The sequence below is a fragment of the Clarias gariepinus genome, chromosome 13 (assembly GCF_024256425.1).
Source record: "Clarias gariepinus isolate MV-2021 ecotype Netherlands chromosome 13, CGAR_prim_01v2, whole genome shotgun sequence".
Taxonomy (NCBI): domain Eukaryota; kingdom Metazoa; phylum Chordata; class Actinopteri; order Siluriformes; family Clariidae; genus Clarias; species Clarias gariepinus.
Window position 1 is genome coordinate 27,194,793 of NC_071112.1, and position 72,089 is coordinate 27,266,881.

Genomic DNA, 72,089 nt, shown 5'->3' on the forward strand with positions numbered 1-72,089 from the left:
AAATTATAATAATATTTATAAAGACGTTCTATTGAGAATATCCAAGCACTAGTGAAACGCTGGTTTAATGTTTTTATCTGGGCTTGGAACCGGCACAACACAGTTTGGGCATTGGGTGGGAATCGAACCTGGTTCTTCCAATCCACCAATGCCCGTCATGTGACAGACGAGTATAATATAAAGAAATACAAATAAAATAAATAATTTTCCATTTTAAATGATTTAAATTCTGACGGAAATACCAAAGTAACACAACGAAATGTAAAATAATAAAAAATATCGCTGTCAATATTTTCACCAGGGTCAAAAGACGTTGTCTTGAAACACAATATTACGTAAATGGGATTTGACCGGAACAACATGGCAACCAAAGTCTTGCGTTTAAAATCTGTGATGTGGGGAAGTGTTACCTTGACAACAGAGCTCCGTTTTTATTGGCTCGTAGTACTTAGTACTCTACTGAATAGCAGAAGGCTTTCTTTTCCATGCTGCGGTGTGAGGTTTCACCTTTTTTTTAATTTAAATTTATATTGTTTGAAAAAAACATGCTGTATCACGGAACTGTTGGATCCTGACTTGTGAAACATCTGTCTATTATTTTTTGTCGATATTGCTGTCCTTGTATGTTTTTTAAACAATAAAATAATAAAACAAATATTAACCAACGCAAATGAGATCAATTTAAGCAGACAAACACACGAACTAAAATATGATGATCATAAACGTTTTGGGCCATCCCCGTGCTCACGCAAATGCTGTTGCTAGGCAACCCAATACTATTTTAGAATAAGAGTCACTTCGTCGAGTTGGCCGCTATTATTATTATTATTATTATTATTGAATACATTTTTACGAAATTACTTCGGTCTAATTTAAAATAAAATTACATAAGTAAATAACCTAAAAAAACCACCAAAAATGACCAAACACAAATATTAAATATACCTTAAAATATATTAAATTCCATGACTAATAGTAAAAGTTTTCTTTATTTTGTTAGATGTTTTGTCCTGTTTTTATAATCTGGAATGGTCCGGTTCACTAAATGTTTTATTAAGATTTCTATTTCTATTGTTTCTGCGTGAGTTAATTTCTAAATTTTATATGTGCCGAGTACATGAGACTTATTTTAGTCCAACTTTTATTATTTATTACAAGCATTAGTACCCGTCGGTGGTTAAAAAGTTTGTAGAAACAGTTAAAAAGCTAAAAATAAGCTGATCAGTTTTAATAATAATCATAATTTAATCAGTGATATTATTATTATTATTATTATTATTATTATTATTATTATTATTTTGATTTCACTGGGTGCAGGCTAAACTTCAGGCAGATATCTAAGTACTGTAGAAGTTTCACAAAAATTCTGTCCAGCCAGTTTTGTGGGATGCTGTGACAAAATCTAACAGAAACGTGCAGTAAATATATCTTTGAAAGAACTAGTTCTGACTAAAGTAAAGACAAACAATATGATTATAACAAATAAAATTAAAATATTTGATATTTAAATAATTTATTCTTTTAATTATTTTAAACCTTTGTGTGGTGTTCATATTTTTGTTATTCAGCCAATGTTCATGGATTTGGTGGACCTGCGGCATTTTTGGGTCTTTAATTTAACACAATATATTATATATTAAAATACTCAACAGATGTTTACTTCATCCTTATTACAAGCAAACTTAACAGGATATATAGTTAATGTTTGCTCTTTTAACAGTGCTGCTCATTTTGTATTTGATTTTTTTTAAAATAAAATGTAACGCTGTAGTATTCGGCTGTTCCCGGCAAGGGGTCGCCACAGTGGAATATCCAGTCCGCACAACTAACTTGGCACAGGTTTCACGCCGGATGCCCTTCCTGACGCAACCCTCCCATTTATCCGGGCTTGGGACCGGCACTGTGTCCAGTGGCTGGGGGGTTTGTGCACTGGCTAGGAATCAAACCCGGGCCTTCCGAACACTGGCTGGAAATCAAACACAGGCGAATCAAACCCACCCAAAACACCTACCATTAAGCCACCAGTGCCCTTTTTAATAAAATGTAATAAAAAAGAAAAATTAATAATATTCAATATGCGTGGAAAAATTTACAAATTTACAAATGAAGCAAGGTTTTTCTTAAGTATTAATATTTATTTATTCAAAATTAATTAGAAAAATAACCCACTTATGTCAGTTTACACATCATTGTCACTCTAGACAACATAATCAGCCCCACTAAACACATTGCCTTTTCATACCAGCCCATACAACACACGAGGGGCAGAGTTTTACTGTGTGTGTGTTGCATGTGTACTTCTTGCATGTATATTGTCTTTTTCTGTCCATCTTGGGTCCACACAGTTCACAGCGCTTCTTCTTTTGGTTGCTGCTGGCCGCAACCTAGAATAATAAAAATATCATAAATTTTCCTTAACACCTAATATTTACTTAACCCCTCCCTCCCTCACAAGGCATGAGTGTCAGACATATACTACAATAGCATCACACACAAGTTTTTGCAGCTGTATTATATTGCCCACCCCTCCTTTTGTGGCATTATACACCATGATGATCTCTGGTTTCTGTAGCTCCTGGCCACAGATTCTCCCATCCCTGTACAGTGTACTCATCAGTACCACATTCTTGCCTTTTTTTGTCGCACAAAAGGTTTTCACACTTTAATTAGCCCCGTACATCCTGAATTTGAAAGACGAATTAATCGTATCATTATTCTTTTGATAAAAATGTTTTTAATCGGGTCCCACATAGCAAATGGGGAAATAAAATAAAAATAATAGTTTACCGTCTCTCCAGTAACTCGGCTCACCGTTAAGAATCGGCTCCCAAATAAATTATATAATTTTAAAGTTTAAAGTATCTTTTATTCTACTCTATTCGCGTAAGTATTTAAACCTGTTTAATAAAATCTAGCCTCTTTAGGATAAGGAGTGAACAAAACAGATCATATTTATTAAACGTGTCATATATATGTTTTTTTTTTTGACTCGAAAGAGCCAACCGATTCAATGAGTCGACTTTGCTGTGATCGACTCATCATTACCAGAGACTTTACTGAGTCAGTTAAGTTTCAGCTCGCGCCGTTGCTAAGCTACTTGTTGGCAAATGTAGTTAGCTAAACTAGCTTCAAAAAATCTTCTCTATAAAAGCTGGTGGATCTACAGTGGTGTAATGGGTATGTATACACCAAAGTAGCAACCATTCTCTTAAATGACCGCAAAACTATCTACAGTTTGAAGTATATTTAGGGGGGAACAAGTAACGTTAATGATAGCTAGCTGGCTATCATGGTAATATTTTTTACACCTGTTTTTTGAAAAAGCCTTTGCAATTGGTTGTTTGCCAGGAAGGCTGCACGAGCAGTTATTTGATTGGGTTGTTTGACGGCATTACAATATTAGAAGCCAATCCTAGTGCAAGGGGCGGGATCTTTTGACGGATACGGGTGGAAAATAACAACAAGCTAGCTCGCTCGGGCTCTCTGTCTAAGCTAAACCCTTAAAAACAATTTCTTAAACATTTCGTTTACACGACGTTCGTATTAATTGCTAAAAGAACAGTAGGAATTTCGATTTAGGAGTTTCGTTTTTATATAAAATATAACAGAAATGCTTAGAAAACCCCAGGATAGCTAGCTAATCAGCGAGTTAGCCATCATGCTAGGTGACTAGCCTAGTTGAGAAATTTGACTAATTATTTATGGTTGTGTGTTAATGCAGCTGTGGCGATGACTTCAACCTGCCCGGGCCTTTACTGTGGAAAAAGCTTCATTAACGGGACAATTGGAGAATGTGGGGTAAGTGGCTTATTATTATTATTATTATTGTTGTTATGTTGTTGTCACATCTGAGAGGTACAGAGCTCCACCGGAGACCAGAGTTTCATTCTGTTAATGACATCAAACTGTTGAGAGTAGCAATGAGGCCTTGCATCTCCAATAAATTTGAGTCCCGCCTTAAGTCTGTGTGCATGGATTTTGCATGTTCTTTATGCAATGAATGAATATTCTTGTGTGAAATGTAGTGTATGTCACTTTTTTTTTTAATGACATATCTATCACAAGTTTTGTGTTAATGTAAACATTTCCCTCCCTGCAGTGGGTGTCTTGCTCTACAGTATCTGCTCGTTAGCAGTAAATGTTATTTATCATTGTGTTTTTAGAGATCGAATGAATTCAGATGTAAATCATGATTCTTAATTGTGCCAAATCATGCATCACAATGCTGATCAGGCCTTCTGAGTGGTGCAACAGAAACACATTTTATGGCCTACGTTAACAAAATTTGCATGTTAAATATGCCTTTACCTTCAAACTTTGCAAGGAAGTTAGTCTTAAAACCCACTTATTACACACGATTACACCTGCCTCAAAACATCCAGTGGCGGATTTAGCAATTTGGGGGCTCAAGGCGGTCATGGATATGGGGCCCTCTGCAGTGCTTTTTTCAAAAGTCTTACCTTAAACTTCCTTTCGTTCGTCATCCCACAGCAATCTTATCCAGCTGTCTAGAACAGCACAATAGAAAACAAAAAAACAACAGAACATTAACAGATTAACTAATGCACAGACAATTTTCTACAATTAAAATGTAACTCATTGTCAGTTTACATATCTGTTAGTTACCTTTGTATTTCAACATGATCAGCAGATTAATAGTTGATGATTGGCCTCTGTCTTCTATGCTGTTTCACTAAAGTAAGAAAACCCCTGACAGGTCAATGGAGTGACACAAATAATATCAAAGAATACTTATTAAAATGATTACCTCTTATCTTTATCCTTGCCTTCCCGTCTTTGTCTTACTCTTCAGTCTGTTTGTCTATCTGTCTTCTTCTGTCCCTTTAATGCTTTTAATTTTATGTTTTTCTCCTGCTACTTGACTGCTTTCTTTTTGTCCTTCCAATCCTTTTAATGCATTTTACTGTTTCTCTTCGTCATCACTATATTAACTTTCCTCTTTTGCATTTTTTCTTTGCATCTCTCTCCTCCTTTCCTATTAATTTTATTTGATTTGGATGTCTCTCTCTTTCTCCTCAAATGTTTTTTTTCATGTCTTACTTTCTCTTCTCCGCTTTTGGTACTGTATTTCTCTAGCTTTATTTCTTCTCCCTGTTTTTTTTATCATTTACTTTTTTAAAATAGTCTTCCTTTATCAAATGAGATTTAGTGGGTGGGAAAAAACATACGAATATTATGGTGTTGGATTAAGAGTAATATGAAAATAATGTTAATTAAAAAATATTTTAAATAATAGTCTCATTGTGTGCATGGCTGGGGTAAATAGTGTAAGCCAAGACACTAAAATCTGGCTTTGCAAGCTCTGGCTTCAACACACTTTGTTATATCTGACTCCATATCCACTGAATTTCTGACTTCGTGCTCAATTGAGAGATTAGCAAGTGCAGACAGCCTCTCTTGTGACATTGTTGACTTGAAGTAACTTGTGACTATGCACAAGCGTAAAAAAAAATTGTTACCTTTGCCAAAGATCCTGATAATAGTCTGTTCTCCTCCCGTTATTTTCGTTTTTTTATGCACCACTTGTAACTTCGTTTCATGGCTGTAGATAAAAGTCTCCCGCTCCGCAATCAAACTGCAGTGAATAACTTTCCGCTTTCGTCACAGAGAATGTACCATTGTAGTGTGTGTTTGGGGGGGGTCATGGCGTAGAGGCTTTCTAATGCTATTTCAGCAAGTGGATTTTAATTATTTTTAAATGGTAAAAGTGCTGATTTAAAACTACTTAGTTAGGCTTAAGTCATGGGGCTGTGGCAGTTTTGGGCTCTATGTTCTAGTTCTAGTAGGCTCTACTTTTGCCTAATGGTAACGCCGCCTCTGAAAACACCACAAAACAAGCACGATAGAGACTGCAATTGATCAAAACATGCTCAAGACTTCGGAGGCGGTAAAACGTCACATTTCTTTGTAATCTTACAGGTTGTATGTACACTGTAAAGCATTCCCACACCAGCATCCCATGTGGTAGGAGTAAATTATTTTCTAAATTTTATTAGAAATAGTAAATATGATGGGTGACAGAATGAATTAAAATGTTGAACGCTTGTATTGTAGCATTAGTTTTCTAATTTGAAAAAAGAAATGGCAGCATTTAATTACTCATGTTCCATTCAGTTGTGAAGCTGTTGAACAATATTTATTGATTTAAAAATAAATAAATAATAATCATAAACCTTTTCAGGGTCTTAAAATTTTAACAAAATCAGAAGAAAAAAATCAGGATATTTTTAAAATCATAATACTTACAGAAACGCAATATTAATAATATTGGCACTTTCGTGTCGTGATATCGTATTGGGTAGTCCCTGGTAATTCACATCCCTAGTGTTTTTGGTTCTGTGTCTTTACACATGCACATGCAAACACACTATTCCCAATTTTAACTGGGAATATGTGCTTGGTTGTAATAAACTCATTACATAACTGCGCTGGTCATGTTCTCTCATGCACGGACAGGTGTGTCCCCGAGGTGAGAGAGCAAACCTGGAGAAGATCTGTCAGAAGTGTACAGGTTCTCCAGAGCTCTATGACTGGCTCTACCTGGGCTTTATGGCCATGTTGCCGCTGGTCCTGCACTGGTTCTTCATCGAGTGGTACTCTGGCAAGAAAAGGTAAAGGCATTTCTTACACCTCTGTATCATCATTATTAACATTGTATTTACACAGGAGTCATAATGCTGGAAATCTGAACTGATAGTAACAATGTAAATGTTTTTAAAAATTTTTTTTGTGGATCTGAAATGTATGAAGTAGGGCTGTAGCTATCGAATATTTTAACAATCGAGTATTCTACCAAAAATGTAATCGATTAATTGAGTAATCGGATAAACTGCTATTTTGCTTAATTAAACAGAAATGTAAAATATATAAGAGAAACAAAGATTAATTGGTATTCTTTTTGGTTTATTTTTTAATGCATACAGCATTTTATATAAAAAAAAAAATAGTCATTATTTACAATACAAGGAATAACTTAATGTTGACTGAGATGCATTAAGTGCATTACAGTGCTATACATTCTTATTTTAAAGCCTTTTATCAGATGCAACCACTAAAAAAGGTATTTTAAATGACTTTGAGTATCAAAAAAACTAAGGCACACATTAAAATAAATAATTATACAAAAACACTAAGTTGTGCGACTTAACTTTCAGAACTAAAAGTTTCAAAATCTACAGCTCAAACGTAACATAAGCCTTTACTGACAGTTTCTGTCTTTTTCTCTTGCTTTATTTAAGTAGTCCAGTGTGGTCCATTATGGACAATGAATAGTTTTTTTGGAAAATTTTAAATATTTTTATTTTGTTTATATTGCAAATTATTATTCTTTATTATAAAAAGAATGTAAATCTCCTTCTAAAAGCTGTAGTGATTTTTTTTCTTATACTTTATTAGTTCATTCTATAAATAACAATTTATAGCTTTGTAGTTTATTAGCTGAACTTTGACATGATGAAGGTATGCAATATATGTTGCATATTGATTTCTATTACTGTTGATGGTGTTAGAGTTACAGGTTTGTAGGGCTTTTAGTAAGGTGTTAGTATTAGGTGGGAGCCGATGTGGTCTCAGTAATGCTGATGCAGTGTGCCCGTGTTGTGTGCAGTTCGAGTGCAGTGCTGCAGCATGTGACGGCATTGTGCGAGTGCAGCGTGGCGGCGATCATCACTCTGCTGCTGAATGAGCCGGTGGGTGAGCTCACCATCCGCTCCTGCAGGGTGGAGATGCTCTCTGACTGGTACACCATGTTGTACAACCCGAGTCCAGACTACATCACCACACTGCACTGCACCCAGGAGGCTGTCTTCCCTCTGTGAGTGTGTTTGTCTGAGTGTATATAAAAGTGTAGTTTTGGATTGTGATTGGTCAGAAGTATTAAGTATACCTGATTCTGAAAGTATCAAGATTCTGTAATTATCACGATTTTAGAAATTTTCAATATTATATATTTTTCTGATTTTGAAAAAAGTTAGAGTAAAAATTTCATAAATTGAAAGTTTTATACATTAGCCTTATTCAGCTGCTTAACAAGTGATACAAACATGATTAAATAAATGGAGCCTGTTTTGACATTGAACTTGAAATTTGAACTTAACTAAGATTAAGTTCAATTTGTTATTGAGAAGCACACGTCTGTCATCTTCCATAATTATTATTAATTAAAGATTAATTAAAGATTTATTTAAGGCTATTAAACATTATTATTATTATCTTTATTATCATAAAAAAAGCTGATCAGCGGCTTTTTTTAGGTTGTGAAACTTTTGATTTTGTAACGCTATAAAAATTCATTTCTGTTGCTTCACACAGAAGCTAATGCACTTGTTGCAGATGGTCATGGCTGATCAAGCTAAAAAACAGTTCTGGTCATTGCATCTCTTATAAATATAGTAAATAAAAAAAAAAAAACTTTAAAATCAGTGTGATAATGTATATGAATCAGCACACTAAAGAATCGCAATTCATACCTAAATTTCCCAGAACCCCCCCCCTAGCCAATCTCTAATATTAATGTGTTTGTGTCTTGCAGCTACACCATGGTGCTGATCTACTACGCCTTCTGCCTGGTGTTAATGATGCTGCTTCGACCATTGCTGGTGAAGAAGATCGCGTGCGGTTTGGGGAAGACCGATCGGTTTAAAAGCATCTATGCCGCACTGTACTTTTTTCCCATCCTCACCGTGCTGCAGGCAGTTGGAGGAGGACTTCTTTGTAAGTGTTTAATTCCTCCAACACCATGCCTGTGCTCCAATATTCCACTCACCCACTCTTCCTCCACACTTCACCCTTTAAACACTGCTTCGTTACTGAATCAGCCTAAACTGCTTTAAGTGATTGTTAGTTGAGGATCACTGTGACCTCACCGTGGCATTCAGGGGAGGCAGGGGATCATCCAAACAGCATTGCTCTTATCAAGATGCCTAAAATAGCGACAAAGCTTACTCCCTCTCTTTTATGTTAAACAATATATTCATTAGTCATGTGTTCCTGTGTGATCATGTGAGTTTGTCACAGGTTCTTTTCCCCCTTACCTTACTTTGAACATTTTATATTGAGCCAAGAGCAAAAGTTTTTGAGAAGTGAAACATTATTATAATGTCAAAAGTGGTGAATAAAGTGTGTGTGTGTGTGTGTGTGTATGAAAACAGATTATGCATTTCCCTACATAATTCTGGTCCTGTCATTGGTCACGCTGGCTGTGTACATGTCTGCTTCGGAGATCCAGGTGAAAACACACACATACACACACACATACACACATACACACACACACATACATACACACACATACACACACACACACATACACACTGATGTTATTGCTTCAAACATTTAGGTTTAAAGTGAATGTAAATGAGTCTGTAATGCAAACCTTAACTTAGACTTATTTCACCAGATTGTAATTTGTTTAATATTTCTAATATGATTTTACATATTAGTCATTTTTTTTCTTACGACTTGGGATTCTTTTAAAGCCTGAACACATTGGCCCTAAATCCCTTTCCATTTTCTTTTTTTTTTTTTTTTTGTGCATTTTAAGAATAGACAATGTGTCTTAAGTATTAATGTGCAAATAATAAACGATAATATTTTATCATCATCATTATTATTTATATTATTATTATAATGATAAACAGTAAATACATAAATGTTTAATTTAATCTATAGACACATGGTTATCAATAAAAAAACATGTAAACATATTAATTTACATGTACAGTCAGGTCCATAGATTTTGGAACAAAGAAATTATTTTTTTTTGCCATTTGGTCTCTATATACCACCGCACTGAATTTGAAATGAAACACTCAAAATGTGAGCAAATGATTAAAGAATTTTCAGCTTTAATTCCAGGGGTTTGAAAGAAGTGTGGTATGGAACAAATGCATTTGTGTTTGGTAGCTGTTCATTCGAACACTCAGCATGTGGTCCAAAGAGATGTCTAGGCAAGTGAAGGACACTATCATTAGGCTGAAAAAAACAGAGTTCTGTCCACGGTAAAGAAGAACCCTTTCATAACATCTAGGGGAATTAAGAACACTCTTGAGGAGTTATACATGTCATTGTCACAGTGTACAGTCAAGAAAAGAGCTTTATGAAATGAATACAGACACTACAAGACAATACAAGATCAGAAAGTCTGTCTTGTACCTGAATAATGGGTAAAGATTTCCAGCCAGCTTGTCTGGCTGGAAATGGAACTGGGTCTTTGGTGCTTATTGATAATCTGATCGCTAATATAAGCAGCAGGATAAATTATAAAGTGTATATGGATATACTGTCTGCTCAGATTCGACCAAATAGAAATGGCTGTAATTACTGAATGGTTAATGGCACTCTTTTAGGACATTTTATGTTTCATTTCAAATTCAGTGTGGTGGTGTATCTTGTTTAGCATTATGCAACTGACTGCTTATAGCAATACATTTCCAGAAATGCTAAAATTAATAAGGTATGAATAAGAAAATGAATTTTTAAAATGAGGTCTAAAATGTTCAGCTTTTCTTATGCACTGATGACAACACTTTTCTCTTTCTCTCTCTCTCCCTCTCTGTGCAGTCCTTTAAGAACCTTGTGGCTAAAAAGAAGCGCCTGGTGGTGCTGTTCAGCCATTGGCTCCTTCATGCTTATGGCATCATCTCCATCTCCCGATTGGATAAACTCGGGCAGGATCTGCCGCTCTTGGCCCTTGTGCCTGGACCCGCACTTTTTTATTTACTCACAGCCCGCTTCACCGAACCCAATCGCATTTTATCAGAAGGAGGAAACGGACACTAAGGCACTGAGGACTTGTGTGTGTTTGTGTGGTGTTATTACCTTCTCAGTACACAACCTACAAGACTAATTTTGGAAAGGAAGTTTTTTGTCTGTCCTGCAGGAAGTAATTATAAAGTTCCATGTTCAGTTCAAATAAATTATTTGTGAATCTTTGCTGCTATTTTAAACAAGTGTTTATTTAGAAATAACATTACCTAGCTTTAAGAGATTTGAGCAAACCTGTACAAGTGTACAGTTTGTGCAGGTCTTAAACTTTTTCCTCAACCAGAGCAAATCAATGTTCTGTGCATGTTTAGTTTAAATAATAATTCAATTAATTCATTGAGAAAGTAAAAATGTTTAAAAGAAAAAGAAGTAAGGCTTTAAGTTTGCATGAAATTTGTTTTATCAGAAAAATATGGGTGTTAAAGCGGCGCCCTGATGCTGGAAAGTCTTTGGAATCTGGTTTGTTTTTTTTTCCTTTTTGATTCTTCTTATGTAGAGACACTGAACATTCGTTGCTTTGCATCTGAGCTAAATTATAACTGAAAGGTACATTTTCCTATGTTTGTTTATGTTAATTTGTACAGGTATAATGATGAATGTGTTCATTTTTTCTTCTTTCTCTACATTGTTATTACAGCTGGTCTGTAAATGTTATTTATACTGTTATTTGAGTTTTTTTTTTTTTTTTTTTTTTTTTTTGCAAACTACTTTGTGCCAAACTATCGCATGTGTGATGTGAGAATTATAAATGTCTTTCTGGGTAAATAATGATCACCTGCTGTGTACGTGATATATCTCTTTATCTCTATATCCATATATGTAGAGACTTTTTAAAAGCATGGTTTGTGTGTTTGTACATATGAGAAAATATTTAGAAAAAAATGTCTCTGACTCCTGCATGTAAATGTAACTGTTCAGATTTTTATTGTTCAGTGCAATATAAAGGATTAAAAAAAATACACTGCCATTGGTGAGTTTCATGTGTTAATGTGACAAATTTGGCTTTTCTCATGTTTTATAAATATCACTGTCATTTTTTTTTTTATATTATTCCTTGTACACCACAATAAGTTAAACTCATTTATAGTTACGATTATAGTTATTCTGTGCAATGTCCATGAAATAAAGTACATTCTGTTATGCTTGTTTTTTTTTCTTTAAGATAAGATGAAAAATGCAGTTTGGGCATTACAAAGGGAAAAATACTTGTTATTGTTTCTAAAGTCACGTTTAGCGTGGTCAAGTGCAATTAAAAAGGCAAACATCTTTAGAAATCTGTTAGCTCTTATTTACAGCAGCTTCTGTTGAGGTTTATCCAATTCTAGCACCGTGCTCATGGCCTTTAACTTTGCCTCCAGCCTGCTGTTAATGTCTCCAAGATGCCGCTCCTGATCCTGGACCTGTAGCATAAACATCTGCATCGCTTCCAAGAACTTCTGGTCTGTTTCTGCAGATTCCTACAGCAACAGGTATATATATTTTTTTAATTAGTGATTTTTTCCCCCGAATTATTTTATAATTCAACCTTCATGTATGCAACCAACAAAGGCTCTGTACAGGTATGTTTGTCATATATATTGTAATTTCCAGAATACCACAATGGTCTTGAGTTCTCAAATCTGGTTGACTAGAAGGTGTTGAATAATTAACAAATATTGTTTTGAACATTTATAAAAGAAGTCACCAGTGTCCTTTAACATCCCCCTTAAAGTTAGGCAGAGAAGAATGCTACTTTAACATGTAATTATTTAACATAATTATTTATTTTTATACTAAAATAGTCATTTAGTCACCATATTCAACTGTATTTCTAAATATAATTTATTTACAATAAAAAAAAAAACAAATCTAAACTGTATTATGTTTATTTGTGTTCGTGTACGCGGGGCCGCTGGACAAATGAGTGTCTCTGTAGTTACGTAAATTTTTTAAAAAGCGTGTAATTTGAGGTTGAGCTCTAATTGTTTTTTTTTTTAAATCATCCTTGGGCTGCAGCACTGTGCGCCCTGAACCCTCCCAATTTTGCTCTTAGCGAATCAATGTGATTTGACCATTCTCAACGAGTCTTATTAACGGTCAGCAGATTGTTAGTTAATGTATTGAATAGTGATTGATGTGGAAGCCAGCTGAATATGAGAGAAAATTCTGTGATTTCTTTGCTAAAATACCCCATCAAACATAGAAAGAAAAAAAGTTAAAAGGCTTGGACCAGATTGACCTGATCTTCTAATTAAGCAGCAGTCAAGTGATCGCGGCCGAGTTTACACTCTGTGCTTTTCCAGCACTTCTTATGGCTATTTACAGGCGATTATTAAGTTTAATTTTAATTTTGTTTGCTTCCCACCAAAAGACTTTTGCACCAGACGACTGCCTAAAGTATCTATTATTTTTAATCATGTACAGGATTTGTGTTCTTCGCTCCCACCACATAATAAATAAAGATTAAAGAGTTTGCAAGTTGCTGTCATATAAGAGGGATAAAATACTCAGGATGTGGTGCTATACAGCACAAAGTGTACCTCTGTAGCCAGTTTATCTGTAATCCAGGCATCCACCAATCTTACTGTAGAAATAAGAGATTGGATTATAAGCATGACAAAATGATGTGTGTGTTACAATTCAGTTTAAAGAAGTAATTAGGAGCTGGATTATAAAGTCAACAAGTAAAATCGGACATGCTATACATACTGTACCATATATGTATAAATAATACAGACTAAATGAAACACAGACTCACTGTAGATGGACTGCACTTCCTCTTTCATCCAGCTCATTTCCTGTGTGTGCGTCTCCTTCTCTTTCCTTGCATTAATGATGTCCTCCTTCATTTGTTCAATACACTAAAATTATAACCGTCGTTACTGTAACTCAGACTTGCTGTAGATGATCTGCCTAGCGCTTAATGAGCCCCTGACCTACCAGACGCAGACGACTGTTTTCCATGTTCACTTGCTCCAGCATCAGTCCGTTCTCATAAACGCTCCTCTCGATGGCGCGGATCTGCTCAGCCTGAGTGCTCAGGAGCTCCATGTGGTCCTCTCGTAAAGTCTGCAGCTCCTTCTTCAGATCTTCCTGCAACAGTATTAAATACATCAACAACTTTATTAATACATGATTTCTATAGCAACGGCTCACAAACCGATAAGAAATGTGTTTTTTTTTTTTTTGTTAATAGTGTAATGGAAACTGTAATTCATTTAAACATTAATGGAAGGAGACTCCAGTGTCAGTCAGAGGTGAAAAAGCAGTAGCTTTAAGTCATTTGCAGAACAGAAGAGTTTATGCTTCTTTGCATTTTTTCTTATTCAAGAAGAAAAGGGGAAAAAAATTGAAAGTTATGGACTGAATGCTAGTGAGCTATGAAAGAGAATAGGTTCTCTCTGTTTTACCTTCGTCCGGAGCATTGCTGCTGTTCTCTCTTTCACATCCCGCATAGAAAGCTCCAGGTGAGATTTTCTGGCCTTGAGCTCTAAAAATAAGAAGGAAATAAAATACTGAGATAGCAGAAAAGAAGACAATCGTATTGGATATGTAGGGAGTCCCAAAATTCAGCATGTGATGCAAATTTTTATTCCATTAGCTAGCAAATATTAATATGGTAAGGGCTTAAAAAGCTTGGGCTTTTTCACGTCTCTCTTAAATCAAAATTGAGATGTATATTAGTGCCTTAGAATAGCTTTCGGGTGTTATGAATGTTCCTGCACTTCACACCGGCCGTGAAGTTTGTGTAGTAACATGTATATACAGTATACACACTAACTGTATATCTTAGATTCCCAGAGGTCTGAAATTTGTTTTTGTATCTTATATCTTTGTTTTTGTTTTACATTCTTACTGTGATTATTGTTTCCTGTTCGATGTTGCTGCTCAACGTCTCTTTGAATTAATAGTGTTCGAGTCAAACTAGGACTTTTGATTGTCCAGAATAACAGAGACAGTTATGAGAGTGAAAACTACCTTTACATCTCTGTTACACTAATGTACTTATCCCAGTGTTTTATCACACTAAAGAAAATTGATCTTAAAACTTAAAATACACGCAGTATGCCGGAGTCTGGCTTCACATCTGAAACTCTGGCATCCCAGGAACTCCTTTAATGGCCCAATTATGTGATAATGTCTTGGGGCGAGGTCAGAACTGTATAGGGGATGTGGCAATACCTCCTAGGCGAGTTTATGTAATGTGCACATGCTGTCGGTGAATGATTGTGTGTACATTTTTTACAGACAGATGTGTCTCTTCTGCAATTTATCCATGGGTTTTTAAGGATCAAGCGTTCCACTCATTGAGCATTCACAGAAACGACTGCAGTGAGCTCGGAGCCACCTGGTCATTCACAGATGTACATTTAAATATTTACTGCAGGTAAGAGTATCATCACCGTACTGTGTTTAAAATTTTGTAGAAATGGCAAATGACTATCTTATCTTATCTTATCTTATCTTATCTTATCTTATCTTATCTTATGCCTGTTAATATTTAATAAAAAAAAAACCCACAAGGTTTACTTTTGATTAATTGCACATCCAGTGACCCCTGACCATTACAAACCACGGAGGACTTTGCTTCACAAAAACCTTGACCATACCAACAGTTACACAGGACACTTCACAAAATTTCATGAGATATCCTTTTTTTTTTGGTCAACTACATTTGATAGTACCTTTGATCTTATTTGATCAATTGATAAGATTAATATGATAGAAATTTTTACAAAATTAATCTTCCAGATAATTGGAACTGTCCATATTTAACGTCAAGTGTGTGTGTATGTTTGCGTGTACGTGTTCGTGTGTACCAGTTGTTTGTTGTTTAAGGGCTTGATTTCGGGAATGCTCAACCTCAAACAGAGCCTCGACTTTTGACAGCACGGACTCCTGATCTTTCAGCTCTTTTTCTTGTTCTAGCTGAGCTCGAGTAACTGAGTCCGCCTCCATCTTTCAGAAAAACACAAAACTCATTCTTTATTTAGACGAGAGAGACTTCTGAAGATCCACTAGCTAAAACAAAAGATAGTCAATAAAACATATTTACATAAATTTGCATAGCAAGTTAATAATTTGACAAATTAATTATTTTATTCCTCACCATAGAGATACATTTGCCTATTATTTTTTATGAGCGTGTCTAATGTTTTTGGAGCCGTAGAAAAATAATGAATCTTATTAAGCTCTATGTAATTCAGGATATCCAGTAATACTAAGAGGAAAAATCCAGAATAAAAACTCTGCTGTATTCCACAGAACTGCACAAAAGTTTTAAAGACCTCTGAAAAAATCCTGTAACTAAACCCAATAATAAACCCAATTATCAAAATGCAAAGTAATAATAATTTATGCAACATTAAATTGAATCAAATCATAGTTGTTGTGCTTAAAATGCTACAGTCCTTCTGCCTCTGCAAAAAAAAATCACATAATAGGTCATGAATGTGGTTTATAATATTAAATATTTAGAAAAACTATGTAAATGAAAATTATATTTCTTGCACTTTTTTTTACAGAATGGCTGGGCACCAAAAACTTTTGCACAATCCATTCTCACGTTGAGCTGCTTTATTTCCTCGTTATATTTCTTTTCCCTCTGTTTACACTCGTCTTCTGCTGTGGCGATCTGCTCTGTCAGTTCTGTGATTGCCGAGCTCATGGCTTCGTGTTCTTGGAGCTCCAGTTTCTATAAAATATAATAAGAATCATTAAAGTACTGTGTGTGTGTGTGTGTGTGAGTGATTACCACAGACAAGACTTTTGGCACATTCCCCTTCACTGAAAAAATAACCAACATTTTTGTACAGTAAACTTGGTTATAACAGTAGTGTAGTAGTCAAAATGAGCATATTTTTAGAATATTTTTGTAATAAAAAAACATTTCTGCTCAGTCATTTTTGTATAGTTGGTTAAAATTAAATAAAATCCACTGAAAAAGAAGATACGTCACTCTATACTTCCTAAATATGACCCCATGTTTATATGTTTAGTACTGTAAAAAACATCAAAACAAAAAATGGCAAAATTGCTCTGGGTTTTAAGGGCTCCGTACATCAAACGAAAAAAGGAATCTTTATAAAAACAACTAATATTTAGGATAAGATATACTGTACCTTTATTTGTCCTACAGCGGGGAAAATTTTCCCCATCCAAACACCTCTGTAATTATTAGAATTTGGATTATGTACAATTTAATCTCTCTCTCTCTCTCTCTCTCTCTCTCTCTCTCTCTCACACACACACGTGAGCACAAGCCCCCAATAATGTATTTCTTTAATACAAGTTTCTAACCTCCCTAGCTAGTTCACTGTATCTTGTCTTGTTTACGGCGGTAGCTGAACAGAGTTTCCTTATGCTGTCTTCATGCTGTTCTTTTAGAGTTTCAATCTTCACACAGAGCTCTTCTCTCTCGATCTCAAGTGCTGCCCTGAAAAAAAAAACACTTTACAATATACTGAATATACAACTTTAACATACCATTTCAGAATTAGTAATAAAATGAACCTGCTGTTCTTCTCCTTTTCCAGCTGCCCCTTCAAATCCACCAGGTTCTTCTGAAACAGCTTCACTGTGACCCTGAGAGACCAAGAGAAAATCATTATAACTGCTCTTACGATCAACCTTTATTCTGTCTCTACTGACTCAGTTCTGCCGCTAATTCACACTTATACAACATAGTTTGGATATTAGCTGCTAGTGCAAAAGAGGCTAGCCTGCATGAAGCTTTCATAATGTACCTGTTGGTTTCATAAAGCTGTTTCATTTCTTCCTCCATCTCTTTGATTTCAACTTTATATTTAGCGATGGAGGTGAAACGCTCGTCCAGTCTCTGCTTCGATTTTTCCAGTCTAAAAGAAAAAAAAGGGAAATATTCCATAAAGTCCACACTCATGTGTTTTGTACCTTTAAATATTTTTATTACATAATTTATTTTGTATTTCTATGTAGTGCATAATATGTGTGATACAGAACAAACAACATGTCAGCATATTAATAACTGCAAACTGCAAGAAATCTAAACTCTTCTGTCTTGAAGAGGGGGCAGAGGTGGCTCGGTTCGTTAAAGCATGGAGTTTCGGATCGGAAGGTCAATAGTTTGAGACCCAGCTCTGCTAGGTTGCTGCTGTCGGGCCCTTGAGTCCTTAACCCTGTCAGCTACAGGGGCGTCGTATAATGGCTGACCCTGAACTCTGATCCCAGCCTACTAACAAAGCTGAGGTATGTGAACAATAAAGAGTTTTACTGTGTAGTAATGTATATGCGATGAATAAAGGCTTAAGATGAACTTTACATCTTTACCTATATTGGTGCTGACATTGGAGAAATGTTACAGACATTACTGTACAACGTAACCACAAACATTACACAATCCTATTTCTCCTTACAGAAAACTAATTGTTGCTATCAAAACTATAACATATTAGAGCGAGTGCATTAATATACACTTGCACTAATATCAGAGCTGCTGTAATAGAAAATTAATCAACAACTATTGACCAATCAGAATCCAGGACTCAACAGCGCTATAGTTTAAAGTTCATTAAATTAATTAAATAAGTAAGTATATAAAGCATAAAAGGTATTAATTGATATGAACTCTCTGTTTAGACTGCTGTGATCTGCCAATGCATCATCTTCCTTTTCCCTCTGAACTTTGAAAAAGGATGAAATTTGAGAGATGGCCTCAAAACGAACGCTGTTCTCCTTCTGTTCTTCTTCTATCTCTCGTTCCACCTAAACACAAAACACAAATAAACACCAAAACTGATGCTTTACCCCACATAAACTTTCTTTCGGCTACTCCTGTCAAGCACTTTTACAAATGAAATCAGGGGAAAGTCTTAGGACGCACGTTAGTTCATGGATGTTCCTTGATATTATTAAAAAGAACAATTATAAGGAAAAAAACATCATTGATTTTACAAAAAAAATCAACTGCATTATAATCTCTTGCACCAATATAAGCTGAGTATTTTTGGTCTACTCAGTCTACTTTTAACTTTTAAAATAAAAAAATAAATAAAAAACTCAGTAAACTGGAGCGAAACAGATCATCTGAAGGTTTATCTGAGTCGATTTTGCTGCAGTTATCTTTTAACCAGCTCAGATGTGACACTCTCTGGTCGCTTGGTGTGAGCCATAAAGTCTGGTCCAGTCCTCATCTCTGATAAAGGTCATCTCTACACCATGCACCTTTGAAGGTCTTTTTCAAAAGCACAGCATGAAGTCTCAGCTCAGCAAGAGTTAGCCCAAGCGGCAAATCAATGCCTTAAATCTCACATCTGAGGGATGGGATTTAGTGCTTTGATTCCTTTCTGAGGGAAAAAAAAAGAGATGCTTCTTCTTCTTCTTTTTTTGAATAAAAGTTTGCTCAGCACATTTCCTACCGTTCTGATGTTCTCCTGAAGGCTGAACAGCTGTAGGTTCAGTGTCTCTCTCAGCTCTTGTAGCTTTTTCTCACAGAGCTCTCTGGTGATAACACAAGGGCATTAAAAAGGAATTTTTTAAGCGTAGAAGCAAGATGAAGCTACACCAGCTACTCACTTCTGCTTAGTGAGCTCGTCTGATTTTTCAATTCTGTCCTTAATTTGTTCTTCATATTTCTGGTGTGATGTCTTAAGTCTGACCAAACTTCTTTCCAACACTGATATTTGCTGAAAAAAAAAAACAATAACAAAAAAGGAGGAAGGATGGGTATATGTGGGATTTCAATATTAAAACATTTTACAATTTTGCATGTTTTACATGCTGGGACTTTTCAATATGAAAATTGCACAGTAGTATACAAAATATCTTTTAAAAAGGCAAAGGTAATGAGAGTATGTTTTGGATCAGGTGCTATTCTACAGTATTGTACAAATGTCTTGAGACACCCCTGTGTTGCTGCTTCCAAAGAGCCAGAACCTCTATAGTCTAACTAGGGACCATGGAGGCCAATTGTATTTATTTCCATTTTTATGAATGTGGTAGGACACCTGGTTAAGACATGTGCATGCACATTCATACACTATGGGCAGTTTGGCAACACCAATTAGCCAAATTAGTCTTCGGGATGTGGGACGAAACCCACCAAACAAGGGAAGAACATGCAAACTCCATGCATACAGAGTCGAGGCGGGAATCAAACACAGACCCTGAAGGTACAAGGCGACAGTGCTAACCACTATGTTTCCGTGCCGCCCACACAGTGACCTATGAATCATTAAAGCTAAAAAGAAGAAACAGAAGAAGATGATGACAGATTAGGCCATTGATAAGTATACTGGTAAAGCTGAATGCTGAGTTGTTGTAACTGATGAGAGGGGAAATGAGGTTGCTGCTGAGGTTATTACTTAAACCACCAATTTTTAAATTGTATTTTCAGGCTATCTTTGCCTGTCACAGTAAAACAATTGTTCCCATTTCTTTCATTTAATCTATCTCATTTAATTTAATTTAATACAAAGAAATGGAGGGTGGCTCAAGACTTCTGCGCAGAACTGCATGTGCTAATAAATATTGAATGTGAAATAAGTTTAAACTGGTGATTAATGTGATAAATAACTAGTACTATTTATGCAGCAATATATTGGTGATATTATAGACTCCTATAAATTTTTAGACTTTCTTTCCTAATTTAGTTGTATCCAATTCCCACTTGGCGGGCGGCTCCCACATCAAGGCTACTACTCAATTAAGGAGGGCTGAAGACTATTATGTGTCGCCTCTGGATCATGTGACACCAGCCAACTGCATCTTTTCAAACTGCTCACTTGTGCCCCTTGAGGGCGGGTTAACACACTCGAAAAACAGGGCTATTGGTGAGTTACAGACGCCCATGATTGGCTGTAGAGCCTCCCATCCCAACCTGTTGAGAAAGCTTGGCCCATTAGCTCTCTCCAGCGAGAAGCAAAAGCATCACCCAGAAACCAAACTCGCAATCTCTGGATGATGGAGCAAGCACTTTACCACTGCGCCACTTGCTGGGCCTCACACCTATTAAATTTATTTCACCACTTCCCAGTTTCCTTTTCATATACTGTATATTTTAAGTGTTAAGATCACTTTTATTTAGTGTGATAAAATCAATTGTATTTCACATTTAAAGTCGAGTGCTTGTTTTGGTTCCTGAAAAGTTCCTGTAGTAAAAGCATGCCTACATTTCATTCTGCATTGAGTTTAAATAAAACAGAACACAGTTTACGTCTGAAAAACTGTCAGCTCTTTCCTCTTTCTTCTCAAGCTGGGCTAAAGCCACATCCAGCTCTTTGTGCATCTCAGTGTTCGTCTTCGTCTGCTTCTGAATGGCATTCAACATCTCGTTAATCTAAAAAACAAGCAAACCACAAAAACCTGTCCTGTCATTGTGTAATAGTAAAAAGCTGACCTGAGTAATGAGAAGGTGTGATGATGCAGAGTTATTCAAACTACCTCAAAGCTGTTTTTTTCCTCTAAAAAGCGCACCTCCAAGTGTTTTATTCCTCTTACATGACACATTAATATAAACCTGTGATTTGCAATTAGACTACTGCCAGATTCTATTAAACCAGGATACACTTTTAGTACCTGTTTTTCAAGCATTTTCTTAGTTTCTTCAAAGATCTTCTTCTTCCTAATCAGGTTATCCTGTAGATCTTTCCTTGCTGAGTGCACCTGAGCGATCTTCTCCTTCGTAGACTGGATCTCATTCTTTGTTTCATTTAGGGTAATCTGCGTATCAGCTTTCTCTGACAACTGGCTGTTGAGCTGCTCGATGACCTCGGCGTAGGCGGCATTCAGGAGCTGCTGCTCTGGACTACAGAAATATTCATTAACATTTCTTCATTTAGCAGAATTATTTATATGAACCCAAATGAGGAATCCGTTCAAAGAACAGACCTGACAAAATGTTGTTAAGGAACTTACTCAGGGCTGTGACATAGCACTTCCATCTGACAGTGAAGGGATTTAAACTTCCTGGCAGTCCAACATCTTAACTATTAAGCTACACAAGCCATCTTTATCTATCATCTCAAGTTGATACCCCCCAAGAACCACATGATTAAGGTTACTGCGATCACTTCTCGTCTCTGGATGTTCTTTGTCTTTGTATGTTATATACAAATAACTTTTACATCATGAGTATAGGTCAAGTTCACTTTGGTAGAATATGGCTAATGTTGTCAAATGCTCCAGCTATTAGCCTTCTGACTAATAAAAATCAATAGCGCTCTAATATAACTGATAATCATAATTGTATACCATGCTAACATGCTATTGCTAATACACACAGAAGTAGGACGTTCTGTTCTTTCAGAAGCTTCTGTCTCTTCTCCATGGACTCGATCTCCTGCAGGATGTTTACTATCTCCATCTGGAGTTGATTTAACTCAGCCACGTTTGCATCCCTAGCAGCGGACACGGCGGCTAGGAATTGACAAACCAGGTGTATATTTATGTGCTTGAAAAGACACACATACACAATGTCATGTATAATGCTACATCTCAAAAGAGATCATGTTCAGGTGCCAAATGTTTACCTGATATTTCAGCGATAATATTGTCATGCTGGCTCATGAGCTGGTGGCGGAGTTTTCCCGTTTCTATCGTTTCCACCTCAAGCTCTTCATGCACGGCTTTTCTGCATGTCTCCTAAATGGTTAAGCTGATGTTAATAAAGTGAGACAAACGGCTAAGATACATGTAGTGAATGAAGTTTCAGTGTTTAAGTTTGTGGGAATGTTGCTAACAAATAAGTGGTTGTGCAAGGGAGTAGTTGTACGTAAGAACTATCTATGAATGTAATTACTTATAAGCAGAGGTGGGCAAGGTACACAAATTTCCTGTGTTAAATATTATTACTCAAGTAAAAGTACAAGTCCTCCATTTACTTGTGTACCTGAGTTAAAGTCCAGAAGAATCAAAAATACAGGGCTTTTCAAAAGTAAGGTCTTTTTACAGTAGGATTTTTCACAATAAAAACCTCTCTCTCTCTCTTTCTCTCTCTCTCTCTCCCTTCTGACTAGAAACGTTCTGCTTTTGTCCCCATCTGCAACTACCTCCTCCTTTAATTTCAAACAACTTTTATGTTATTAGGTTTTTCTCAAAGGAAAGGCAAGTCATGCAATTACACATAATAGCCAGCAAGTGGCGAAAGTCGCGCTTCAATACTACACACCACTGTGTTAGGTAACACAATGCCTTGCAGAAATGTACTTATACATTAAGTAGATGATATCTGCTGCATTTTAAGTAGGACATAAAAGTAAAAAGCATTCTCTAGTAAAACTAGAGAAAAGTGATGTAGTTTACGTGAAATATGTACTTAATGTACTCAGCCCTATCTACTCAGTTAAATGTACTCGGTTACCTCCCACTTTCGCTTATATGACGTTCCAGTCTTTAAACTTTAGGCATCACCTATGTCCCAGAATCTTGAATGTGACTGTTTTTATTTCTGCAATATTCTTTTTGTCCATTTTTATAGTAAACAATGGGTGTTTATCTGAAACACGAACGCGGTATTGTGTGATGATTTAGATGATGCTAAACTGGTAACCATAAGCTAACTTGCTAGCTGCAGGTGGAAGCCTGGCAGATCCAGTAAAAAACTAAAGAAGCTGTATTGTTAAAGTATCCCTTTAACCTAAACCCTGTAAGGACAAAAAAATTATTTACAATCCCTTGCCTTCAGTAAAGAGAGCACAAACCTGTTTAAACCAAAATTTCACTAAATATTTCGTTCATGTTTCAGTATTGAAGGTTTCATCAGGATGTGTTTGATGACAAAGCAATCACAACAAGAGCGAGGTGATGATGTTTACTTATTTATTTTTTTATTTTACCAGTTCTTTAATGGCTTCTGCTATCTCGCTCAGGTGATGGCTGGCTTCTTGACTGAACGACACTCCTTCGGCTCTCAGCTGCTTATCTAACAGGTACAAACAAACACATCATCAGCTCAGATAAGCCCCAAGCAATTCGGGTGAAAATGAGCTTCAGGAAAGCAAATACACTCAGAATTTTAATGGTGTGCAATGACACAGGATCACAGAGCGGACTTCATGCACAGGATCAGCAGCCGTGAGACGCTTGTTGTGAGAGATGTAACACCTAGCAGATAGTCTGTGTCAGGGGTGTAATGTCAAACAGTCACAGAAAGTATGCTTGTTGCTTTACTTGACTGAAGGAAATTATGCGGATTTGGATGTATTGTATGCACTAAAAATATACTAGTCTAGTACATCCATAGTGCATGTTTAAATCTGTCTTATATTCAATTGAATAAAGCTATGAACTGCTTCAATAGGAAGGAAGTCAAAGGTATTCTTTGAGGTATATTTGACTATTTCTTTAACAATTTAACATCTCGGAGCTCGCCCAAAGTGCATGCTTTTTGGCCCTTAGTAATAATTATTTCATACCTCAATCTCTCTCTCTGTTTCAGACCCCATTCAAACATGCCATTTTAATGTCTATATAAATGAGTTACTGCTGAGCCACGCCCATACAGAGACCTGCAGAGTTGAGCAACAAACCTAGGGAGGGGGAAAATCTAATCAGCTTCTTTAAACCCCAGCCAATTTAAACAATCAAAAGTTGTTGTTTTTTTGTAGACACACACTGGGGACCTGACAAAATGTCTAAACATGACTAAAAAAGTTAATTATAATATGTGCCCTTTAAGCAAGCATAATATGTGCCCTTTAATATACAGGTCGTATGTAAGTTAATCTTTTCCATATGTTATTAAGATCAGAACTGAAATTCATTTTGATTCCAGCCCACATCTGGGGCATTACACCTCCCACCTACTGTATACACCTGGTTTTGTATCTAATACCCCTATCTCACCTATGCGGTTTCGCGCGGTGGCCGTAGTGGTTTATCATGATTCACCGCGTGTTTTGGCACTGTGAGTACGTTTCCATCTTTTGACGCAAAAAATTGAACGTTTAATTTTTTGGCGGTCCTTACGGAAGCTTTCAGACCTTGCAGAACTTCGCAGAACGTCAGCGGAACTTTGACGGGCAATTGCAGCAGCCTAGGGGCCTAACACCGCATCTCACCGTGAGTCAAACTGTATAAGATACATAAGATAGTACATATATAATAGTATAGATTAAAGGCTAGATGCTGAATTGACTGCACTGGATTTTAGATAGTCCAGGGTTTGCCCTGTCTAGTGCCCTGAGTATGTAGCAAAACTCAGCACGTATAGATTTCTAGAGTTTTGGTTATTTTACTTAAAAATGATCAATAGACCCTGAATAAGAAATAAAACTCATAAAATAGGTTGCATTTTTATGTATGGTGCTTAGAGTATTTTGTTTTTAAGCACCTTTTGATTCACTGATCTGTCATCTATTTCTATACAATAAATACTGTACTGTATCAAGTGAACACTGATTTAGATTTGAGAGTGCTAGATTTTAACCAGCTCTCATTAGAAACATACAAACAGTACAAAACAGTTCAATGATGATTAATTTTATTTCAGTAACTCAATTCTTCTAAAAGAATCACTAATCCTCAAGCAGCAAGTAAACTGAGGCCAAGGCAGTGAGCGCACCGGATCCTAGGCAAACCTCAACCTCGGCCTGTGGATCACTCTCCTTCAAAGTTACTCCTGGCCTCTTAAAAGATTTATTTATTTATTTTCTTATTAATTCTCTCTTTGCCTGGTAACTGACACTTAGTCGATGGTCTCCTGTAGGACATAGCATATGGGTCAGGAGTTGTGTTGTATTCTTTCCATTTTCAATAATGTATGTATTGCTGCTTAAATCAGGACAAAATTTAGGTAAAAAACAACAATCGTGTATTCATACTGAGTGTGAGACCATATACCGATCCATGCACAGGTCGACTCGGTTCAACTTATGCTGTGTCTTCTGATGGCATTTAGTTGCCCCAGAATAAATGTAGTGGTTTTACAGTAATGGGGATGAACACTTACTCATGGTCAATTTTGTGTAGATACATAAGGCTGTAACACTAAACTGAAAAATTTAACTAAATACTTGTGCAAGACACTGTAGTTGTGTGTATAAAAGCAGCTGAGCATAACAAACATGTTAAAGACTCTTAGAGAAGGATTTAATTTCTTTGATGGCTGCAGTGTGTGATGAGTTGTGGTTTGTGGCAAAGTCATCTGAGCATCATGTGTAAAGAATCACAGTTTACAGATGAAATTTACTCATGTGGTTTTCACGTTTCATGTTGGGTTTTATAAAGGTTTTTCCATGGATTTTTTATGTGTGATTTTTACAGATTTTTTTTACATCAAGCACTTTTTTTGCTGCACATTGCTTGTTTATTTTTGTCCTGGTTTTAATTTTACAGTTTCTTTATGTCAACACAGTGTTTATGATATGAATTTTAGATCTTCATTGATTTATCTTGAAGCAAAAAACATGAACAACCTATAAAACATCCAAATATGCGTGCATGCATTTAAAATAATAACCAGCAAAAATGTTATTTCTCTGTGGCTAAGCAGATATTCACATGCTGAAACTATGGTGAAACTACTTCCATAATGATATTTAATTCCAGCGGTGTAAACATCAGTGTAAAGACTGATAGGGCTATTAATGAATTAATTTAATTTATTTACTACTCGTGCTCTTACCTAATTCGCCCAGATGTTCAAGTGCAATGTTCACAGCTGGAAAGTCTGGTACTAAACACGCGGCCATGACAGAAACAGTGAGAAATAAAAAGAGACTGAATGGGGTGGAAGCGGCTGGAGAAAGTTTTGCGGCTCTGCGCCATCTGTGTGCTGTGTACGGGACGCGTTGTCATAACAACAACTGTTCCATAAAGAACTCCCCCCCCCCTCGCGCGGCATGATCAAAGGAATTTCTCTAACGCTCTAACCACGCCCCTAGATACTCTAACCACGCCCCCGATTATTATAAATTAACTGTTATAATTCTTTTTAGACAGAAATAAACGTTTACAGTATCTGAAAAGAGTGATAAAATATAATAATAATAATAATAATTATTATTATTATTATTATATAAAACAATAATTACCTTTAAATCGTATTTATTTATTGGTTTATTAAAGTAATTGTTTAGATATTTATTTGTTTGTTTATTTAAGAAAACTTTCCCACTTTGACGACTACCTGCCTACATCTCTCTCTCTCTCTCTCTCTCTCTTTCTTTCTTCAGCTCCTTTATGCTAGCGTTATAAAAAGGGCAAACCTGATGAATGCATGACATTATTAGGGAAATAGAGGACGCGTTTAATGGTGAGATTAATGTAAGGATAAATGCTGTTTCTCACATGGCCAGCAGACGGCGCTGTTGTTCCAAGAAATGAATCACGCGCATGCTGAGAAGCCTTTAGACTTCAGCCTCGAGCAGCACTCAGTGTATTTTCTATTCTTATTCTTACTATACCTGTGAAACATCTATCTATCTATCTATCTATCTATCTATCTATCTATCTATCTATCTACTTGAATGTTTATCTAATTATCCGTCTGTCTCTTTTTATGTTGGTCTCACTGTCTGTCTATTTCTCTACCTGGCTGTTTCACCTTTTTTCTCCCAGTCTGTCTGTCTGCTTCCTCAGAGCACCAGTTTTTAGCATTGTTGCATGCGTATAGAAGTATTCCCTATCTAAGACTCATAACACAGTCTTTATATAGTAATTGTTGAGAAGTACAATCACGATTGTGTTGCAGCGATGCATTGTTTGTGATAAGGAGTCCGAGCTTGTTGCAGTGATGCATTGGTCATGGGATGGAGGCTAAGCGTGCTCCATTGATGCGTTGTTTATTCTGCAGCAATGCATTGTTTATGTGAAGAGAGCTGAGTGTGTTGCAGCAGTGTATTATTTATGGGAAGGAGTCTGAGCATGTTGCAGCGAAGTATTGTTTGTGGGGAAAAAGGCTGAGCGTGTTGTTGCAGCAAAGTTAAAAATGTTGCAGCTGTGTAGCATTTATGGGTTCCTAACTAGACGTGTTGCAGCATTTATGGGCATTGCAGTGCTGCAGTGTTTATGAGGAGAAGAATGAGTGTATTGCAGCATACAATTATGAGGAGAAAGCTGGGCATGTTGCAGAGTTGAGGAGAAGGCTGAGCATATAGCAATGGTTACGGGGAGGAGGCTGAACGTGTTGCTGTGTTTATGGGGAGGAGGTTAAGCATATTACACTGGTTATGGCAGGAGGCTAAGCGTATTGCAACGGTTAAGAGGAGGATGAACATAATGCATTGTTACAGTGTTTATGAAAAGTCTGGGTGTGTTGCAGCCTTTACAGGGAGGAGGCTGGGTGTGTTGCAGAGGTGCAGCATTTACAGTATGGGGAGGAGGCTGGTTGTCTTGCAGCTGTCGGTTTTAATTGGACTCAGCTGAGTGAAATCTCAGGCTCGCTGAAAGCTCCAGACTCTGACGACAGCCCTTTATCTGCACTTCTGCTTTCACTAAGGTCTCTTAGGAAATCACTAATGAGCTGGAAGTGATTGTGGAATTTCTGAACAGCATTTTACTGTTGGTCTGCTGTGTGTAAGAGAGATAGAGAGAGAGAGAGAAAGAGAGATAGAGAGAGAGAGAGAGAGAGAAAACTTCATTCAGCACATCTGTTCTTTACCGCCTCACCAAACTCACCTCACTGTAAACTGAACTCCTGCTCATGGACTCCATACATGGCGCTCTCTAAATACACTACTAGTCAAAAGCTTGGACACATGTTCTAATTCCATGATCTTTCCTGATTCTTCTTCTTTGTCTTTCAGCTAATCCCTTTCAGGGGTCGCCACAGAGAATCATCTGCCTCCACCTAACCCTATCCTCAGCTTCCTCTTCTCTCACCCCAACTAACTTCATGTCCTCTCTCACTGCATCCATAAATCTCCTCTTTGGTCTTCCTCTAGACCTCCTGCCTGGCAGTTCCAACCTCAGCATCCTTCTACCAATATGCTCACAATCCTTTTCTCTGAACATGTCCAAACCACCTCAATCTGGCCTCTCTGACTTTATCTCCAAAACATCTAACGTGGGTTGTCCCTCTGATGAACTCATTCTTGATCCTATCCATCCTTGTCACTCCCAAAGAGAACCTTAACATCTTCATCTCTGCTACCTCCAACTCTGCCTCCTGTCTTTTCTTCAGTGCCACTGTCTCTAATCTCTAGAGCATCGCTGGTCTCACCACTGTCTTAAAGACCTTTCCTTTCGCTCTTCCTGATACTCTTTTGTCAAATAACACACCTGACACTTTTCTCCACCCATTCCAACCTGCCTGTAACCGCCTCTTCGCCTCCTTTCCACACTCTCTGTTGCTCTGGACTGTTGACCCTAAGTACTTAAAGTCCTGCACCTTCTTGATCTCTGCTCCCTGTAGCCTTATTGTTCCACTTAGGTTCCTCTCATTCACACACATGTATTATGTCTTGCTACGGCTATCCTTCATTTCTCTGCTTTCCAGAGCGTACCTCTACCTCTTTCCAGAACATACCGCAATCTCCTTCCTGATTGTTATTTCTTTTACATTGTAAAACAATGCTGAAGGCACCCAAAATATGCAATAATCTCATTTGAACAGATGATATTGAGAGTCTGCTACTTACGCTCTGTAAAGTCTCCATAACATCTTTAATCTGAGGTGCTGTTAATAGATTTTTAGGGCTGGTGAACTCTTGCATCAGAGGTAAGGGATGGTCTTCATGAGAGCTAGTTTTATCATGGTGCTTAATGGCAAATGCACTTGACAACACTGTTCTTGCAAGAACTGTTCCAGAACAGCTGACCTTCGTATCTTAAAATAACATCTGACTGATGTTGGTGTGGTGGCTTTGGGGCCGAGTTCATCATTCCTTCCTCCATGGAGTTTGCATGTTCTCCCCGTGCTTGGTGGGTTTCCTCCGTATTTTAAATCCTCCTCCAATAGATTGGCACCCTATCCAGGGGAGCCTCATGCTCTAAGACTCTTGCGACACAGGATAAAGCGATATAGATGATGACATAGACATTGAGTGAATAAGTGATGTTATTGTTTCTTAATTCCCTAATGCCATATGTGGTATTTTATAGATAAATTCTGCTATTATTTTAGAATCCCTTCAGTTTCCTCTTGAGTATGGTTCCTCTTAAGGTTTTTTTCTATTGCCATCTTCATTTTTTTTTTAAATACAGCATCATGGAGTCGACACCCTCTGCTTGCTCATCAGGGACAATCGGATAATTATTATTTATACATATTTCCCCACACTTTACTAATTTCCATAATTTCTTTTTGATTCTGAATCTGCTTGGCAAGAATGACCGTTGTTAAAAGCTTTATATAAATAAAACTGTCACTGAAGTGATTTGTTAAATGTATTTGCTCAGTTGGAGGTTTTGCGGAAATGATTTATTAACTCTAGTGCAGTGTATTGGCGTTAGCATACAGTACATACCTGTCCGACAACATTCACGGGAAATGTTTAAGAAATGCCACAATACAACATTTAATGGTGTAAAACACTCTAACTCTAACCCTTTTTGTTTTTGTTGTATTGGGACTCCTGTCATTTTTCACTTTGATGTTTTCTCATATTTCTCATATTAACAAGATCTCAGCTTACTGCTATTGTTCTATGTGTGTGTGTGTGTGTTTGTGTGTGTTTATGCATGTGTGTGTGCATACATATGTGTGTCTTCTGTTACTTTGTTTACAGCAGTGAGTGTGTTTGCACACTTTCAAGCTGGAGCAGTGTCTGATGTCGCACATGGATGGTTCGATCCGATTATCCTTACAGCTGGGGACCATTAGGGGACTTGATTATGCATAATGGAACAGGTAGTGCACTTGCATTCCATGCTTTATTTATCACTCATCCAAGGTCAAGTGGTGCTACACGCTTTGTTTTACATGCAGCAGAGTGTAAAGTTTCTTGTGACAGAAGAAAACATTTGCAGTTTAACTGAGAAGTTACATCATTTTACAGCCAGTCAGATGTGTATATATAAGTCAGTGTGCCTAGAGTTTCCATGGGCTTGTTGGGTTTCCTCCAGGTAATCCAGTTTCCTCCCATAGTCCAAAAAAACATGCCGGTTAGGCTAATAAGCATTCCCAAATTGCCCATAGTGCGTGTGCCCTGTGCCCTGGATTGGCACCCCACATGCCCAAAGCTTCATGCCCAAAGTCTCATAGTATAGACTTGTTTAATGGTTTGTCTCATTATGTATTATTTATATATCATTTGTTATTATTAATTAAAGATACATAGTTACATTTTACGAAACCCAACCTCTGTTCTAAAGGTGTTAAAAAACCCTGCAGAGTAAGATGCTCACTGTCTTAGCATGCTGATTTAAACTTTTTAGATGGTTTTATAAGCTTTGAAAAGAGCAGTGCTCTGATCAAACACACTTTAGAATCAGTACATACTTGTTTGAACATTAATGAAATGATTCATTTAAATGACTCTCTAAAATAAAATTCAAACAGATCTTTCACAATTTAACTCAAGCTGTCGTCTCTTCTTATTGTAGCTGGTGTTCATTTGGATTAAAGATTAAAATGCAGCCAGCATGACAATTGAAGTGGACAACCTGTCATCTATCCATCTGGTTTCGAGAAAAGACAAGAAGGAAACCTCACTCAGGTTGTATCACGGGAGTCAAGTTTCTCTGGAACAATGAGCCTGAAACATTGCTGTGGTGTGGATTACAGCATCATGGAGTCTAATTAAAAACAAACACAAGCACATGCACATGTGCGTGCACACACACACACACACACACACACACACACACACACACACACACACACAGATTTTGAGCAGGCTTAACACACAGGGAAACATATTAAAACGCTTCTGATTAAGCATTTTCATTTATCTACTTAATTCCTGTGAGACCTATTTAAGAGAGAGCCCTCGTTTACAACAGCACAGAGAACGTGTAAAAATTAAAAACTGAAATAGAGAATCAACATTAAATAAATTAATAATTCAAGCAAAACATTTGCAATTAAATTGAATTTGGTATGGGATTAAATAATTTAAAAAGTAATAAACCGCTCATCTCCAGGCTCCTGATTGACCCCGGGTCTCTGCTCGTCCCAATGGGTTCCTCTGGGTTCTCCAGTTTCCTCTCATCCTTCCAGACATTTTATAGTAAGTTGTCAGAAAATGTTTTTTTTTTTTTTTTTAAAGTTTTAAAAGCCACCAAAAACCCTTCTACTTGGAAACTTAATATATATAGGAAATTCACTGTTGTAGGGTTAACACTCATAAGAGTTGTAAATATTCTGTATACAGCAGATCATCTCTACAGCCTGTCTCTTCTCAAAAAAAATTCCAAGTAGACCCCCCTACTCACTAAATATTTGAGAACCCTTTTGTAGTATTGGATATCCTTTCAAGAAATGAAGTGGTTCTATAATTAAACATCTAACTTGAGGGAGGGGGTGCTGTTGTGATAAATATCACCATGATCTTGTTGCGGTCATAGACACGATGGCGCAACAGCGCAACAACAGGACCTTGAGTGTGATGTTGCTTTTATACAATGGTTCCACAAACACCATGTATTATCAACTGACGTGATGCCCTGACAAAATTTGGCTGGACCGCCACACAGACAGACAGACAGAAAGACTGGTTTTGGGTCCTCAAATGTCTGCAATTTAAAGATATCAGTTAAAGAGTAAGTTCTGATCAATGTACAAACAAAATCTTTCTTTTATTTATACAGATTATGATTCGTCATAATTATCCTCATGTTTTAGATTATAAAATAAATCTGTCCGATCTTACAAACAACACAGGGACAAGTGTTTTTATATATTTAACAGGGTTAAATATAGCATTAAATAGAATGAAAGTGTGCTACGTAGGGTGTACAATCCCATGTTCCACACACCAAGTAGTGCCCTTGATCAGGGGCTACAGAGGGATTTGGGAATCAGCCTTTTGTTAAAAACTAGTTAGCTTTTTAGATAAAAGTGCACAGAGCTAATTTGGAACAACTTAGAAACAATTATTATAGAGACAAGGTGTTGTTTAAGATCACAAGTGTGCTTTCCTGCAAAAACTGCATCTGTGACTATAGTTTATACTAGACATGGAATATAAAAAAATCTGTTGAGGTGGGGGCTTAGCGGTTAGCACTGTCCCCTTGCACCTCCAGGGTCCGGGTTTGATTCCTGGCCAGGTTTGATTTCCGTCTCTGTGAGTATGCAAGTTCTCCCCTTGCTTGGTGGGTTTCCTCCGGGTACTCCAGTTTCCTCCCACAGTCCAAAGACAAAGATTCATCCTGCGATGAATTGACACGTTGACACCATGTTGTCCCCCACATGGTGTACCCCACCTCATGCCACAAGTCTCCTGGGATAGGCTACAAGCCCCCCACGACCCTGAATACAGAATGAAGCGGTATAGAAGATGAGTGAGTGATTAAGTGTTGGTACCTCTTATGTAACTAATAAAAGGTTCTTTATAGGCTCTTTAAAGGTTCTTAGCTTTTATAAAGAGTAAATGAGAGGTTAAAGTGGTAGTGACTGAATTGGGAAAATTTGAGAATATAGTTCAATAAGTCAGAAACATTATTTTGTGTGTGCGAGTTTGTGTGTATACTCTCCTCTCTATGCCTTAGTAATGATAGACATCAACCTTGTTTCCTCACTTTGCATCTGCTGTTCATCTGATACAGTATGATGGGCCTCTTACAGCCGAGAGCAGCGTGCATTATGTACGATGTGGAAATACGACTCTGCACTTCGGGGTAAGTGGCCGTTTCCGCGCAGGAGGAGAGTTTACCCCGAGTCAGATGAGATGAGTGAGATAACATGATGGTCGATTGAGTGATTAAGACTCTTAATACCAGTGTCAGAGTTAGGGTCAGACAGTAGAGGATTTTGATTGTATATAGGAATTTATTACAATACTTGCAAAAGTAACTGTTATTCATGGTAGAAGAGTTTTGTAGAAAAAGTTAAAAGTTTAAAGCTAAAAATAACTGATCTAATTTAATGTAATCATTGATACTATTATTTCAGGTTGAAGCGCATGTGCATGTCTGTCTGCCTTTCTGTGCAGAAGAACTCTAACTGCCTAACTTATTAATACAAAGAAATTAAAGAGTAGAGTATCTTACTGTATGCCCTGTTTACATCATGTATTAATGCTAAAGTTATATGTTATTGTTTCTAAGAAGCTGTAATTGACTAATAGTTGGACTTGCTAAAGTTAAAAGAATGAGTACTAACTTTTAAACCTTACTCTGATATACAGTATATGTTGTGTATAAAAGGCATTTATGGATGGTTTTGTACATAAAAAATAGTGATTTTACTGTAAGGAAAGCAACACCACGTGTCACTGAACATGTTTTGCGATTCGTTCTTGATTGTGTTGAACCTGAGTCAGATTAATATTGCTTTTAGCAATGCATTTATGTTTTAGGATTTCAGTTTATCTCTTGTCCCAACTCTATTACCTCTGTGCATGTTAGAGCCTTGCTGTTGTTCTTGTTCCCAATCACAGTTCCTGTTTCTGCCACGAGGCTTGTGTTTGGTTGTTTGATTCATGATGTTTATTAAAGAGAAGCCTGAACTTGCATCTGCTTTGTTTCCTCGCTGACATTTTATACCGAATAAAAAATTTACTTAATCAGCTTATCAAATAGATGTTTATTATTGTTATCATCACTTATTACATAAGAGGATGATTCACAGTTTGGATTAAAGAAATGAATCATTAAAAATAAATCATTGTTTAAGCAAGCCTACAGTCTCTGTTTGAATGGAAATTCAGAAGGAAGTGTCGCTGGACTCTAAGTGGACTTAGGGAGAGTTTAAGTGGAAAAATCTGAGCGGATGTTGAATGGTAATTGAAGCGAGGGAGGCACAGTGAGCTTTGCTTTTCGCCTTGCTAGAGATTTCCATTGCACCTGAGGTAATACATCAGCGTGTCTTTCGCTTGAGTGCCAGAGCTTGTGTGAGTAAAAGCCCTCTTTCGACAGGCCGGCGCCGGATCCGTCCTGATTCACCTTTAAAGCCCACTAATGCTGAGCTGTAGCTCGCTCACTTGGAGGCCCCTGCAGCAGCGGGACACACACCACAAAATCAGAACTCAATTTCCTTCTTAACGCGTCTGTTTGAAGGTTTTCCTTTTCTATTTATTTATTAATTTTTTTAAGAGAACAGGGCTGAGATTTATGAAATCTCCCAGCAGGGGAAGGGTTTAGGGGTAGTGCTGATCGATTGAGATATTTGACCCAGTCTAATTCACTCATAACACCTAAGACTGATGTGCTTAAGGACGAGTTCTGTCAGGATGTTTTGTGGCACAATAAACGGGGCAGGCCTACTTCCCCTTGACCCCTAGCAAGGGACCAATCTGCTGACTGGATGACTGCAGGGGCTCAGATAACTCTTGATTATACAGTGGAATATGGGTTCGAGTGCACTTCCTATCTGTTTAGATTTTAGACACAGACTCCGCAGGGTATTCGAGACAGAAATTTGCTTTAAAAACTTGCATGTAAATTTGGTTGTATGAGGCAGAGAGGACGATTCATGTATTATTGTATGTGTGTCCTTAACATGTGATATTATGGAAATGGGATTAAACCATGTTATTTTCAGGTGTTTGTTTCCTATGTTTTTAATTTTTCTGTTAAAGCTATTAAACATTGACACTATCATTTACATTTTGCAATGGACACTCTTACCTCAGCCGAGGATCTGATCAGCAATTTTATCTACACTGTAAGTTAACCTAAAGTTAGAGTATCCGTTACACCTCTTAAACTGAATAAATACCTGTTTACATGAGATTTATTATGATTTATTTATTTATGCGGTTTTCTCTCACATTCTCTCTCACAGATTTATTGGCATTTTCCAATTGCCCATGATGAGTGAATCCGGTGAGTCGAGAGTATCTTTGCATGTATTCACGTGTGTCTTCTGTCTCCACAGGCTCTCTGAACCCAATTTGCCTAGAAGAAACCTGCCAGCCTTGTGCTCTCGCATGCGCTCTGCTGTCTCTGGTTGTCTCACATCGCCTGCTCAGCACTACTTGTCTCACCACCTGCACCACCTGAACCACTCTGTTTTTAGCAAACGTAACTCCTTTAAGCTTAACTCAGTTGTGCTTAAAAAAGACTGTTAGTGATTTTGACATCTGGTTTCCATGTGTTTCTTCTGTGTATCGGACCTGTCACACCATGACTAACTGAAGTCTCAGTTAGGATCAATAACTAAAATCACTGGTATGTTAAAAAACAAAATCTCTTTTACTGGAAAAGTTAGAGCTGAAGGTGCAGAAATGCAATACTCTTCATCCACTGCACAGCGCATGACTACATCACAGGCTGGGAAAGATCAAGCGCACCTGATTTACACATTAATGAGCCCTGCCCTGCGAAGGATTGGCCCATTGTCCAGGGTGTACCCTGCCTTGTGCCCTAAGTCTCTTCGGATAGACTCCAGGCCCGCCATGACACTGAATACAGGATAAAGCGGTATAGACGATGAGTGAGTGAGTGAGTGGGAATAATAATAAGCCCTATTATTTAATTCCTGTCTAGTTCAGCACCTTTAGTATACCTTTTGTGGTTCTATGTTCATGTTTGCAAGGATCACATTCTCTGGATTGTTAGTGATTTCTTAAAAAAAAAAAAAAGACCCCAGTATAAGCCTCTTCCAAATGGTTGAGATGTCACTTTATGGTTAGAGTATTTATATAATTGGATATACCAAAACAACCCGAAAGTCACATAAAATGCCTACGTTTAAATTGTCAAAATGTCCAAAATAAGGTTTAAATGTTTTTAAACATTGGCTTTTAATTCTTTTACTTTTTGTAACAATACTAGTGACACCTAGTGGATTCTTTTTAAGCATAGCATACTGTACCTCAACCATTAGAGATTGTTTAAGCTACAGGACTTTAGACAGGATTCTGCATAGGTTTTCAGATCATGGTTAGTGCAGCCTAGTCTGCATCATTCAGCACAAGCTGTGAGCAGTTGGTTTGGCAAGTTGGCACAGAACTCTGTAACTGTATCAGGGGTATAGTCTCAAAGTGTGTGAGGAGAATATTAAAAGTCGAAGTATACTGTATCAAACATGTAGTCTGATCCCTCATCTGGCCCCGGAGTTAAGTTTCTGATCCACCGTTTTCGAGTAATCATTAAAAAAAAATCTGTGAAACACTTCTAGTCTTTTCTGAACCATGTCCCCAGCTTAAGGTTTAAAAGGGACGCAGAACATGCTCTACCAAAAAGTTGTACACAACATTAAATGGTTTATAACCAAAATTAGTTTCAATGAATAATCAAAATTGGATATCCTTCAGTAATCTACACCTATGTTATTATTATTATTATTATTATTATTATTATAAATAATATTTTTATTCTGTGTAAGCATACAATTTATTTCTTATCTCCAAAATCCAGGATGTTTCTTTATTGATGGTTTCAGTCACACATGCTATGCTGGCAAAAATGCGACATCATTTCATTATGTCACTGTAAATATAACTCACTGTAATTATTAGTTATTAGCCTTATTATGTTTGGTAACATTAAACAACCAAATCTTTAAAGTTTTTTTTCTCAGTTATACAATAAGAATTGTGCATTGTTTATAGTGTGTAAATTACAGTAGAATCATCTCAGGCTTGTATAACATGTAAAAGTTTTTCCAAGTTGTTTGAGATGAAGCACTGCTTCTAAAGAGCTCTTCTTAAACACAAAGCTGTTGTAAAGGGGTGCTGTGGAGGACTGGAGCTCTGTGTTGTTTGCTCTTGTGCTTATGGAGCAGTGGCTTATTGGATTTTTCTCTCCAGGCATCCCTCAGTAACGCAGGTCATTTGATTTTGCCTCATGCTTCTGCCTGATTGACGTTATAAGAAAGAAACAGGAGAAACTCCAGCAGTGAAGCTTCATGTCTGCGTAAAGACCATGCTAAGTAACTGTGTGTGTGTGTGTGTGTGTGTGTGTGTGTGTTTATATCTCCTTTGCATGGTCGCTGATGATAAAATCCTCTGTCATTTACAGTGTAATCCTTAGCATGCTCATTTTCACTAATGTGTTAGCATTAGCGCTAATAGCAGGCTGAGAGATTGTAATAATTGATATTCATTTAGTGGTGTGTTGCTTTAAGCACTTTCATGCCACTTTTATGTACTAGTTAAGTAACGTGTAGGAGGCAAAGCTTATGTCCAGGGTATGAAGGGCCGTGAACTGTGTCGTTGCTACTGTAGTTAAACTCTAAGAGGTATTTACGGAGGCATGTACTTTGTGTCTTCCAGTCACAGTGGAAGGGGGTGTGGCCTCTGTATCTGTCAGTCACACTGAAGGAGGTGTGGCCTTTGTACTGTATCTGTCAGTTGTACCTGTCAGTCACAGTGGAGCGGATGTGGTCTCCGTATTTGTCAGTCACACTGAAGGAGGTGTGACCTCTGTATCTGTCAGTCACGCTAAAAGAGGTGTGGCCGCTATATCTGTCAGCTACAGTGGAGCGGGTGCGGCCTATGTATCTGTCACGTTACTGGGCTGATGAAATTTACTTTATATATTTTTTCATTTTTCAAAACTGGATTTGCCCAATAATATTGTTTTTGTTTTTATGTTTAAACAAACTGCAAACAATATTATACAATTTATAGTATGTACAGAGTTTTGAGGTTCATAGTTTTGTTCTTTTCCTGCAACAAATATAATAAAGATGTCACAACATTTTTTTTTTTGCCAACACTGTTTTGTAAGTAAAAAAAATAAAAAACAGATTAATATAGGATATACCACACATCAGTGTGTCGCAGCTGAACTGTTTGGTGCCCTGCTTTTTATTAACCACATCTTTCTTTCTCTGTCTGTCCTAGACGCTCTGCAGAGATCTATTTCAGCGTGATAAACAGCGCTCCTTCTGTCTGTTCACAGATAATAATCCGATTCGGAAAGCTGCCTGAGGTTCAGGAGCTTCTGCTTTACTATCTTTATTTGATGCGGTGAAGATGGTATATGGTCAGGGTGAGCTGAAATGAAGACATGGCAACGTATGAATTTTTAGAAAAAGGCTGGCAGAAGAAATGGGGCAGTGGCACAAGAAAATGTGATGAATTAGATTTTTTTTTTTACATAAACATATGCTTAATACAGTACATATGTTTTGCCACTATACAATTTCATTGTATAGTGGAAAAATATATAAAAGAAACATCTTAAAATTGGGATGTGTTGAGTTGACAAGCCTCTTTTAAGGCGGGGGTGACTCGTGGCCACACCTTTGTGAGGTGTACGGTAGTGACAGATTGCAGTGTATACTAATGGAGTTGTGTTTATATGAGCAGAAGCAGTGTTGAAATCCTCGGGTAGGTCGGTGAATGAGTCATGGCATACAACCGGAGCACAATCAAGCGCTCAGCACCATGGTGCAATCAATGCTAATCTAATCTGGCTAACGCTCGTCTTTTTTCTGATGGGTACATAAATTCATCCTGACATTTTGGACTTGAACATGCGTGCTCCTATGCAGCTCATAAAAGACAAATCAAACACTAAAATCTCACCAGCAGGGGGCAGAAGAGCATTAAACAAAGCTAATATGATTGTGTGTGTGTGTGTGTGTGTGTGTGTGCGCGCATGTGTGTCTGTGTGTGTGTGTCTCAGGTCTATCAGTGACTTCAGGCTTATTTCAAACAGTCAATACAAAATGATTGTTAAGCCTTTAAATTGAAGTTGAAAATCAACACTTCAGTCACATCTCATTACTTAATTCCAAATGCATTGTTGTGGTGTACAGAGAAAAAAAAATGGTATCACTGCTGAAATACTAATGGACCTGACTGTATCATCATTTTACCATTTTAGAAACAAAATTTTAATTTTGTGTTTCATGTGTTTTCATATGGCATGTCACATGTGTGAAAATGATTCCTCATTTGAGTCCTGGAATATGCCCATGGAAAACAAAACTCATGCGATAACCTGGTCATTCAGTACATTCAGGTCATCAGCTGACTTCATTTTATTGCCACATAAGGTTGCTGAGCCTAGAGCTGACCAACTGATCATAACACTGCCTCTAAAGGCTTGTACACAGGCGTGCTCAAATGCTCTTACTTTCAGTATTGAACATAGCCCTGTGTATAATAATATGTTGGACAGTTCTTAACCCAATTCCCTTAAAGACTCTCTAGTTGTTCTCTTTGATTGATGCTGGCCAATAATTCTAGCCTTCTTAAATGGGTAAGTTTTTTTGTTTTATTGCCAGGTAGTGTATTTGTATGGCAGTATGTGAAAACCCTCCACGTAGTGAAATGACAATATTTAGTTTAAATCACAAAAAATGACAGTGAACTAATAAATGTTTCTCTTTTGCTTTTATCACAACCTGAGGGTCTATCATTTGCCCAGTGCCCAAAATTACTTTTGGGAGAAAACCCCCAGTAATTGAGCTAATTGAGAAAATTTCTGTAAATGAGCTGTTGCTCATAGAAAACATATCGTATTTTGATACACGTTAATGCTGTTAATCAACATCTTTTGACCAACCAGAATCCAGAACTTAGCATTTAATACTAATCTAGTATTTGGCGATAGGCTTTTCCCCCATAGATATTACCTTTCAACAGTCTACATTGAAGTATATATATTGTACATCACTGATGTTTATAATGTACATATTAACTTAAACAATTACATAAGTAAAGAAGTGTGTATTGAAAGTAGTGTATTTATTTACTGTGCCTTGGTTTATCTGACAGAAATGGATATCAACTATGTCAGTGCTCTAAGAGACTTGGACACTTTCAAGTCCAGACTACTTGGACATTTTACCCACAGCACATAAACACTGATTGTGATGCATCGCTGCATCTCAAGATCTAATGTGCGATTTACAGGCTTTTAAAAATGTTTACACTCATTATTTTCGGGCCCTGGTGTGTGCTGCATCGACTGGACTCGGATTCACTGTTTGTTTCTGCTATATTTAACATAAATGAGCATTTACAGGTTTTGATTAAGACATCATCTGCAGAGGGTAAAAATGACTAATGTATTCAGTACTTTATATTGAAAATCCACAAACTGTTCTTTACATACTCCAATCAGCCATAAAAATAAAGCTACCTGCTTAATAATGTGTAGGTTCCCTTTTGGTCTAAACACTCAAGGCCTAGACTCCAGGTTGTGCTGTGATATCTGGCACCAAGCCATCAGTAGCATGTTATTTAAGTTCTGGAAGTTGCAAGGTAGAGCCTCCATGGGTGGAACATCCCACAGAAGCTCAACTGGAATTGGACACCTCAACAAAACAGATTTGCTCATGTGTTTCTCCAACCATTCTTAAAACATTTTTGTCAGGGTCCTTTACTGCCATCAGGGTATACCATTTCCATGATGTGGTAAGCTCGGTCAGCAACAATGTCTAAGTAGGTGCACACCAAACTCGCTCATCCATGTCTTTATGGACCTTGCTTTGAGCACTGGTGCGCAGTCATGTTGCAACTGGTGTGGGGTTGTTTTTCAGGAGTTGGGCTCAGCCAACTTTGTGGGAACAGTTTGGGGATGACCCGGCACATGTCAAAGTAACATACACATGAAAGGCAGGACCTAAGGATTCCCAGCAGAGCACTGGGTTGAGTAATATGATATTCAATATATAATGGTTTCATAATAAGAAACGTAAGTTAAACAATATGATAAAGTAATACTCCTAGTGACGTTTTCACATTTTTTCAGCGCCCCAGGTGGTGATGTGTAGTTTTTTTTTGTTGTGTTGTACTGAGCTGCAGTGTGTGATATTGTGGGATAATATCAGGTTTAATGGCGAGTGCAGTGACCTTCAGTGAGGAGTTTAAAGCACACGTTATGCCACTTCAGCACAGCGCTGTCACCGTGCTCCTCCTGAGAAATGTTACACACACTGCATTGGAATTGCCTTGCTGCTACTGATGCCTATGCTTCCTGCCGCCACCAAACAACACAAACTCATACCTTTTATCTCCACTTTAAAGGTGACCTTTAAGGATTTCCCACTACAGCTTTTCCAAAAGAGTAAAAATGTTTATTGGTTGTCTAGCATGTTGCAGCTCAAAACACCATGATGATTACACACTATTGGAAGTATCAGTACAGTAGCTACAGAGCTTTTTAGCTTTGGATAAAAGTCCTCGCTGAAATACATATTCAAAATGACGAGCTCTAAAGAAGTGGAAAAAATGGCCCGTTGCTTTGCCCTCTCATTTGCTCTTAGTACAGTCACAGGAGGTGTGTGAATGAGTGAGTGTGAGTTGTACTGTCACCTCCTGCTGAATGAGTTGGAAGGCTAATGGTGCACCAGGATTATCCCCCTCTGTGTCCCGTCTCTGTGTGAACGCTGACATTTTTGCTGACATTACCATTTTTCTCGCCCCCTCACCGTTGTGCGCTCTGACACATTGGGCTTCTGTTAACATTTTCACATGTTGGAAACTTCAGCAAGACTGAAGTGAACATTTCCTAACTCCTGTTTTAACACACCGCAGCAGCAGCAGCAGTAGCAGTAGCACTGAGTAACTGGAGAATGAGAAAAGGTTAATGTTACTGCGCCTGAAGTCATTTTGCTACCGTAGAAACCCTGCGAAACTGCATAGATTTGTTTCTAATTTGTCTGTTTTATCTGTTTTTTTTTTAAAGCAATGCCTCTCTTAAAATAAGCGAAATGTTGCTCTATAGGACTAGAAATTTGTATCTTGCTTAAATGAAGGACATTTATTTTTGCACAGACACTTCGAGTTACTAATGAAGTCAAATGGTGCTCTCATAATGAAAGCCAAACACCATGAATACTTAGGCTTTGCCTAGGTTTACAAAAATAAAAAATACAAATACGGAGCAGTGGTCTAAAGGGGCAAAAGTTGTTAAGATGATTATCATGTATGCACTTTAACTATTGAGTGAAATATTGTATTTTGCCTGGAAGAAATTAAAATCTAGTCAATTCTTCATCACACAATATTGATTCATATCAATTTGTTTATTCGACTCTGACTAAAATGACACCATGAAAATAATGACCATGAAAAAAATCAGCTTGTAACAATTATGCACCCTTTATTACATAAAGTTTAAACCACTCTGTGTGGTTCCCGGTAAAATAATCGAAGACAAGGTGATGAAGACGAGTTACTTTTACTGCCTGAAAGAGATTATTTTCTTATAAAAATATGTATTTTCCTATAAATATATTTTCCCATATAAATATGAATGTTTTATTCCTGTTATGCAAAACTGATTTTTCAACAAGTAAAATTTTTAGAAACCTTTAAAAAAAATATATGTATATACAGATACATTTTTATTAATTTCTATTAAAACTAAACATGCTACGTCCCATTGTCACGCCATGTTATAGCAGCTATAAATGGTCATTCCTTCTCCAATACCCTTACCTTTGACTGTTACAGAGTACTTAAACTTGAGACTCCTTCCATAAATATTACATAATTCCCCCTACAGATGTTTATGTAAACAAGCTGTTATCAAAATACAATAAAATAATAAATTAAACCTGTGATTGATTTTTAAATGCACTACTGTCTTGGTGTCAGACATTTAACAGTCTTAAGGGCCACTTTTGCCTTTTCCCTGCACTCAGCAGCTTAAAACAGGGAAGATTTTCCCCATCCTCACACATAACTCTGCTAATAGAGAGAAATCTCCCCAACGTGGTGTTATATGAAGTGTCGCTGGACTCCGTCCTTAATGAAATAATGAGTCCTCCAGAGACCCGCAAGTCCCTCATCAACCGCTTTTGTTTTTGGGGGACAATAGAAAATAGAACGCAGCTCTCGCTTCCTGACCCTGCAGTAATTGATAATCTTATCTGATTGCCTTTTGATGGATGACTCCTTCTGTGAAAAGCTCAGGGGAGGACGAGACAATATCGGCTGAGGAATGGTTCATTGTGCTCTGTTCCTTCATGCCGTGAAAGCCTGCAGTGCAGCAAAACTACCCTTCAGATCAGAAGTGTAACGATAAGACATTTATAGGAACTAACAGTCACTTTAAAAGTCTCTCTATTACTTTAAACAAATAAAAACAATGATGGCGTACAGGAGAATGGATTGGATCTGATCCACCTTGTTTTATAAGCCCTAGCCCTAATTCAGGAGATCCTCCACAACCTGGGAGGACATACTTATCTACCGCCAGATTTGTCTCCACCCCCTCGATTTTTGGTTTAAGAGCTAACTCTACCCCCTCTGGTAGGACCTCTGGTTCTTCAGCAAGGGGTGCTGGCATTCTTTTGGCTAAGATGGATGGTAAAGTTTATCTGATCCTGCTCATTGCTACTTAAAGTATTACCAATCCCTCACTCTCAAAGCAAGTTTGCCTGATCTCAACCATTCTACAGACAGTTTCTCCTACAAAAATGTAAAAAATCATGCCCATTCATACGCAAAGTGATCCCCACTGCACTTAGAAAGGCCATTTTTTTTGTACTCATGTTTTTTTCACAAAACTTGTGAGTAATGTCATGTTGTAAAGGTGAACATACACTTTAAATTCCAAAAGGACAAAACGTGGATGATTTCATTTTTTTGGCTTTTTTATGTATAATAAAAAAAAAAAAACGTTAGAAGAATCTTTCCATTCTTCCATGGAATCCAGTTGCAATTTTTGTTCAGTCTGGGGATAAATTTACCAGGTGTAGTTCGTGTATATTTTATCCCCCCCAAAAATATCTTGTCCATGCCCAGTGAATAAATTCATAAAGATTTATATACAGCTATGATTATTATAGATGAGCTCTGCTCTTGGCACACGCTGGAAGCTAATTAGAAGCTTATTTTCTGGAATCTGTTACAAGGTTTCACACAATGGGTTTGGAGTGGGATGGGCTGACAGCCACCGCTAAGCTAATGATGAGGTGTTAGAAGTGTAACTGTGCTAATTGTGCTAAGGTGGTGTTGGAAAACCTGTGTAACTTGGGCTTGTTTAGAAAAATTGTTTCGCCGTAAGGTATCATCTAAGACTTTCTAAATAAAAATTTTTGTTTTTGGTATTCATCAGGGATCGATTCTAAGCCCATTTCGATCAGTTCTCACACAGATGAGTTTCTTTTTTTTCTTAAAAAACGATTGCATTTTTTCTATGCAAATATGCCATGTATGCTTTTTTTTAAATGATGAAAGAATTGGTATATCCCATAATTATTCTTATCAATTTACATTTACATTTACATTTAGGCATTTGGCAGACGCTCTTATCTAGAGCGACTTACAAAAAGTGCTTTAATGTTTACAACATTGGATACATATAATTTGCCTATACCTGTTGTCCCACTGACATTGTTCAAGTCATGACGCAGAGCAATTTTTATTCCAGACTAGCCTCTTAAGGTGCTCTTTAGCTGCGTGGGAGATGAAGAGGTGTGTGTTTTGCGTGAACTTCCCAGTGAAAACACTTACTGAAGGTCACAGAGCTGATTGCAGCTATTACATGACAAGTTGTTACTCAAAGTTGTTCTAAGTCATACATAAATACTAAACAAAGCATCACGTTGAGCTTACACTCTTTCTGTGAGTTTTGATCTTGGGAATCCTTTTGGTAGAAATGGAACCCACATTATAATTTTTACATGTTTAGCATATTATGAGGTTGATTCCTTTCTCATAATTTACCTGGTTTGAGTTTATAACTGAGATTCACTAGGTTGTCATTCACTGGATGCATGTTTAGGTCAACAGATTTTTTTTGGTTATATACTGTAGTTCCCTCCTTAGGCTTCAGGCCCCCTACCGACCCTGTACACAGGATAAAGTGGTATAGGCAATGAGTAAGTAATATTGTTTTCTTCTCTCATGTTCACTGAGTCTCTGATTAAGCATGCAAATCTTTTCTTGTTATTACAGAGATTTGCCTCTCTTCTATTTAGCATGTAAGTGAATCTTCTGGTCATGACCAAATGATTTACTTATCTTTCATTTAGTGATTTTTTCCTAGGGATGATGAATCTTAATCATGTCTGAGATTTATGTCTCTTTTTTCGAATCATCCAAATTTAAGTGAGTGAATCTCGGTCAGTGTCAGTGACTCTTTTGCTCTTGAAATTAAAATTAATTTAATGCAATTCAATTCAGTTTAATTTATAAAGGCAAATTAGGAAAATAAGTTTGAAATGTGTGAGGAAATATGTATAAATTATAATTATATATTATTATTAATTATATATTTTAATATGATTATAAATTACATAATTATATTTATCATACTGTTCCTATGGCTGCACATTGGCTTAGTGTTTAGTTCTGTGGCCTTGCACCTTACATTTCCATGTCCGGGTTTGATTCCCGCCTCAGGTCTGTGTGCATGGAGTTTGCACATTTTATATTCTCCAGTGCTTGGTGGGTTTCCTTCAGGTGCTCCAGTTTCCTCCAGCAGTCCAAAGACATGCAGATTAGGCTAGTTGCCGTTCCCAAATTGTTTGTAGTGAGTGTGTATATGTGTGTGCCCTGTGAACCCTGTCCAGAGTGTACCCACCTCGTGCTGGGATTCTCCCGCAACCCTACATACAGATACATATGGTATAGACAATGAGTGGGTGAGTGAGTAAGAGTGACCCTGAAGAGCAGGCTGATGGTGACAGTGGCAAGGAAAAATGCCCTGAGATGGCAATAGGAAGAAACCTTGAGAGGAACTAGACACAACAGGGAACCCGTCCTCATCTGGGTCATAACGGATTGCAGGAATCGATCTGCAGTCATACTGTGTGCTAGGCGGCTGAAAGTTCAGTATAACAGGAGAGGTGGTAATATGTAAATTAATTAACAGGAAAGGTGTTAATATGTAAGTCGAAGTGATATTGAATCAGTAAATCTTTGTTCATTTGTTTATTCATTGGATTAGCTTTCACTGTCGCAAATATTTTGGTCTTGAGATTCCTGTGTCTGCTGCTCAGCAAGTGAAATAAGGAGAGGATGGTGTTATTTCTCAGGTCTGATTTATGTGCGAGGTGAAGAAACAGCAGGATGTTAAATGCATAATGCAGGTGATAAATAAGCAAATGAGTGAAGGGAATAAAATCAGGGCTCTGCATCATCTTTTATTTGCCTTACTGTAAAGCTATCGATGTGGATTTGTGTTGGTTAGCGAGCCGTCTTTGCATTTAAATGAGAGACGTGAAGGAACAGACAGAGCTGTCGAGCCTATATTGTTTAGTGCTTGACCTTTAGCTTAGTGGCTGTCGATTTAATGCCAAAAGAAAAGGTGAGAAACTGGAAGGAAAAAAGATCGCAAGATGAACTCTGAATATCACAGCTGATTAGAATGCATGCTGTGGTGTTGGCTGTTCAGGAGAAGTAGCTTTTGAGGTTATTACTGACGGACACTTCTCTCTGTCTCTTCGCTGCCGACTCCGGTGAACGATTGCATTATTACTGCAAATCAAGAGGACCAGGAGACGTGACCAGAGCAGTCCAGAGAGAGTTTAAACTGGAACATCAGTGCGTGCAACAGAGCTGTACAACATCAGCGAGAGCAGCTTCACAGGTGTGAGAACTAAACTGGGCTGTTTTTAGCTGTGAGCCATTAAAAAAAATAAAAAAGTCCTTCAGAGGCTTATGAGCCACAAGGGGGTGCTGTAATTGTGGAGGGGCAGGTTAGATCTCCCTTAGCGCCACAGAAGGTTCAGAAACATTAATAATAGAGTATTCAGTAAAAATAAAACAAGTGACAAAACATAAATGGGAGTAAAAGCCAAATAGTATTATAATCACAAAGATTGGTGCCTTGGTGTTTTCTGCTACTTAGTGTTAGCTCCCAGACATTTCACCCTACATCTTTTTTTTTTTTTTTTTAACAATTTGTGGTTATGTTAAACTACAGCCAGAGGTGGGTGATATATAATAATGAAAAATATAGAAAGGCCCGGGTTCGATTTCCAGCCAGTGCCCTAACGTCCCAGACACTGGACGCAGTGCCGGTCCCAATCCTGGATAAAATGGGAGGGTTGCGTCAGGAAGGGCATCCGGCATAAAACCTGTGCCAAGTTGTTGTGCGGACTGGATATTCCGCTGTGGCGAACCCTTGCTGGGAGCAGCCGAAAGACCAACAACAACATATAATAAAAATAAGGTCATATCTCAACATTTCTAGGTTACATACACAATATACAGGATGTATCAGTTCAGAAGCAAGTCAGAGCCACATGTGAGATGAAGCAGACAATTTTATTAAAAACAAATGTAATCAAAACAAAATGCAAAGATAGACTTTCCTTCCCTGTGTTCCAATTCAAAACATTTTGTTATCACCACAGTGGATCTTCTGATCCGTACATTTTTAAAATTTGGCACACGTTTTTACTTCAGATGACCTTCTGCACTCACCATTTCTATTTTTACATGGTTATGTGTCAGGCACTGCATTTGCCGAGATGTGATCTCGGGTCTTAGGAGAAAACTACACAAAATGTAATATCTCTGAGTAAGTGGCTCCTACCACAAACAATCATAAGTAAGTTTTTTTTTTCAGAATCAGTTCAGTAAACATTGCACTCGCCAATGTCCAGATGAAGCCAGTGACAATGCATCCTCAGGTTTAATGTCATGAGTTCCACTGCTTTGACAACTTTGCTCCCATTGTCGGTTGTTATAGCAACCAATCCCTTTTTGTTGAGCTTCCAGTTTGTATGGGCATCCTGCAGGGCTTTATTGCACTCCCGTGTGATCTGGGAGAAATAGCTGGTTTGGAGATACAGTTTTTATCTTCCAGTCCTTCATGGAATGGTCTTCCTAAAGTCTCACATGTTCTGCTTGAGCACATACCCTATTTTGTCTGACCTCAGTGCACATTCCTGGTAGAGCAACTCTTCCAAAGTAGTTGTGACTTGGCAACTGGTATCTCGGGTCAGTGAGTTTTATCAGCTTTTTAAAGCCTTCTTGTTCCACTTTTGCAAAGGGGACCATATCTTTAGTGATGTTGTAGGCCACCGAGTTATACCCTGTCACTTGGCACTTTTCTTTTCATAACTCACAGCTTGGGTAAATGAAGCCTGCAATGCACTTTCCTATGGTGCAGAAGATTTTTTGGGTTTCATGACCAGGATTGTAGCACAGAGTTTAAGATGCTGTTCATAACTGTAGTTTATGGTGCTGTTGTAAATGCTAGATGAGATTTAAACTGCTTCTGCTTTTGGATAAAATCTGTTTATGACATGGATCTTTTAAATCTGTAACTCCAAGTCTAACAGCAGCACAGTGATAAATTCTTAAACATTGCTTATGCCAGCGTAATTAGTTATTAAAGGTACAGTAAAGCCTTTATTAGTGACATCATTATTGAACTATATATACACTACCGCTTAAAAGTTTGGGGTCACTTGCAAATTTCTTTGTTTTTGTTTAGTGATTACAGGAACAGTATTGTCAAGTGCATTTGCAAAATCCGTCAAGCACCATAATGAAACTGGCTCTCATAAAGATCATACCAGGAGGGCGAGACCAAAACCTACCTCTGCCGCAGACGAGAAGTTAATTTAAAGTTATCAGCCTGAAAAATGACCAATTAACAGCACCTCAGATTAGAGGCATTATGAATATATATATCACTAGTTTCTTTTCAGATGGAAATTGGCTATCTAAGGAAAGATCTCCCGCATCTGAAGAATCCCATCTCTCCAGGAAGGCATCTCTGACAATCTGATGGACATTTATTATGAAACTCTGAGCCAGCGCAAGGTCCGGGAATTATGTCGCCCATAAAACACGGCTGAGTCCATAATGAAAACGAGGCCTTGAGACGGCACAATCTCTACTCAAAATGTCATCCAGACTTATGAGATGATCGACAGGGACATTTCCCAGGGGTGTCCTTCAAATGACGAGAGCACAAGGACCAATCGTCACTTCTATATATGGACTCAAACTCATATAGTTTATATTTAATTAACTGTGTTCATACTTTCAGCCTAAACACATTCTCACTCATCTTGCTTCGTGAGCATACTGACAGAACGCAGTGGAGATGATTATACGTAACATATAAAGGCAGCAAGTTAATATCATGCATCTCCTATAAATTATTGAGTTCCTGAGCTTTTCCTCTCAATCACCACAAGTGCTCTCCTCCTCCTAATTCATCTCAGTGGCATTTCCGTAACAGTTAGTGACAGAAGAACAAGCAACTGTTTACTTTGTTTTTTAAAAATCTGTTTAGGCAACTTACACGTTTAGCTAGAGGTTAGGGGATGAATTGGTATTTATGGCGATTTTAAAAGAGATGATCAATCACTTGACATGATCACATTTTTAATTGGTAGCTAATTTCCTTAGTCCCAGCTGTATCCAAATACTGTCTCCATTAGTTCCGAACCAAAAGCAGCAGTGCGCTGAGTGTGTGCACGTGGGTGCATGTGTGTGTGCGTATGTTGGCATGAATGCTAAAGTTCTGGTGATAAAATCTACAGATTATGCGCATGAATCCTTATGCCTCACTCATGCAGTATTTAGAAAATTGCCGTTTGAACACGTCAATACCGGTCCCCATAATGCACACCAACACACAACATTGTGTTTGTGTATCACAAAAGTATAAAGTAAGACGCAGCATCTGTGGAAATCAAATTCACAATTTAATTTTCACATACATGATATGATATGCAGTAAAAAGCTTTTATGACTGTCCATGACCTAAAAAGAGGAAAGAGAGAAAAATAGAAGGATTTTACTGCAATAAGAAAAAATTGCATTGAAAGAAATGTACAAATGTACAATTTACAAAATTTGCAATAGACATGTATAAATGTATAAAATAAATGTAATGTATAAGTTAAACAGGAAAGGCAGAATGTGAATGTGCAGAACGTCCTATATAGTAATGTAGTGCATGTACAGCAGGTATGACAGTATGAGTGGAACATGAGGTATGGAATACACTGGTGTGTGTGCCAGCAGCAATGTTATTGCCCATGCTTTGTTTCATGTTTTTTGTGTGTTAAACAAGTGTGTTAGTCCTCTTGAACTTAAAGCAAGAAATATGGGCAGTAGTACATATATGCAGAAATGCAGTACTGTATGTGCAGTAGCGCAGTATGTGCTATGTTTTTAAACTAGATTAGATTAGATTCAACTTTATTTTTTACTGCACATGTTTGGGACATGGCAATGAACTACAGTTAGCATCTAACCAGAAGTGCCTTTGTCACAGTGCAAAATAATAATATAATAATAATAATGAGTGCAAATGATTGTAGGTGGGTACAATGAGGAAAGGTATTATATACCATGGTAAAAAAAAAAAAAAAAAATATATATATATATATATATATATATATATATATATATATATATATATATATATGAACAGAAGTCCACACTCTCCACTGGGCACGCGTTGATGACGATGGTATGGTAGTTCCTCTTTTGCTTGTGCTGAAATCCACGATCAACTCCTTTGTCTTGGTAATATTTAGGAGGATGTTGTTTATCAACGTCAACAAGTTTCATGTTTTTAGTAGAGTCGGTCGTGGCCATGCAGTCATACGTGTACAGTGAGTACAGAAGGGAGTGTGGGGTCCATTAGCCCCTGGTGGGTCAGGTGATGTGTTTATAAAAGTTATGTTTGAGTTTGGCACTGTTAAAATCCCCCACCACAATGAACTCAGTCTCCCAGTGTCTGGTGCTGGGATGGACTTTGAAGGCTGTGCTGCCTATGACCAAAGTAAACTCCCAAGGAAGATAAAAAGATGACATTTGATGGTCAGTAGCTCCAGTGGTCTGGAACTGCTGGGTCCAGGCATGTCTCGGTGAAGCAGATGAGATTGCAGTCACGAATGTCTCTCTACCCTGGAATGGAACTTAACCCTGACCATCCCTGTCATCAAGCTTGTTTTCCAGTGACTTTAAATGAGCTAGCAGGATGCTAGGCAGAGACATGTGCACGAGTTCTCAGCTTGTTCCTGACACTGAGAAATTCAGTAGAAATACAAGTCTCTCTGTCATACCTAATCTAACAATGGTGAAGAAACTGCAAGCTAAAAGTTACAGAAAGTTAACTTAAAAAACAAAACCAAAGAAGGAGAGGTCGGAGCAGATGGCAGCCAACCTCACTGGAACCGTCTTAGCTTGGAAGGAGACTCCAGTGTCAAGGCTTTATAACTTTAGGTTTTAAAGGTTTATGCTGTGCGTTGTTACAGTATAATATAAGTGAGAAGAAGGTTTTTTTCTGGATAAAAAGTATGATGGTCTTTAACAAATTAAGATTCTGAATTGTTTCCTTTCCTATCACAGTACAACAAACATACATTTTATTATAAATTTGTTTTAGCACTGATAAAACAAACAGACGTACATGTTTCCACTCGACTGCATCTGCAACTACTTTGTAATAAAACCTAATTTCTTTCTCAGTGTTGTTCCGTGAGTCTGTGTAAGAAGGTCACAATGCGGAACTGAACACAGTGGAAGGTGTTAAAACCACCACCACCACCAACAACAACAACAAAACAGAGTATATAACGGCACAAAGTGCACTGTAATACATTTTCACCCTGACTAGTTTGGCCCAAAAAGACATTAATCTTAAACGTAGCCTGGTGCCGCTTGACCAACAGGAAGACTCGCTGGCTGTTTGTGAGAGATAAAGCCGGCTAATCCTGAAGGAGCGTCCTCTCAGCACTGAGCATCTCATTTATACACACTCCATCCGGAAAACACAGAGACCTCTCGAAACTCTCTGACATGCATGTTATTGAAAATTCAACTACAAATGTAATGTATTCTGAAACATCAACCTGAGTCGTATAGTGTTTGGAAATAAATAATTATTATTATTAACTTCTTGAGTGTATTTTTACATTGAACAAGGTGGCCTATGTTTTATTTTAAAAACTATATTCTGGGCAAATACCATAAAACTGGCATAGATTGAGGGATACATAGACAGAACAATAGCTTAAGTGTCAACAGCTTTATTGCTTTAACGTAATTCACAATTAATACAATTTAGTTCCGTTTTATTTGTACAGTACTTTTAATAATGGATGTGGTTACAAAGCAGCTTTATCGCAATAAAAAATCACTCACTCACTCATCTTCTATACCGCTTTATCCTGTATTCAGGGTCGCGGAGACCTGAAGCCTATCCCAGGAGGCTTAGGGCACAAGGCAGGGTACACCCTGGACAGGGTGCCAATCCATCGCAGGGCACACACACATACAGTACAGACACTCACACACCCATTCACACACTACGGGCAATTTGGGAACGTCAATTAACCTTGTTATTAACCATGTCTTTGGACTGTGGTAGGAAACCGGAGTACCCAGTACCCACCAAGCACGGGGAGAACATGCAAACTCCGTGCACACAGAGATAGGAATCGAAACCAGACCCTGGAGGTGCAAGGCGACCGTGACGGCCTAATTCTGAATATAAATTAAATTATGTTTATTCCCAATGAGCAAGATGAAGGTAATGGTTGTGAGGGGAAAAACTGCCTGAGATATCATGAAGAAGAAAGCTTGAGATGTTCCTGACTCAAAAGACCATAAATACATGAATTGTATGTTAGAAAATGTGTCTGAGTTAACATGAAGTCCATGTTCTTGTGGTTTCAAACTGTTTACTCATGAAGACTTGGGTATGAAACTGTTGGTTGCAATTTCAGTCCTAAAACTATTTAAACAATTGTTATTATATGACATTTATTAAGTGAAGCAAACCACACTTATCATATGAATCTATAAGCAGACCCTATGTGGCCCTCCTTGGCAGTAGCTTGTGGTCTTCAGAAGCCTAACCACAAGTGGGGCACCAGGACCATTAACATACAGTGTGTGTGTGTGTGTGTGTGGATGTATTGAGGATTTTATAATAACTTTAAATGTGCCTTAATTATTCTTTAGGACAGATATTATTCATTTAATGAAGGTTTAAAAAGTCCAGTGAGAATACAATTACCGTATCTGGATTTTCATCAATCTTGATGTCTTCCTGATTACTACTCAATGTGTAAATATGCAAAAGGAATAAACATTTCTAACATGGCATCATCACGATCATGGAGCTTCAAATCATCTTCTTTATTTTTAGGTTTCCTCTCACAAAAATAAATAAATAATAATAAAAAAAACATGTTGCCAGGTAGATTATTTATTGTGGATTAGTGGTTGTATGTTTTATCTGAGTGAATTTTACCACCCAGTGGTGCCTGAAGAAACTCTGTATTCACATTCCTCCTGAGCAGGATAAAGTGCTTGCTGAATGGTGTGTAAAATCATTATTTTTACAATAATAAGGATATAAATGGCAGGTGCATGAGTACAAATCAAATTGTTATAATAATAATAAAATCCTCCTGTTTATTGTACAAATATATACGAGGGGCGTATGACCACATGTCATACCAGGACTTAAAATGAAATTTCTGGTGAATGAAGGTGAAGGACAGATTGGCACAGTGTGCTGAAAGAGACTCTTAGCTGTAGTTAAACATTTGAATGGTTGCTAATGTTTTAAAGAAGGCTCCTGCAGCTGTGAATGATGATTTCCGCTGAGGTGGAGCGAAGCCTACTGCAGTTGAACATTCAGTGAGTGGAACGCTCCCGTTTCAGACGAGAGGCAGGCATCCGATCATGGTTCCAGCATCCTTAGAAAAGTTTCTACCTTGATGGTATCTAAGCACAAGTGAAATGCTGGGATAAGTGCATTAGTGTGGCAGGGGATTATATAGAACGATAAAGGTCGATTTTAACTCTCATAACCGTGTTCTGTTATTCTGCTCAATAAAAATATTTAATGGTGTAGTGGGTAGCTCTGTCGCCTTGCACCTCCAGGGTCCAGGTTTAATTTCTGCCTCGGGGTCTGTGTGCATGGAGTGTGCATGTTCTCCCAGTGCTTGTTGGGTTTCCTCCAGTTTCCTCCAGTTTTGCCCCAGTTTCCTCCCAGGACTTGATTAGGCTTGTTGGTGTTCCCAAATTGATCGTAGTGTGTGAATGTTGACCAGATGTTCTCCTGCGGTTGTGAAAATGGGAATAAATACAATGGTCAAACAGTCCCTAGTTGGACGACAGATACATAAATATATAACATATAGCAATAAATGTAGTATTAAAATAGCAAAAGATTTTTTTGTGTATACATTTATTTGGCTGACTTTGTACAGTATATAAGGTGCAATGTAGTCTTTACATCAAATTATTCCTAAATTATTGACCACTCTGTTTGAGTGTATGTATGTGTGTGTGCCCTGCGATGGATTGGCATCCAGTGTGTACCCTGCCTTGTGCCCTAGGCCTCCTGGGATAGGCTCTAGGTCTCGTGACCCTGAATACAGGATAAAGCAGTATAGAAGATAAGTGAGTGAGTGACCACTCTGTAGAAAAATGCTTTTATTGCTTTTTTACAATTATTGCCCCCCCATGTAAAGATTGGTAAAATGGGTTAGAAATAAATCACCTTTTGGTGAAGTAGCTTCATCTCACACTAAAAGGAAATGAGAAATATCTAATTGGAATACATTTATTTAGAGGAAAACAAGGTGGACCTTGTATCCTTTGCCCCTAGTCTTTACAGGGGTGCCAGTAATTGTGGAGGGCACTAATATGGTGACATACTAATGATATAAAAGCAGCTCTTGCTGGTGAACTCTGACTGTCAAGCTCACACAGCAGAAAAGTTTCATCCTCGTAAGTTTACTCACAAATTATGTCGCCGCATCTTCAGATAAACTGGGTTATAAAGTGGTGTTTACTTGTGCCGGGAACTTTTCCTCTAAATCGATGGCATTTGAACTCCAGCAGTGAGACAGATTGCACTTTGGCACAGCCACAAGACACACATTCATCACACACCTAGTTAAGAGGGAAGAGTGTGTGAGGGCATGGGAACTGCTTACAGATGGAGATTACACACGGCGACCGCTGACACTCGTGGGTTTTTTATAGGTTTAGGCGAATACGAAGTGTTAAATGTTTGCCATTTAGGTGACCACAGCTACGTTTTAATGTCCCAGGTGTCATTTCTTTATAAACCAGTGCAATTCTTCATTTCTTCAACAACATGGAAAAGGAAAAGGCCACAGCATTACAAGATTGACAGACTTCTGTGTCACGTCTCTGACCTGTGTGTTCTGATTAAATCTGCCGTGAGCTGTTCCTTTTGTAAGGTTCTCATGTTTCACCCTGGCAGATTTTCCACTGCAGTTCTGCTGCTGCTACAGCTTTGTCCAGTGTTTGTCAATAAAAACTTTTTAACAGAACCAAATTAGATATATAATTCATCAGCTATACATTTTGCTAAAACATGAAAACTAATCGACTTTCTGTGGAAAATCTAAATCATCCCGGAGGTACTAATGACCTTGCTGGATTGTATTTTGAACACTGTGAAGAATGCTGTGACTGTGGACAGGCAAAAAATAATTAAAACTAATCAATACCAATTTTGTTTTGCTGTAACATTTTAAAGAGAGTAATTCATCTTTTTTTGCTATGGACACAATGCATCGCTTTATATTTTTGAAATGCCTCCCGTCTAAATCATTTCCTTTCCATGATTTTTTTTTACACTTGTGTAATTTATTGTCTTTGCATTCTAAATATTTTAAGTTTTAAATAATCTTCTAAGGATGCAACTTTTGCCAATTTGTATCAATGTTTTACATAAATAAATAAGTGGTGAAATAAAAAAATAGCAGACAAATATATATATATATATATATATATATATATAATTTATTTATTTATTTATTTATTCAATTTTTATATGGTGTGCTGGACCCTCTTGTTTTCCTATGGATTCTTTTTTTTCCACTATTCCTGCGTGGCCCAGGATTTTGCTGCATAGCTCATACTGTACACACTTGCACATATGCACATGAAACTCGGTACACATTTAGAGCTTATCTCATGTCATGGGCTCAACTCAACAGGAGGCCAGTTATTTTGGGTCATTTATTAATATACTCCTCCTAGAGAATTTATACGATCACCACCAAACCGGTCCTATGTGATCTAAAGACATTGCGGATGAAAAATTGTAGAGAGATTTTTGATATCTTAAACAGGTCAGCCGTGATAATCCTGAAAATTGGTTAATACGTTTTTTAGTTTGGGTTTGTGAAAGTTGTAAAGTTTTGAAGCACAGGTTTGTGGAAGTTTATATATACAGTGAGGTCAATAAGTATTTGATCAGCCTGTGATTTTGCAAAGTTTCTTATTTATATTTGGTACAAAAGCCTTTGTTAACAATTACAGAGGTGAAACGGCTCCTGTATTTTGGCCCACTCCTCCATACAGATATTATATATATAATAGTTGTGTAGAAACTGTAAGGTTCAGAAATCTGGCTTGTAAAGCTGCAAAGTTTTGTACTATGCTTTTTTGTCATAAAAGTCATAAAGTTTCCGATAGTATGCTGTACATTTACATTTATGACATTTGGCAGAGGGCCGAATCCAGAGTGACTAACAGAAGTGCTTTAAGGCCTATATTAATAATACTTTTAATAGTTTTATACTGGGTCACTAGGGTGCCTTTCCCCTCTTTGATAGGGTTTGGTAATTCATTTAATTTAATTAATTTGTGTAGTTTAGTGTAATTAACAAGTGTTTGTTCAATTGTATATTGTGTAGTATGAAATATATCCCATATTATTTATTTATATATTACTTATATATAAGTTTACTTTTTTTCTTAAAAGTTTTAAGGTTTTGTTTTATAGTTGTAATCCCAATAGTTGCTGCGATGCTGTAGTCACGGATTCAAAGCAGTAATTTTCTCTAATGCTTTGTGTCATGGGCTTGGAGAAGTTGTAAAGTTTCATATTATGGTTGTATAAAAGCTATAAATTTTGTAATTTGGTATTACTTCCACAGCTTTATTGCAGGTGTATACTGTATACACAGCAGATCAAAAGCGCTACGTTTTTGGTTAAACATCAAAGTATTGTAAAGCTTTGCAGTACAGTGTTCTGATAAGCTCTCCACTGTAATTAATTCACTATAGAAAAAAAGAATGGTCTCATAAAGCAGTATACAAATTGTGGCTGTGTTTCTCTGGTATTGGTGATATAATGTGCTACAAAGCCTACCAATAATTCATAAGCCATAATACTGTATAGACGGTTATAAAGTGTAAGCATTTTCTGAATGGTTACACATTACTGTATAACACACTGTTAGAGTATCCAGACAGCTCTCTAACTATTATAAACTTTTCTCATTTTTATTGTCGGCTGCACGCCAGTGGTTTTGATGAGAACACCTCGTTTTCAGTCTGGGTCATACCCTTTCTCTCTCTCTTTTTTTTTGATCATGTGAGACTTGACCTTGTATTGAAACACGACTGTGTGCTCCATTAAAAAAAACAGTCTTAAATCTAAAGCCCTTTTCAACCTGGTTTTGAGCTTCAGCATAGATTCAAGATTCAAGATTCAAAGAACTTTATTAATCCCAGAGGGAAATTGCTCAGCATGTCAGATATTGAGGTAAACAATCAAATATGCATGTTTTATGTGAGGTCAAATGTGGCTATATTTATTCATAAGTCAGGAAGATTGCTTCATAAGCATTGGTATATACTATAGAATATATTCAGGAATGAAAAATTAGAACATGAAAAAAGAGCCCTTATTAAGTTATTTGGATTTTGAAAAAATAAAATAGGTTCCTAGAAACATTGAACCCTTGACACATACGGCATGGAACCCTTGGCACATATGGCACATAAGAACACGGGGTCCTCGAATCTTATGACACTGTGAGCATATGGTGTTGAAAACAGAGTTCACTGAGAACATATTGCAGGTCACTAAAAAAAATAGGACCATTAAAACAGAAGGTGTCTATGAATATTGCTCTCTGAAAACATAGAGCCCTATGGGAAAAAAAAGGCCTTGAAATATACAATATTATGAACATAAGCCCATTAAGTATACTCTAGAAACCTGCAATATACAGCACATACAAAACACAGGTCTTAAAACATAAATCCCCGGGAACACTGGACCAGAGAAATGTAGGACTTAGGAAAACAGGCCTTTTAAACATAGAAGTCTATGAATGTATGACAATATAAACAAAGGTCCTATTAATAAGGTTTTTTGTATCCTAGTGACATAGTGCTCTGGAAATATTTAGAATTTTTTTGCTAGGGATTCCTATGAATTCACAAATCGCAATGAGTCCTGGTAAGGTAACATAATATATATATATATATATATATATTTTTTTTTTGCTGCTAAGGGTGATATGTTGTGTATGTTAAAACAAGTATTATATACATGTTTATGAACAATCAATGTTTTTCCCTTTGAGCATTTTATGTAAGTCAATTATCTCAGCACTCTTTGTAGGGCTCTGTAGAACCTCTCAGCACGCCAGTTGGTGTCATCTGTGATGGCTTTTCTCTGACTTTACATATCACAGGTGACTTTTGCCGTAGCTCTGCCGTTAGTGTTCCATTCCAGTGTTCAACTTTCATGCTTTGAGTTTGACATGCTCAAATATCACTAGCTACGGTGTAAAGTGTCCATAAACACATTTTAGGAAACAGGTGTAGAGATCTTAGCTAATAATATCAGAGCACATCAGAGCCAAAGCAAGAAACTCAGAAACTCTGGAGATTCATAGCAAAAATCTGCAAAGTGGAAAGAATAAAGTCCTAACAATACAGCACCCGAAAAACGTAGGACATGGGAAACATAAAATCTTGGGGAACATATAGACAGCACCTGCATAGCCTGGCATTATTAGCTATTTTTTTTTGTGGTTTTAGATGTGATTGTATCCAGAAGGGTCATAAACATGTTTTAAGGAACAGGAGTAGATAGCAAAGGCAGTAGTTTTTAGTACAGAGTTTTGCTTCTCCTCAGATTCCTTTTGTATTCCAAATTTTCCCCCTCACTGAGGGATGTCCAGAGACTCAGAATATTTCAGTGTTCAGCTCCCTTTTACTAATTCAGCACCTGGACCCAAAACAGGATCTGGAGGCTTTACTGTACTTTTGTCCTTTTTTAAAAATGCATGAGTTTATTGTGTTTAAAGTGCTTCTTTTTTTGCGGGGTAGAAAGGGAAAAAGTGTGACGGGCCTGGAGAAAGGCTTTTGTTTCTTTTAAAAATAGCTTATTGCAGCATCAGAGCTGAGTGACCCATTTGAGTGGAGGTTGAAAATACACTTTCAGCGCTAACATCGAGAACCTGGGGAAAGAACAGAAGATAAATGGCTGTGATAAAAACAATCTCTCTTCATGAAGAGGGAGAGAGAAGACCCTCTCGAACCTTAGCTGAGGAATCTCCTGTCCCGGGAAAATCATTTAGGACACTACTGCCTCGGAAAAGTACTCCAAGGAATGCATGATGGATATCTTTAAGATGGAGAGAAAAAAAAATCTTGGTAGAAGATTGCATTTCTAAAATTTAAATGTGCCACACACACACACACACACACACACACACACACACACACACACACACAAAATAAAAAAAAAATAAAGTGCTGCAGAGAATGAAACCCGATTGTCTTATTACATTTATTTGGTTTTATCCGTATTGAAGGAGTGATGATATTTCAGTTTAATGGTATCCTGCTAAATATGCATTTTGTAATATTTAAGATTTTTAAAGTTCAATTCGGCTTTTTATGCTGCTTTATATCTGCTTGAATTTTAATTATACATTGGACTACAAAAGTTTGTACTCCCATGGTTTTTGGATGGAAAAAAGAGAATCTGTCGTTTCAAAAGAAATAACGTATATATGAAAATAAAGTCAAGGCTTTAAGCTATAATTCAAGGGATTTGACAAATGTGTGGACTAAACTGTTCAGGAATTACAGGCATTTTTATAAACACATGCACACACACTGTACACACATTTATATACACACTGTACACACTTTTGAGGGGCTCATAAATAATGGAACACATTAACCTAATTACAAACATAAGGATTGCCTTTAATACTTGAATTAAATGAATAAAAATAAAACCAATGTATATGATAAAATGCTCTGTGAGTTTCCTTATTGAAATGCTTTGCCAAGCTTTTACTAAAATTTATGGACTGCAGTGACAGATGGAAAAAAAACAGACATTGAGCGAGGACACTGCCTACTGATTCCTTTGGTGAGGAATGCCTGTGACATGCCTGTGACAGAAATACCTGTGCAAACAAAGACACCAACAGAATTACTATATTTCATATACTGTATAACGGAATTCCATATAAAAATAACAAAAAATAATTCCCTAACCTTTATAAATTTCTATTAATCTTTTAAATGGTACAAATTCTGCCCAGTTTTGTGCAAAAATTCTAAACACCTCAGTATATTTGGTTCTTTTCCTTTTTTTATTCCTCATTTTTTTTCCCAATGTTTTTTTTTCTCTCTCTGTTTTATTTTGCCTTTACTTTCTTCCATTTTTCCTTCTCTTGCAGTTTTTCTTTTAGTTTTATTGTATTTTAATGTTTTTGTTTTTCTCGCAGCAGCATGGTGGCTTAGAGGTTAGCACTGCTGTCTTGCACCTCCAGGATCTGGGTTCACATCCCGCCTCGGGTCTGTGTGCATGGAATTTGTATGTACTCCCCGTGCTTGGTAGATTTAGTTTCCTTCCACAGTCCAAAAACATGCAGATTTGGCTAGTTGATGTTCCCAAATTGCCTCTAGAATGTGAGTGTGTGTACTGTATGTGTGTTGGCCCAGAGATTGATTGGCAGCCTGTTCAGGGTGTACCCTGCCTCATGCTCTAAGTCTCCTGGGATTGGCTCCGGGCTCTCAGTGACCGTGTATATGGGATAAAGAGGTATAGACTGTGTTTTTCTCCCTTTAGAATTTTCTTCTGTATTTTTATTTTCTATTCTTTCACTTAGCCTTACCCTTCTTTCTCTTTCTTTCCCTAATTTACAAACAGCTTTCTTTGTCTTCTGTTTTTCTTCTGCTTATTTCTTTTTCATGCCTTTTTTAATTTTCCATTTTTCTATTCTACTACATATTTTCCCTCTCTTGTCTTCATGTCCCTATTCTTCTACAGTATTTTTCCTAAATTATTTCCTGCATTCATTCTTTCATTAATTTATCTGTCTGTCTTTCTAGTCTCTTATGTACTGATTTTTTTTATTTATAAATATAAAACATATACTGTACAACATGCAAACACCCCAACCCAGTGGTGTTTTTGTGCTTGTTCAGGATAAAATGTGTCCCTGCTGCCCCACATGAGATCCACCACCCCCGCCTGCCTCATCATTTTTTTTTTACTCTAAACTCCCAGACGTGAGTATTTTATATTTGTCCTGTTTGTGCTATTAATACTTAGGTGTTAATGCAGCGTGTAACTCTGAGACCTGTGCAGCTCGCACAAAATAAATAAATAATTACATAGACAAAGTAATAGGGAAATAAAAAAAAAGGAATAAAGAAAAGACAAATCAATACACCAGCATCACAGATGGTAAAAAACACCCCGGAGAGTCCCTCTGATTAACACAGCGGACATTTTGTATGTCTTGCTGCAGAAACTTGGGAAATGTATTGACACGTGGCGTGTAAATTTGATCAGGAGTGATTGATAAGTGCGGCTCAGACACACACACACACACACACACACACGCATGTGCGTTTATGATGCTTACAGGTTTAATTGAGTGAGATGCCTTTCCTAAATGAGGTAGAAAACATTTCCAGGCTGGTTAAGCCCTCGAGGTGGCGTGTGGTGAGTGGCAGCCTCGTTAATTTACACTGAAACACTTCAACCTTCACATCTGCTGTTCCAGGTTCGACCTGTGAGTGTGAGCATGCTTATCAAAGCTATCGATTCCTTGGTGTGTTCCGTATCGATTGTGAGCAGAAACGCTGTAAAAGTGAAAAACAAGAGCTGCTTGAACTCAAACAAAGAGCAGGAGGATTGCATCATAAAATCACTCAGGGTTACCTGCAGCTGCTGGAGAGAGCTGCGTGGAGACTTTTTGGAACATTCTGGACACAGAAAACAACAGGATTTCAGCATGAGATTTGACATATGACTTAGTTAAATAAAAACCAAAAGAATTAAAGGAAGGTGGCACAGTGGCGTCATGGTGGTTAGCATTGTGGCCTTGCACATCCAAGGTCAATGGTTTGGTTCATGTCTCGGGTCTGTGTGTATGCAGTTTGCATGTTCTTCCTGTGTGTTTCCCCCCGTACTCAGGTTTCCTCCCAAAGACATGCAAATTAGGATAATCAGCGTTCCCAAATTTCCCATAGTGTGTGAATAAGGAAGTGCATGTGTGTGCCCTATAATAGATTGTCCAGGGTGTACCCAACCTCGTGCCCTAAATCTTCTGGGATTTAGCTCCAGCCCCTTCTGCGACCCTGTAAACAGGATAAAGTGATATAGACGATGAGTGAGTGAGAAAATAAAAATATCTAAAAATAAAAAGCAAAAGTTTGGGGTGTCAAAATTAAAAATGGCAAGGACATAACAAACATGTAAATGGAAAAACATTGCTATGTTGTTGCTGGTCTTTTGGCTGCTCCCGGCAAGGGGTCCCCACAGCAGACTATCCGGTCTGCACTTACAAACTTGGCACAGGTTTTACACCGAATGGCTTTCCTGACGCAACCCTCCCATTTAATCCGGGCTTGGGACCGGCACTGCGTCCAGTGGCTGGGGTTTGGGCACTGGCTAGGAATCAAAGCCAGGCCTACATTAGAGTAATTTACAGGTGTATGTCTATAGAACACGATGACGTTCTTATTAATGACAACATTAATTCTGAAGACAGATGAAGATGGACAGATGGCGTTTTCTCATCATTGTAAACATTTTCCTCCCACCTCTCAGTTATTTTTGCACACATCCATCACTGCAGTAAGGACAGCCGTCTCTCTGAAGTCAGATCACTTAGGCAGAGTGAAGTGCTCGCTGTGTCTGAATTAGACCAAGTGATGCATTAACATCATTTATAAACTATCTGTGATTTCCGAGGAGCAGCATATGGATCAGTAACAGCTGTATAGCAGATGGTTTTGGGGGAACATGGTTTATATAATAATCTTTTAATATATGTTCTGCTGGGGGCGATATAGAATCACCCGATGCTGAGGGATTCGTCAGCTGCCAAGAAATCTTCTTGTTTGTAATATACACTGCCGTTCAAAAGTTTTAAAACACTTGCAAATTTCTTTTTTTTTTGTTTAGTGATTTATTTTCTACATTCTACAACAATACTGGGGATTTCAAAACTATAAAATAACACATATGGGATTAGGTAATTACGTAACAACAAGTAAAACAACAGTTAGTTGTTATTATAAGACACAGAGGTCAGCCTTTCTGTAATAGTTCTTGCAAAAACAGTATTGTCAAGTGCATTTGCAAAATCTTTCAAGCACCATAATGAAACTGGCTTTCATGGAGGCCATCCCAGGAGGGCGAGACCAAAACCTACCTCTGCCGCAGACGAGAAGTTCATTTAGAGTTATCAGCCTGAAATTTTTCGGCATTCCTTTACAATGTAAAAAGAAAAAAAAAATCAGGAACCATTATGGAGTTAGAAAGTGTTCTGAAAACTTTTAAACGGTAGTGTATATGTCTGTAAGTATATTGTTTTGCAGTGATACGGTATGTTAAGCAATATAAACACTATAATGTATATCCATTGATCAACCATGACATTAAAACCATTACCATTAAAATCACCTAGGATTTGGTTGGTGACCTTGGTCTCTTTGCTTGCTGGGGCCCTTGACTGGTACCTTTCTATTGTTTAGTGTTGGCGTTTTTTTGGCACTTTGCGCTGGACATTGGCTTTTCTGTAGGATTGAACTTAACGAGCTGGACTTTGATCCTCGCAGGCATGGGTGATGGGTTAATGTTCCCATCCCAGGTTAATCGGTGTTTATAATATGTGCATAGAAAAGTGAAACTTTTCAGCTTAATTTTACCCTGTTCTCTTTGCTCGAAGAAAACAGATGGAAAATGTGTGTGTGTGTGTGTGTGTGTGGTCTCAACGTCTTTCATTATATCCCCCTGGAGAGAACTAGCTGTTCCCCAAACTCTGTATTTTAAAGCTTTGCCGCTGCTTGATGTTGAATGATGTGGTGTGTTACAGTACATGTTCCAGATTGAACCGGTGTGTACTGTTTACTGTTTAATGCGTCAATGTGAAAATAATAAACTCACTGGTTGAGTCAAATGTACCACTTGGGTGTAATAACTGTGTGACCGTGCCTTGCAGGAAATAGGATTCTGAATAAAAATGAAGAAAAAAAAAGTGGAAAAAAGTACTTAAATAATAATTATTTTTTACATAAAAAAAAAGAAACCTCTATCAAGTCTAAGACTGGACTTAATGTGTGACATCATTTAGCAATGCTATATTTTGTATTTGCTCAATTCGAATAAATTCTAGCATTATTTCTCCCTCGACATGTGGTCTCGTGTGGCCCCAGTTTATGTTGTTGTTCTAAACATAAAGCTGGTAAAGTTGGTCTTTTTTTCATTCTCCCAATCTTGTTCTTGTTGTCATGGCAAATAAAGAGGCTCTTGTGTTGTTTTTACCCCGGTGGCATTCTTCTGTTTAAACCCTCTCACCCCAAAAGCACTAAAGCAGCATGGACTTTGCAGGATTACATCTTTAACATGAGCAAAATGTTAAAATAAAACCTTGTATTTTTTTGTTATTAGTATATCTACAGTATGTCTAGTCTGCTCTTTTTTCCTATCTGATATTTTGGTTGATATTTGTCTAGTATTTGTATAGTCTTGTCTTTTTTAAGTTTAGTTTAGTTTGGTTCAGTTTAATACCTTTGGCTTGCTTGCTCATGTTTCATCCTTTACAGGACTTTGTCCTGTCTGGTCCTGTTATTCTCTTGATTGGACTATTCTTGTCTATTCTTAATTCCTGCAAGTCTAGTATTTTCATGTCTGGTCTTAATATTATGGAGTCTTATCGAGTCTTGTTTAATCTGATCCTAACCTGGACAGTCTTCTTCTATCTTTTTTAAAGACTCTTTTCCAAAGAATTCCTTTCCTGTACTTTAGCATTGAGAAACACCTCGAGTGTCCTGGAGGTCTCGGGTGTTCAGCTCTACAGTCATGGTCAGAAAGAAACAGAGCTGAGCTTCCTTAAGGGCCTGGGAGACTCTCTCTCTCTCTCTCTCTCTCTCTCTCTCTCTCTCGCTAACTGTGTGTGTGTTGTGTCTCAATAAAGGCAGCAGTGGAACGTGGAACACAGCTGAGCTGAGCTTCATATCATCAGGTAATAGCTCACTCGTGGCTTTTTTGCTTCGGTGTGGGTTTTTCCACTAAAACAAAATGATCCACTTGAGACATAAAAGCAACTTTAAAGACTGATGTTTTACTTAAAGCTACATCTAAGCATTGCAAATGGATCATAAAGCTTACTATCTTCACAACGTATAACGCAGCTATATTGCAACCCAGTGTCCTTTAAAACAACATTATATGGAGGCGTAATTTTGTGTAACTGAGTAAGTGTTGTGGTTTGAAAGCAATTTTGATTGCAGAAAACTGAGACCTTATACAGAATGATTTATGTTTATCTCACTGTATATCTGAGTAGTTGAAGGTTAAGGGCCTTGGCCAAGGGTGCATCAATGGCAAGTTGTTGGTGCTGGTGTTTAAACCATTATCTTAACCTCTACGCTACTCTATCCTTAATGAGTAAAGCTTACAAGTATTCTTAGAGTAGCAAAGCTTAATATTTCTGCTCCAATAGTGTTGATTGCACAAACTTTACTCTAACAATCCAATGGGTTCATTTGGGTTGTACGAAGCAGAAAAGATCACCATTTCCGTTCTTAACTAGCCTCTAGACTGGAAACTCTACTGGGTTACAGATTTGAAGTAGAACTTACAGATATGCATAATAATTAGCGCAAGAGTATATTCAACCACACAATGCAAAGAGAACTCAGGGGATTGGGACTAAACAGTTGTGTAGCTTTAATAAAACCACTTTTTAGTGAGGATTGTCAGATAAAATGCTGCAATTTGCTGTGGAGCATTTAAAAAAAAGGTCATGTTGTCTGATGAGTCCAGATTTACCCTGTTCCAGAGTGATAAGCACATCAGGGAAAGGAGAGAGGTGGATGAAGTGATGTAGGCATCATGCCTGGTGCCTACTGTACAAGCCTAGATGAAATGGGAGGGTTGCATCACTAAGGGCATCTGGTGTAAACTCGTGTCAAGTTGTTATGCGGATTGATGGTCCGCTGTGGCGACCCATCAGTGGGAGCAGCCGAAAGACTAACAACAACCTTAACCCCATTGAGACCTTTGGGACATCCTGGCAAAGGCTTTACACAGCATTCCTCCTCTTTTACAAATCATACAAAACATGCTTTGTAATGATAGGTCTGTCTAATGTTTTGGGAATCTGTAGTGCTGGTATAAAAAAAAATGGATGCTTCATCTTATAGACTATATCAAATTAAAAGCAGTATCTTAAAGAAACGTCTTCCCCCTGGATTGGATGAAGGAGTACTTGACTGGGGACTGAAGTAAGCCTTCTGGTACATGATATCTGATTATGATATTGACAATTTTTTTTGACCCCTGAGCATCAAGAATAAAGGCTTTTACCATGCCATTGGGTCTTTTATCAGTTCTAACAAATTGCCTTTGATTTCTGCAACATTGCAGCACCTTATGCAGAGGTATCTGGGGAATAGGGTTCACGACTTTCCTTTGATCTAACTTGAAAAACTCATTCCTTAGAAATATATTAGGTGTCTAGAAGAAGTGTTCATATGGTTCTACAATGTTAAATAAAGGCAAATGCATAGGACAATGTTATGGATTATTTCTTTTATTTATTAACCATAGTAAATGGATAATTAACAGAATCACTGTTTCTACTAATAGATTGGGTTTTACCGCATTTTTTCATTAATGCAGCTCCTCACATGGAAGCAATAAAACTCATTAGCATGCTGTGATAGGTTGTCTTTCCAGATAAAATGGGAGTGGACCCATGTGGCTAGCGATCAATGTGAAAAACAGGAGGGGAAGACATTTGCTGGACAAACAACCAGGAAATGGAACAACTCAAGCTGAGGAAACTACAGCAATGTTTTTTTTAAACACTTGTAAGAAAAATGCCCTTGACTTTCTTTTCTTTTAGACATCATTATGTTCCTTCCTGTAGTTAGAACAATTGAATCCACTTTGCGGTACGGTATTGTACCTTTAGGTCAGCTAGGAAGGTTCAGCTTAAGTTTTAAGTCAAAGAAAAGTGATTATTTACTGTTGAGAAGCTGTTTTCTTATTGTGTTGGATTTAAAATAGTTTTTGGGTTATTGATTGTGATAATTATAACGTAAATGATTATTTTGAGTATTTTGATTATTTACCATGAATTAACTTTAAGTGAAAATTCATCTAATTAAATGTTTAATTACATATAATAACCAGGACCTTTTCAGATAGAATCATATATTCTTTACTTTACTTTATCCTTTCTCGTTAAAAAGTTACAATTTTTCTTGATCTTAATATCTTCCATTAAAAAACATTTTTACATTTAAATAGCTATCATTATTCATGTGACATTTACTGGTAAATTACTGTTTTATTATTGTAATTTGTCCACTTTATATATATATATATATATATATATATATATATATATATATATAGAGAGAGAGAGAGAGAGAGAGAGAAATAATAGGGAAAAGAAAAATATATAATTTTCTCGATTATTTCTATATATTATTCTATTTAATTGTATATTGATATAGAAATGGTATATATATATATATATAATTTTCTCTATTTTTTCTGTTATAGCCAGTATTATTTATAGCATTTTACAATTATTTGCCTCTTACTTTGTTCTGTATTTTCCCCCGCACTTCTGAAGAAGTCTGAGTGTGTGCACATACAGTATGTGTAAGTGTGTATATGTGTCTGTGCATTAGTGTGTGTGGATGTTATTCATCCTCCTCCATCTGTACCGGCACACACTGCCCATGCGTTTGTCCCCCGAGGTCTCTGATCTGCTTCTGATTTATAATTAAACTGAGGTTTTATTACAGGAGATGCAGATCATGAGAATTTCATGCTGGCCGTGTGTGAAGTGTCAAGCTCCATATAAACTCCAAGACTGCGTAACATCTTTTTTTCCCCTCCCTCCTCCCTTTTGTGTCAATCCTCTTTCTCAGTGCATATTCATACACGACGGGAATTATTCCTGTTGTCTGCTCATGAATATTTCATATTACAGCGGAGGAGTACGTGAAGAGCAAGGTAACAGGTTTGATCTGAGCGGAGCTGCTGTTCTGGTGCAAGCTGGAAGAAATACTAAACAGACTCCTCATGAAAAATACGGTTGAATGCACAGAATAATTTTCTCTAGAGCAGCTGCAAATCACAGGTTTTTATTAATAGGCTTGTTGTTCCTTTTTGAATAAAAGCAGTGTTTATTTTTATGAGGGGCGTTTAAGTTAAAGAAGGACTTTTGATTGTGGAGAAAAACAGAACACAGTTATGAGAGTAAAAACAATCTTCATTTCTTTATTTAATCCCCTGCTTTACTGATGCACTTATCCCAGGGTTTTCTCTGTATGGCGGCTGGCCATGATTGGACTGTCAGAGCTAAAACACTGGCCTCCCAGGAACTCCTTTAATGGGATTCTTTTTTAAGGTAAAAAAAAACCCTGCTTTGAGGAATTTCTGTTTTTGCAGGATAATGCATGTCCGTATACTCCCCACTTGCACGTCATGGGAACTTGGCTGGTCCTTGACCTCACTCCAAGCCATTTCCACATGCTTGTGCCATTAAATGAGTTCCTGGGAGGCCAGCATTTGCGTCTGAACATAGGCTCCGGCATACTGAGAAAACTTTCTACCTTTGTGGTTTGCCCTGAGCGGCCCTCATATAATTCCATCCTGAGAAAGCGATGACAGATGATGAGTTACCCAGAAGAATGAGTCAGACGGAAAGATGGAGAAGAAGTGATGTGTGTTTGTATTCAGGAAGATGGAGATAGACAGAGTAATGGTTTGCTTTGGATTTAATGGATCGTTTGCATTGAAAGCTGTTTCCTTTCAGCAGTCATGACAGACACGCCCCTTCCTCTCAGCACACAGACACACTAAAGGAATAAATGCATCAAATAAATAAAATAGATTTAAAGAAAGTGAGAGAGTACCCACAGACTGAGTGAAGGACCTTTATAAAGCATGGCTTTACAGTAAATAAATAAAAAAACAGCTCACGAAAAAGAAAAACGCCAATCAATCTGCACACTGTTACCATAGCAATGTCACCAGCATGTTACTGTACAGTAGGTCACTTGTTATTGTGCAGTTGAGTATCGCTTGGTTAAGTATTCTGTAGTTTCTGTTGAGTATTGTGTTTTTAGGTGTTGCATAGGTGTGTTGTGTAGTAAAGTATTGTGTTATTGTGTGTTACATGAGTAAATATTGTTTAGTTGTGCATTGTGCAATGAAGTATTAATGACTTGCATATTGTCTGGGTGCTTTGTATGGTCGAGTATTGTATCTAAAGTATTGTGTAGTTGTGTATCAAGAATTGAGTGGTAGAATTGAGGATGGTTAATTGAGTATTGTGTGTATTGTTTATTGTGTGTATATATATAGAGAGAGACAGAATCTAAAAAGAAAAATCCGGAAATCACGTTGTTTAATCATGTGAACTCCATGCAAACAAACTGAGGCAGGAATCAAGCCCGGCGAGTGTTTTTTAAAAATGCTTTTTTAATCTCTCACAGAATTGCTTAATGCAGTTTGTTAATGACATCAACAACATACTGTAAATGTAAACATTCCTGCTGAGGTGCAGAAGTGCATTAAGGGTACAGTAGTTTGGCTATGACAACACTTTCAGCTTCTTTACTCAATTTAGACATTCAAAATAAAACTTCAAAGTTTGCAGCGTTTCAGAAAGGCAATGTGGTAAATCTGTTTAATCCTGCGTCTGTGTCCCAGGGAGAGTCGCTCATTTGTGTGTTATTAGGAAAAAAAGGCCTTCATCTGGCTCACGGATTCACATATAATTAAAGAAAAAGATGAAAGAAATAATTTACTCCCAATCAAATCTGCACTGAGTACGCAGGATGGAGAGAATCCTTTGCTTCTCGTTTCAAGCCGAGATGCTTGAAATGAAATTTCATCCCTTCTGACTGCAAAAATGTCTCAGAGGAAAGAGGTGGTGTGGTTAAAGCGAGATGCTCTGGTGACCAAATTACACACAGAGTTTATGTGTGTGTGTGTGTGTGTGTGTGTGAGAGAGAGAGAGAGAGAGAGAGAGAGAGAAGATGAGAATTCTAGTAGTTTTAGATGGATGAAATGAAAGAATGGATGTGATTTCCCCGTCTGTCTCTTTGCACTCAGGAACACAGACCTGCTCACAAATTGCAGTTATCAGTGTCCTGAAGGAAAGTCTGTCTCTTCATCTTCCCTCTTTGGCTCTTTGCAGCTCCATTACTGCCATCATTCACTCTCCTCCTCCACCTTCTTTTTTCTTCTGCTTTTCATCTTTATCTTATCTTCTTTATCCCACACACCACCACTCACACCACCAACATCATCAATACCAATATCACCATTACCATTATTATCATTGACACTAACATTAACACCAGCATCATGGATATCACCATCACCACCATTATCACCACCACCAGCATTTTGCACATCACCAAGATTAAAACCAACACCACCATAACCAACACCATCAGCATCATGCTCATCACTGACATTAATACCAACATGACATTTACCACCAATACTATTATCATCACCATGGTCATCAACAACACCATCCTAAACATCACAAAAATGATCACTATCAACAAAACTATGCTGACCTTCACCAACCCCAATACCAACACCATATTGCCCATTAGTCATCACTATCCAGACAATCACTAACACCATTATCACTTCCACAATAGCTTCCTGAAAGCAACACAAAATCACAAAAACACCATTATTACCAACACCATAACCATCACAATCTTGACCATCACTAACACTATCATTACAATCTTGACCATCACCAACACTATCATCATCATCATCATCATCATCATCATCTTTACCATTATGAGCATCACCAACACCATCCTAACCTTCTCCAACATGAAGACCATTTTTACACCATTTTCCTGCTATCACAAACCCTACCACCACTCTTACCAACACTTTCAACAACACCATTACCAACTCAAACATTAACACCATTATTACAAACAACAACACCATTACCAGTCATTAGCTCATCTCACTGGACATCTACACTTTTGCTGCTAGCCATCATAGCTAACTGTGCTTTACTCTATTCATTATTTTTTATTGTGTTCTGTCTCTGCCTTTGTGTTTAACCTAAACATTTGCTCCTGCCTTGTACTCACATATTGACTGGTTTGGTTCTTTAT

The 72,089-nt window shown here is 37.4% G+C and overlaps 3 protein-coding genes across 3 annotated transcripts; 1 reads left to right on the forward strand and 2 right to left on the reverse strand.

The window, feature by feature from the left end:
- The first annotated feature begins 3,054 nt into the window (after nucleotides 1–3,054).
- Nucleotides 3,055–11,865, forward strand: jkamp (jnk1/mapk8 associated membrane protein). Its single transcript, XM_053509262.1, has 7 exons — nucleotides 3,055–3,177; nucleotides 3,722–3,798; nucleotides 6,478–6,632; nucleotides 7,628–7,834; nucleotides 8,552–8,733; nucleotides 9,171–9,247; nucleotides 10,582–11,865. Exons 1-7 carry the CDS (start codon nucleotides 3,174–3,176, stop codon nucleotides 10,798–10,800), a joined length of 921 nt encoding a protein of 306 aa, XP_053365237.1. The 5' UTR covers nucleotides 3,055–3,173; the 3' UTR covers nucleotides 10,801–11,865.
- Nucleotides 11,866–12,040: 175 nt separating this feature from the next.
- LOC128535382 (coiled-coil domain-containing protein 150-like) lies at nucleotides 12,041–15,768 on the reverse strand. Its single transcript, XM_053509263.1, has 6 exons — nucleotides 15,585–15,768; nucleotides 14,175–14,254; nucleotides 13,705–13,857; nucleotides 13,523–13,625; nucleotides 13,305–13,348; nucleotides 12,041–12,242 (listed from the first exon to the last, which is right to left on the reverse strand). The coding sequence occupies exons 1-6, from the start codon at nucleotides 15,721–15,723 to the stop codon at nucleotides 12,075–12,077; spliced, it is 687 nt and encodes a 228-aa protein (XP_053365238.1). The 5' UTR covers nucleotides 15,724–15,768; the 3' UTR covers nucleotides 12,041–12,074.
- Nucleotides 15,769–21,227: 5,459 nt separating this feature from the next.
- On the reverse strand, nucleotides 21,228–26,483 carry LOC128535323 (uncharacterized). The gene is made up of 6 exons (XM_053509197.1): nucleotides 26,366–26,483; nucleotides 23,577–23,662; nucleotides 22,272–22,383; nucleotides 22,023–22,158; nucleotides 21,319–21,547; nucleotides 21,228–21,233 (listed from the first exon to the last, which is right to left on the reverse strand). Exons 1-6 carry the CDS (start codon nucleotides 26,430–26,432, stop codon nucleotides 21,228–21,230), a joined length of 636 nt encoding a protein of 211 aa, XP_053365172.1. The 5' UTR covers nucleotides 26,433–26,483.
- Nucleotides 26,484–72,089: the final 45,606 nt, after the last annotated feature.

Bases quoted from the DNA above. Each gene is read 5' to 3' on its own strand.
- LOC128535382 (XM_053509263.1), bottom strand. From the start codon at position 15,723: ATGGAGGCGGACTCAGTTACTCGAGCTCAGCTAGAACAAGAAAAAGAG. The intron at 14,255-15,584 runs GTACACACGAAC...TCTTATTTTTAG, and splicing joins CCTTAAACAACAAACAACTG to AGCTCAAGGCCAGAAAATCT. The intron at 13,858-14,174 runs GTAAAACAGAGA...ATACTGTTGCAG, and splicing joins CAGCAATGCTCCGGACGAAG to GAAGATCTGAAGAAGGAGCT.
- LOC128535323 (XM_053509197.1), bottom strand. From the start codon at position 26,432: ATGGCCGCGTGTTTAGTACCAGACTTTCCAGCTGTGAACATTGCACTT. The intron at 22,159-22,271 runs GTAAACATTTGG...GTCAATTCCTAG, and splicing joins TATTATCGCTGAAATATCAG to CCGCCGTGTCCGCTGCTAGG. The intron at 21,548-22,022 runs GTGTGTATTAGC...ATATTTCTGTAG, and splicing joins GAACAGAACGTCCTACTTCT to TCCAGAGCAGCAGCTCCTGA.
- jkamp (XM_053509262.1), top strand. The intron at 6,633-7,627 runs GTAAAGGCATTT...TGTTGTGTGCAG, and splicing joins TGGTACTCTGGCAAGAAAAG to TTCGAGTGCAGTGCTGCAGC. The intron at 8,734-9,170 runs GTAAGTGTTTAA...GTATGAAAACAG, and splicing joins AGTTGGAGGAGGACTTCTTT to ATTATGCATTTCCCTACATA.